Genomic DNA, 72089 nt, shown 5'->3' with positions numbered 1-72089 from the left:
GGAATATCTCAGCTCTCCCCAGACTCCCAGTTTCCCCAATTGTAAGCCCCTTTGATTTCCAAAGTCAGATATTTTGGGGGTCTCATCTCTGGTGCAGATCCCAAGGGTTGGGGTGCTTAATATGGGGCATGAACCTCTCACTCTTCAGGGAGAGGCTCCAGACCTGCGAGATCCCTCCCTATTGTGGGTTGCTGCACGGGGGTGTGGTTTTTGGTGAGGTTGTGTTTCTGCCTCTCCTACCTGTCTCAGTATGGCCCTTTTATCCCTTGCTGTGGAGAGAGCTGTTCAGCTAGGTTTCCATTTTCTTTGAATGGGAATTATCCCATATGTAGCTGTAGATTTGCTGTCTGTGGAAAGAGGCATGTTCAGAGTCTTCCTTGGCTGCCATCTTCAGGCTCCAGGTTTTCTCTCAAAGGACTGAAAGCACGGCCCTTTACTTGAAATTCATTGGAATTCAGTGAATACTTGGAATTCACTACTTGTTACCAGTTAACTCACTGGATGGTACAAATTCATTCATTGTAAGCAATTCTCACTCATATGCGTAGAAAATTCTGTTTTAACATATGTTACATTTGGTTGAGGTTTTTTTCTTCCTTATATAATTTTCCATTATTGTAGAGAACTGTTTTAAAGTTATTTAAGTTTTATTGATGTTGTTCAGTTCTTTGAAGCTTTATGAGAAAAACTGTATGAATATACACGTTCATACATACATACCTTCTTATTGCCTATAGTGCTAAAAACAAAATTCAACTGAGTAAGTTTGATGATCTGACTTTATTCAATGCTTCATGAATCCCATTTAGCAAATAGAAAGGACCTCCAAGGAACTATACAAAATGGAAGGCTTTTATAGGCAGAAGAGGGAAAAGAGTGGATTGTTTTAGGCACAGTCACTTTCCTTGAGGAGACAAAAGGGATCCACCAGGTGGATTACCTCACTAGTGCTGATCAGGACATTCCAGACTGACTGGTTAAGATTATATCCTTGGGGGGTGGCACCTGGGTAGCTCAATCAGTTAAGTGTCTGACTCTTAATTTCAGCTCAGGTCACAATCTCAGGGTTGTGGGATTGAGCCCCACGTTGGGCTCTGCACTCAGCAGGGAGTTTGCTTGAGATTCTCTCTCCCCCTCTCGCTCTGCCCCTCCTTCCACTTGAGCACGTTTGCTCTCTCTCTCTCTCTCAAATAAATAAAAAACCTTAAAAAAAAAAAGATTACATCCTGGGAGGGGCTGAACTGCACTTAGGTATTAACTCTTTTTGACTTGCTGATGTGGGGTTTAGCACAGTGGTTCCATTTTAGAATCCTAATGTTTCTTTTTTAACATACCCAAAGTTATTGAGTCCAAGTAGTATTTGTGATGATAGATGCTTTTCAGAGAGCATATTACCAGTCTGTAGGACCTGGAGAAGAAACAGAACTGATGCTCCCATCTTCTCTCCCAGAGTCAAGAACTTTGACACCCCAGGCCCTTGGGTGTGTTAGATTGCCCTGGAGCAGTTGCAAAGTTAATCCAGGTAATTCCAATAATTAATTCTATTACATGGAAATAGAGGGATTCTGTGCACCACCATCTTGATTTTATGTTGGAAAGCCAGCGGTTTTTATTCTACATCCAGATCATTCCATCAAGAAATGGTTATTATGTATGATTATTAGCCTACTTCAAGTAGAAAAGACTTCTATATATAATAGCAAAGAAAAAAACATAAAGGGGAAGACTGATAGATTTCACTACAAAAAAGGAAACATATTTACAAGTTTAAAAAAAACATAAATAAAACTAAAAGGCAAATAAAAATAATGGAAGGTATTTACAAATTATATGACAAAGGAGAGCAGTGGACAGTATGTATCAAAAACCTTTATTCCCTCAATTCCACTTCTCTTGATTTATTATCCTAAGGAAATATTTATGGATTATCCAACAATTTCTACATGAGGGAAGTTAAGAGGTTCAGAGCCCGAGTGGTAGGTTTACAGGCTGCTATCTGCTAGCTGGTCACCCTCGGGTTAATTAGTGACTATCTGTGGCTATGTCATCTTGGGCAAGTTTTTTATAGCCTCCATGCAGCATGTTCCCCATCTGTAAAATGGTGATAATAATAGGATTTACCACACAGAGCTTTGTGGGGAGTAAATGAGAAAATGCACATGAAGCACTTAGCATAGTGCCTGATACCTGGTAAGCCTTCAATATACTTAAGCAAGAGAGAGAGAGAGAGAGAGAGAGAGAGAGAGAGAGAAGTCTATGTTCAGTGCAGCATTATTTACAATGGTAAAAGGTAAAATAGAAACTACCTAAGTGAGGGACACCTGGGTGGCTCAGTTGGTTAAGTGTCTGCCTTTGGCTCAGGTCATGATCCTGGGGTCCTGGGATCCAGCCCTACATCGGGCTCCCTGCTCAGTAGGGAGTCTGCTTCTCCCTCTCCCTCTGCCCCTCCTCCAGCTTGTGCTCTCTCTCTCTCTGACAAATAAGTGAACAAAACCGTAAAAAAAAAAAAAGAAATTACCTAAGGTATTAAAATATAAACAGAGAAGGAATACTATACCAACATTAAAAACCAAAATTGAGGGGCACCTGGGTGGCTCAGTCGTTAAGCACCTGCCTTCGGCTCAGGTCATGATCCTGGGGTCCTGGGATCGAGCCCCACATTGGGCTCCCTGCTCAGCAGGAAGCCTGCTTCTCCCTCTCCCACTCCCCCTGCTTGTGTTCCCTCTCTAGCTGTCTCTCTCTCTGTCAAATAAATAAATAAAATCTTTAAAAAAAAAAAAAAAGAACCAAAATTGAGGAGACAAACCGTAAAAGATTCTTAATCATAGGAAATAAACTGAGGGTTGCTGGATGGAAGGGGGGTGGAGGGAATCGGGTAACTGGGTGATGGACATGGGGAGGGTATGTGTTGTAATGAGCACTGGGTCTTATATAAGATGGATGAATCACAGACCTGTAACCCTGAAACAAAGAATACATTATATGTTAATTAATTGAATTTAAATTTTAAAAATGCAGATAAAAAAAGAAAACCAAAATTGAAAAACAGATGAATAGTTTAATGACACTGGAAAATGATCACAATATGTTGGGAGGAAAAAAGCTTGGTTAAAAATAGTACATTTAATAATAATTCCAATTTTAGAAAAAATGTAGAAAGACAATACTATATATTTTCCACAATGAGCATGCATTCTTTTATAATTTAAACAAGCCCTACATATTCATAGCCGACATATATAGGATTTTGGATGCCCAGCATCATCCCACTTCCTTATAATATCCCAGTTTTCTTAAGGGAAACAATCTTTGTCCCTCAGTGAGGAATCCTGACAGGAGGGCAAGTTTTAGCTCGCCCATCTCACATCCACGTCTCACTTAACGGAAGCCAGGAGGACTTTGACCCAGGAGGCAGCGCTACAAGAATGGGAGATCTTTGGGAGGATAGTCTCAGTGTGGTGGTAGCACTGTGAGTGTGGAAGTGGGTGGGCTGAGACTTCTTTGACCCCTGCCCTTTCCCAAGCCTTGAACTCCTCCTCCTAGTGTGCTCATTAGTCTTTCAATAAATCCTTTTTTGCTTACATTAGCCAGAATATGTGTCTGTTGCTTGCAACCAAGAACTCTTACTTGTCTTTAATAACTGGAAAACGAATAAAGCAAGGTACATTTAAACACAAGAGCAGCTACAGGGTTATTCTTTGCTAGAATAGTCTAAACACAGGTGAGCTTGATAGGGTTAGGAGGAAATGCTAAATGACCTGGCTCTGGTCACAGGATGCCAAATATCTGGTTGGAAACTGGAAAAACTAATTTAAAAATTTAGATGTCCCAAATATCCGCTTATTTGACATCATGTGACAGCTGATGATTATTAGTCACTGATCTTTGTGATTTGGATTGACTTAAAATTTAGAACACTATGAAAGAATGAAATGTTTAACTTCACTGAACGAAGACCTTAAGCATGATGATAATTAACCACATAGACTAATGGGAATGAAAGCCACCCTATATGTTGATTGCATTATGAAACCATAGGCCTTTAGCTAATACACTTTTAAAACCTGACCCCAGGAGAATGCTATGAATTACAGCTTTGTTGTTATACCTTAACAATAGCAAACATCTCCATATGTTCATCTACATTTAATTTTGGTAGCATGACACCATCTATTTTCAAAAGTTTTCCTTATGTCATCTGCTATTAAAATGATTACTGCCCTTGACACAAGTTTGCTAGGTATTAGTCACACATCTTCAGTCCTCATCTTTACATTTCAGGAGTGTTGGCTTCTAAAATCCTTTGACTCGCCTCAATTATTTAGTCAGTTTCTCTATCTCTCGTGGAGAAAATACCCTCCATGTGAGTCAGACCCAAGAATTGGACAAGTTCTAACACCTGGAGAACACAGCGCATTTAACAGAGACAATTACCTAGCTTTCTGGGAACAATTACTCTAAATACAATTTTAACTCAGTATGCAGTTTTTCATAATTTGCAATCAGTGTTGTTAAAGGCAGTAGGAAAATTACACGTTACACAATTTTACTTTAAATCAATACTTCTCACGTTTTAATGTGCATATGAATTATTATTATTTTCAAGATTTATTTATTTAGAGAGAGAGAGAATGCATGCGTGTGCAAGTAGGGGAGGGTCAGAGGAAGAGAATCCTCAAGCAAACTCCATGCCGAGTGCAGAGCCTGATCTCATGAAATCATGAGCTGAAACCAAGAGTCGGAAGCTTAGCTGACTGAGCCACCCAGGCGCCTCAATATGCATATGAATTATTGAGGGGTGTTGTTAAAATGATTCAGTGGGTGTTCTGGTTATCTGTTGCACAGCAGATCATCCCAAACTTAGTGGCTTAAAACAGCCATTAAATGATTACTCATTTATTTTGCTTACAAACCTGCAATTTGGGCAAGGCCTGATAGGGATAGCTTGTCCCCATACATGCTTAGTTGGGAAAGTTGGATTCTGAGGGTAACTTAACAGCTGGTGGTTGAAATCATTTGAAGGTTTACTCATAGTCTGGTGGTTGATGCTGGCTGTTAACCGAGATCCTAGATGGGACTTTTGACCAGAAAGCTCATATGTATCCCTTCCAAGTGAATGCTTGGCTTCCTGACAGCATGGTGGCTGGGTTTCACCAAGTGTCCCAACAAAGCAATGTGAAAGTGCATGGCCGTCATTTTCTGAGCCATCAGAAAGAATGAAATCTTGCCATTTGCAACGATATGGATGGAGCTAGAATATATTGTGCTAAGCGAAATAAGTCGGTCAGAGAAAGACAAATACCATATGATTTTACTCATATGTGGAATTTAAGAAACAAAACAGATGAAAATAGGGGAAGGGAAAAAAAGGAGGGACGCAAACCATAGGAGACTCTTAATGATAGAGAACAAACTGAGGGTTGATGGAGGAAGGTGTGTGGGTGATGAGCTAGATGGGTGATGGGTGTTAAGGAGGGCACTTGTGATGAGCACTGGGTGTTATATGTAAGTGATGAATCACTAAATTCTACTCCTGAAGCCAATATTACACTATATGTTAACTAACTGGAATTTAAATAAAAACTTTGTTTGAAAACAAAGCTAGTTAGTTTTAAATTAATTTATCTTTATGACATCAATTTTTTAAATCCTGGGAAAATAATTTAATGTAGTCTCAAGGTCATATAGAACTATGAACCACCCCCAAAAAGTGATAAGATAACCTTATGGGATGCTTCTCTTACAGAATCACTGAGGTCCATTCATTGTGAACTAGGGATTATTGAGTACCTTCAATGAGCTAGACACTGTTCCAGGTGCAAGGGCTACAAGATGAACAATGTTCCTGCTGCTATGAAGCTTACTTTGGGAGGGGAGGGTTGGGAGGAGCAAACTATAAACAAGTAAATAAATAAGTCATCACTTCTTAAAGTGTGGTCCATGGACTTTTGAGAATCGCCAAGACCCTTTCAGGTGTCTGCAAGATCAGTATTACACATGGGTGAAATATCCATCCAAAGTACAAATGAAAAATGGATTTTAATATAATGGAGGACAAAGTGTTCATTGATAGGGTTTCTGATTCCACACTGCAGTTAACCTTTCAGAAACTAATACTTGTCAAGTTTTGGTATAGTATCAAAGAAGAATATCTGAAAATGCTATGTCTACTTTTCCAACTACACTCTGTATAAAGCCAGATTATCTTCCTAAATTTAAACCAAAACAAGATACTGCAATAAATTGAATGCAGAAGCAGTTAGGAGAATTGAGCTTTCTGTTAAACCAGGCTTTAAAGAGACCTGCAAATGTGTAAAGCAATACCGCTCTTCTTGCTTATTTTTTTGTCCAGAAAATATATTTGTTTTTATATAAAATATGCTATTTATGTTTGCATATAATGAGTTTTCATTGATGTCTAAAATCAATTGACAAATACTTCATAGAGTTTTCTCATTTTTAATTTTGAATATGATAAATATGGATAGATGTAAACCACATCAAGAAAAGCTTTTAGAAATACTCCGTAGCAGCGGGTGCCTGGCTGGCTCAGTTGGTTAAGCGACTGCCTTCGGCTCAGGTCATGATCCTGGAGTCCCAGGATCGAGTCCCGCATTGGGCTCCCTGCTCAGCAAGGAGTCTGCTTCTCCCTCTGGCCCTCCCCCCTCTCATGCTCTCTCCCTCTATCTCATTCTCTCTCTCAAATAAATAAATAAAATCTTAAAAAAAAAAAATACTCAGTAGCGGCAAACATTTCCCAAGGGGTGTGAACCTTCACACTTCTAAGTTGCATCACCTGTCATCTTGTGTGGCCATTTAGTATGTCAGAACCCATACCCTGCCGTGTGGTCTCATCTGAGTCCAGAAATAGGAGCAGGTGGAAACTCTGGGTGTGTGGTTTGCCTGTTTATGTCGTGGCAGCAAGAGGTAGAGCCATGCACTGAGGTGAAACGAGAAGCTGAGGGTCTGACAGGTGGCTGGTGCCAAGGGAGCTGGGAAGGCATATATCCTTGTGTCCGATACAAGTGTATCTTGGTCACCTTTTCATGGCAGTACCTATAGGCCCATTCATTCTTCAAAACAGACATATGGCTTTATAATATTATAAGGATGAATGATGATTTTTTTAACCCAGTTCCCATTGTCAGGCATTTGGGTTGTTTCCAACTTTTGCTTTACAAATGATGCTGAAATGACCAGCTCATGAAATAAACATTGAAAAAATGAACAAGATAATTGCAGTAGTGATCAGTGTTTTGTAGACAATCACCAGAATATAAGCCTCATAGGAGTAGGGATTTTTAAAAAAGATTTTATTTATTTGAGAGAGAGAGAGGGAGGGAGAGTCTGAGCGGGGGTGGGGGAGGAGCAGAGGGGAAGGGAGAGGGAGCAGGAGAGAGAATCTCAAGCAGACTCTGAGCTGAGTGTGAGCCTGACGCGGGGCTCGATCCCATGACCCTGAGATCCTGACCTGAGCTGAAACCAGGAGTTGGACACTTAACTGACTGAGCCACCCCAAGTGCTCCCGGAGTAAGGATTTTAATGTGTTTTGTTCACCACTATATCCCCAGCAGTTAGAATAGGGCCTGTCATATAGCGGATACTCAAGAAGGATTTGCAAAAAAGTCTGGAACAAGATATGATAGTGATTGGGAGCAGTACTCAGGAACACCTGCATTTAAGCTGGGAGCTGAGTGAGGGGAGAGAGCCAGCCTTGGGAAGGGTGAGGGTTTCCAGGGGTTTTCAGGCAGAGGCGAGAGGCTTGCAAAGGCTGAGACCTCTTGGCATGTTTGAAAAACGAAAAGGTTCATGTGCTGGAGGGTGGTGAGCGAGGGAAGAGTGTCAGACATGAGGTTGGAGAAGACAGTGGGGCCAGATCAACAGGACCTGGTCAGCCCTCATAATAAAGAGTTTCAAGTTTACAAGGCAGCTGAAAAACACTGTGGTTTTACCAGGAAAATGACATGATCTGATTTATGTTTTTAAAAGCTTACTCTGACCACCTCATACCTACGAGGATGGCTACTGCCAAATATATTTATATATATTTAAGTGTTGGTGAGAATGTGGAGAAATGGAGACCCTTGTGCACGGCTGGTGGGAATGTAAAGTGGTGTAGGCACGATGGGACACAATATGACCGTTCCTCAAAAAAATTAAAAATAGAATTACCAGAGGATCCAGGGGTTCCACTCCTGGATGTATCCCCAGAAGAATTGAAAGTAGGGACTTGAGCAGCTATTTGTACGCCCATGTTCATAGCATCATTTACAATAGCCAAAAGGTGAAAACAGCCCAAATGTCCATCATCAGGATGGATAAACTAAAAGGGGTATGCACATAAATGGAATATTCTTCAGCTTTAAAAAAAGGAAGGAAATTCTGGCTCTGCTACCACATGGATGAAGCTGAACTAAGCCAGTTATAAATGGACAAATGCTGTGTGATTCTACTTATAGGAGGTACAGAGAGTCACCAAACTCTTAGAGACAGGAAGCAGAATGGTGGCTGCCAGGAGCCAGGTGAAATGGGGAAATGAGGGTTGTTTAATGGGGACAGAATTTCGGTTTTGCAAGATGAAGAGTTCTGTGGATGCTAACGGCTGCCACTGACCTGTACACCTAAAAATGGTTAAAATGGGAAATTTTTATGTTAGGCCTGTTTTACCACAATTCTAGATGTGCTCTAGAGAAAAGTTTGTAGAGGGACATGGCTGGTGGTCCTGTCAGTAGCCTTCCTTCTTCCTGACCGTTATCTGTTTTCTCCTCTCTCCTTCTGGCAGAGTAGGACTTAGTTCACATTTCCACTCCCTGTCCTAACAGCTGTAAGCTCTAGGAGAGAATGATCCACCCCCTCCTTCGGGGGTGAGCCTCCCTGCATAAGGCAGAGGTTCCTAAAATGCAGCCAGAGGCCCTGGGGTTTCTGAGACCCTTTTTAGGGGTCTGTGAGTTTCTCCCTTTTCCAGCTACATATCTGAATGAGGCTGGATTTTTTTTTTTTAAATACTTACTTCTACCAACAGATTCCAACAGATTCAACGAATGCAAAAGCATATATGAGAATCCAACTGTCTTACACTAAGCCAAATATTAAAGTATTTGCAAAAATGGAAAGCAAGGCCACTGTTCTCATTCAATGCTTTCACTATGGCTAACAACAGAACTTCCATATGATCCAGCAATCCCTCTTCTGGGTATAACACTCCCCAAAAGGAAATCAGTATCTTGAAGAGATATGTGCACTCCCATGTTCATTGCAGTATTATTCACAAGAGCCAAGACATGGAAACAACCGAAGTTTTCGTCGACGGATGAATTGATAAAGAAATTGTATGTACATTCGATGGAATATTCTCCAGCCTTAAAAAAGAAGGAAATCTTGCCATTTGTGACAACATGGATGAACCTGGAGGACATTATGCCAAGTGAAATAAATCAGACACAGAAAGAAAAAAAAAACTGCATGATCTCACTTCTATGTTGACTCTAAAAAAAGTCAAATACATAGAAGCAGAGAGTAGAAAGATGGTTTCCAGGGCCTAAAGTAGGGAGAAATAGGGAGATGTTGGCCAAAAGGTACAAAGTTGCAGTTATGTAGGATGAGTAAGTCTAGAGATCTAACATACAACATGACTAGAGTTAATAATACTGTATTGAATACTGGAAATTTGCTGAGAGAACAGATTTCAGGTGCTGTCATCACGCACACACTTGGTAACTATGTGCGAGGACAAGTATGTCAATGAGCATGATTGTAGTAAGCACTTGTATGTATATCAAATCATCATGTTTACATCTTAAATACATGTAATTTTTATTTTAAAAATGCTTTTGCTTTGGAAAATACAGCTATTAACACGTTAACATTTAATGGATTTGTTGTTGTTGTTTTTAAATTAATAATTATTTAGAAATTTTAGTAATAGATATAAACTTGGAATCCTTAATTTTTTTTTTAAAGATTTTATTTATTTGACAGAGAGAGACACAGCAAGAGAGGGAGCACAAGCAGGGGGAGTGGGAGAGGGAGAAGCAGGCTCCCCGCCAAGCAGGGAGCCCGATGCGGGGCTCGATCCCAGGACCCCGGGATCATGACCTGAGCCGAAGGCAGACGCTCAATGACTGAGCCACCCAGGTGCTGGAATCCTTAATTTTTAAGCACCTGAACTGGTCCCAAGATAAACAATGTTTGAGAACCACTGGCCTGGAGTAATGCCATTCCCTTTGCTGGGAGTTGGTGTGGGAAGGTTCATGGACCTCAGAAATGTCCAATGAGAACAGAGAGGAAGTCTACTGGGAAGTTTCTGGGAAAAGTTTGTCTAGTCCTAGAAGTGAGCCCCAGGAAGGCATTCTCTTCTTCCTCTGGATGTTGATGTGTCTGGATGTGATGCGTGGAGCTGCCAGGGCTGCCTTCCTACCAGCTTGAGGAGAAACACACCACCAAAGATGGCAGTGATGTTTCCAAATTTCATGATTACAGTAATTCGATGAACATCTTTCTACATAATATATCTTTGCTTGAGTATTTTGGTGGAATAAATTCTTAGAATCGGAGGTGCTGGATATCATCAGAATATAGACATTTAAAATTTTAATATCAACTGTTGGTAAGTTGTCTTCCCCCAAGTTTTTACCAACAAAAATGTCTCCCAATATTTATTTAACAAGCACTTATGTAAAGTTTACTATGTGCTAGGCAACTGTTCTAAGGTTTTTACAAATATTAACTCACTAATAGTATATGTGAATGCCTATTTCTCTATACCTTTGCTAAATTATTATTTATTCCTGCTTATCTGAGAAGCAGAAAATATCTTATAGTTGCATATCTTTACAACTTGCAGTTAGTATGGTTGAACATTTTTAAAATGTTATCTTTAAATGGTCTATTCATGCCCTTGGTCCAATTTCCTTCTGGGTTTCATCTTTCTTGTTCTTATTAATTTCTAAGAGCTCTGTGTATATTAGGGATAATTGCCCTTTAATATCTTATGTGTGATAGATAAAGTTCAATAATCACTGATTCACAATTCCAACACCTAAGAAGTCCTTAAGTTTGTCAATTTGGTGCAAATTCATTTGATAACAAAATGTGACCTCAGCTGACATAAGACTATTTTTAGCCTTTGTATATTCCACTTAATGTGAATAGTGGAATTTTCTTCAGCAAAACTGAAGAAAAAGACTGATTATACGGCACTGGCCTAGACCTCACTGGTGGTAGTATTTATATACTATATATTACCTTTTCTAAGTTTGGAAAAACTCAAAATCCCATGAAAGCTTTGTCCCCAAGGATTTCAAGTAAGAGATTGCGGAGTTTATTTACACACATAATGTTTGAGGGTTTTCTAGTGCCTCTGAGGCCTTCCACCCGATAAGGCCTGCATGCCGTTGGATATAGGAGTTAAAATTCAGGGCAGAGATTAGGGTTAGAGAAGCAGATTTTGGATTTATCAGCATATAGATGATGATTACATTAGAATCATGAGGGCACATGTCAGAAACTGTGCATTGCCAGAAGAGCAATGGGAACATCGGTGTTTAAGGGATGAATGAAGAAGCGTGGAGAAGCAAGCAGGAATTGGACAGAGCAGAGGTGTGATCATTCTGGACTGTGACCAACAACAGTGGCCATGGACGACACAGTGCAGTTGCCTGGCTTCACAGTCTCAGTGGAGTTATTGTTGGATGTCAGAGTGAATGTAGCCTTTTGGAGCATGTGTGCGGGGAATGGGGCAGGAAGGGCTCATGGTTGCCTCTGTGTCCAGGCTCAGGGATCTGGCCTCAACATTCCTAACAACCCAGCATATTTCCATCAGTCTTCTTGGGAAGGGTTATGCAGGCTCCCTCTCCCATAAGTTCTGTGAAAAGATTTGCAGCACTTTCCCAGCCCCATCAGCTCCCTGTGGGCCCCATCCTCTAGCAAATGGCTCAGACCTTAACATGCGCGAGCTATTGCGATAGTGGGTGTGGGCAGAAGTTGGTCCCTGACACTGATGCTGGGCCAGAGGAGACCAGAAGGAGGTTCGACTTCTTCCGTTTATTCTTTCAGATAGGCCATGTCGGCAACCTTGGCAGGAGCAGTTAGAAAATACTTGCTGGTAGACCGCCACTTTCAAAGACAGGACAGCTGGAACCTTCTAACCTGCCCACTGCAGAACAGTCTGTAAACCAGTTACATCTGGTCTCCTGTCTCATGGAAGAAAAATCTGTTTTTCCTTTTCAGTTGAATGTTCTCAGTCTTCAAATGTGTGCCTTTTGTTCATTCTAATTCGCCTACATCTGCATAAAACAAAAGTTCATTTTCAGAGCAGTGTGGAGGGGGACTGTGCACAATCCCAGTTATTGTATAGAAAAGCTGTGTGCCTAACTTTTTATTCAGCGAGAAAATAATATATCCAAGATGTTAACGTGGGTGTTTTCTGTAGCTCATACTGGTGATGTCTTGTCTCTCAAGAAACAATGGGCGTTTATTTGGAATTGCTTAGATTTAGTTACACTACTTTTTATTTCAAATGGCTCCCCAAATGGCTCTTAAGTGGGTGAAAAAATGAGTTAATTTCTTGAATATTTTAAATAGTTCTCATAGGTTCTAATCTTACCTACAGTGGAGACATTTGGAAGTTTATAATGTTAACATTATTTCATCAAGCTAATATGAAATGAGGAACATTAAATATTTTGGTGTAGGTCATGACACAAATAATTCCAATCCTGAGCTAATTTTTGCATACATTTTCTTTAAAAAGCACTTCTCTTCCAACACTACTGAATTGTACACCTAAAAATAATTAAAATGGTAAATTTTATGTGCATCTTACCACAATAAGACAAACTTCTAAATTTTCAAAATTTGGAGCATTTATTTAATAAAGAAGTACTTTCAATAAATGTTTATTTCCATTTGAGAGAACTTGTGGATTTGTTTTCATATATAGTCAGTGATTATGAAGGCTTAATTTAAAATAAACCCTTCAGATGTGAGATATATCTATTTATATTTGTTTTTATATATATTTGAACTCAGAGAAACATTTTACTTAAAAAATTTGGAATGTTCATAAATTTGCATGTCATCTTTGCACAGGGGGTCATGTTAATCTTCTGTGTATCATTCCAATTTTTAGTATATCTGCTGCTGAAGCAGGCACCAGATTTTTTTTTAACTCTAGAAAAGGTTACTTGGCATCAAAGAATGATAGAGCAACAAGAGATGGAAGAGTCACCATGAGGTTTTCAAATGACAATGCATTGTTCTACAAATGAGTAAGTTAAATTCTGTTAGGTCAAGAACCTGGAACTAGCATCCAAAGCCCTCTTCAAAGGAGAGCCACTGAAGACAGAATACCAAGCTGAGCCCTGAAAAGTCAAACATGCTTTAGAAAACTTGTTTCAAAAAGCAGTGGTTCCAGGACGCCTGGGTGGCTCAGTCTGTTAAGCAGCTGCCTTCGGCCCAGGTCATGATCCCAGAGTCCTGGGATCGAGTCCCACATCGGGCTCCTTGCCCAGATTTTAAATAAAATCTTTAAAAAAAAAAAAAAAGCAGTGATTCTCCCACCCCCAAATCAAAACAAAACAAAAAAAGGGTTCCCTGGTCCACCTTACCTGTTTGCCACTCTCCAGAAGCAGCCACTTTCATTTTTTTCATCTCCCAATCCCTGCTACTTCTTGATTATTCATGGTTAAGCATTATCAGTTGTCACTATGGAAGATGAGGAGTGAACCCTCTTCATCACACATACACACACATACACTCCCACCTAACCTCTCCTCCTCTCAATTAGTGAAGACTTTTTGTTTTCTGAATATTTTTTTCTTATGGTCCCTTGGTTTTTTGTTTCTTTTTTTAAAATTAATTAATTAATTTGACAGAGAGAGACCAGCGAGAGAGGGAACACAAGCAGGGGGAGGGGGAGAGGGAGAAGCAGGCTCCCCGCGGAGCAGGGAGCCCGATGCGCGGCTCAATCCCAGGACCCTGGGATCATGACCTGAGCTGAAGGCAGACGCTTAATGACTGAGCCACCCAGGCCCCCTGTTTGTTTCTTTTTTAGTGGAGACAAACTTTTTTATTATTTCAAAACCTGAGAATATTAGTGGTAGCTCTTTAAAATGTTCCCTTCTCCCTTCATAGACCCACTTTCTATTTTTTTGTTAATTTTTTTTTTAAGATTTTATTTATTTATTTGACAGAGAGAGAGAGAACACAAGTAGGCAGAGCGGCAGGCAGAGGGAGAGGGAGAAGCAGGCTCTCCACCGAGCAGGGAGCCAGAGGTGGGGCTCGATCCCAGGACCCCAGGATCATGACCTGAGCCGAAGGCAGCCGTTTAACCGACTGAGCCACCCAGGTGCCCCTCTCCCTATTATTTTTAAAATTTGTTTTGTTTTGATCCTTTCACTTTAAAGGCTTTCCTCAAATGCCTGATGATCCTTGGTTGCCTGTACATATTTAAGATGGCGACACAAAGAAGCTGACTGGAAGCAATTAATTCATGTAAGTAAGATTTCTTGACTGACATTTCTGAAACTGCTTCCTTGGGTACCCTCAGTATCAGCTGTCAAATTTTTCACAGAAGAATCTTATCTTCTGGATGGGGAGCATAAGCCTGGCTGCCAGCATTCAGGTAGCCAAGTGAGGGGAAAAGGGCTGAAGTTTTAAATAATAATTATAAACTTTCATATTACTTTCTGTATCAGTCATGGCCCAAAGGGATTAAGTATAAATGGGTACAGACAACTTCAAAGAACACTCTAGGGCTAAGGGAGAGTACCCAAGAAAGACACAAACCTTGAAGGGGGCCCCTCCCCCATGTCTGGGATTCAGATCTCATTGGCGAAGGTGTGACTGCAGTCCAGTGGATGGTGAAGTTTTCTAGGGTTCCCAGGCAAGCAGGGAACCATGACTGGCACTGGGAAGAACCATATATCCCTGGGATACAAGAGGGGTGAGCCTAGCACACCCCTCCTCCAGAGGATAGGTGAGCAGGAAATGCCTCTCCATGAGGCTGAAGGGCAGGCAGGCTCACAGAGGGAATCAGGCCTTTGTAAGTCCATTCACCGGCCACCAGAGAGGCAGTCACATGGCCAGGGCTGCAAGCTCACTTAGAGACTATGTATCCTGGAGCTAAGAGCCACTGGATGTCTCCACCCAAAACCACAACAAACACACCACTAACAACTGGATGGTATTAACAAGAAAAAGCAAACTAAAGCATGCCAGCTGAGAAAGCAGAAATGGAAAAATGCTTGAAGGGTCCAGCTCAATCCTATAGTGTAGCCAATTGTATTAGTTTGCTAGGGCTGCCATAACCAAGTACCACAGCCTGACTGACTTAACAGAAATTTATGGTCTCACAACTGAGGAGGCTGAAGTCCAAAATCAGGGTGTTGGCAAAGTTGATTCCTTCTGAGGGCCAAGGGAAGGATCTATGCCAGACCTCTCCTTGGGTTGTAGATGACTGTGTTCTTCCTGTGTCTCCTCACACCATCTTCCCTCTGTGTCAAATTAGTCTTTATAAGGACCCCAGACATAGTGGATTAAGAGACACTCTGGTGACCTTTAACTTCATTACCTCTGAAAAGACCCCATTATCCAAGTAAGGTCATATTCTAAGGTGCTAGGGGTTTGGACTTTAACATAGGAATTGAAGGGGGGGGCGCACAATTCAACCCCTAATAGCAACTAAGCTATTGATAATTGATAATTGGCATGCTCCTTACTCCTCAGTAGGTCACCTTACCCTCAGCTCTTCCTGGTGTTTCCTAGTATAGAGACCCTCTGTTTTATCCCTTCTAAATAAACACACAGGCTTATGCAGGGATGTTGGAGAGGCAGTTGCCAAGCTGCGTAGTATTGAAGACCCCATCTGGGGATCAAATTTAAAGTCCTAAATACTTTCAACTAATCCTATATTCAGGCTCCTCCCGCTGGTACCTGATGTCATATTCATAACGTTTGGGAGTTCTATGGGGGGGATATTGGGTTGCTTCTTGGCATTCCCCACTGTTGGCTTAGGAGTCAGGTTTCTGGGGTCTGCTAAGTTTTGCTTTCCAGTTTCCAGAATGTTATTGCTGTCATCTCCATTTCCTGTGGCTTTATAAATTATTAAATAAACCTTTTATCTCAGAATAATTTTAGATTTACAAGGTTGTAAAGGTAATAGAGGGAATTTCCTTATACCCTCTACCCAGTTTCTCCTAATGTTAACATCTTACATCACCATTGCATCAAAACTAAGAAATTAACTGTTACGTTCCTTATTCACCAGGTTTTCCACTGGTTATCTTTTTGTTCCAGGATCCAATCTTAAGACACCACACTGCATTTAGTTGTCAAGTCTCCTTAGTCTCCTGTGATTTTTGACAGCTTGTCTTTCCTTGTTTTTCATGACCACGACACTTTGGAAGAGTACTGGTTAGCATTTTGTAGAATGATCCTCTAATTGGTTTGTCTGGTGTTCTTCTCACAATTAGACTGGGGTGAGGAGTTTTGGGGGAGAATAACAGTGGTGAAGTGCCCTCCTCACATATGAGGGATACAAAATATCTACATGTATCATTGGCAATCACTTGGTTAAGGTAAAAAGTTCAGCAGTGGCTCTCTTCTGTAAGGTAGAACCTGCCTGATGGTAAATGAGGCTGTTATAGAACTAGATTCAATGGAGGGGATGGAATTCTCCCCACCTTCTCCAATATAAAGGCCAGGTGGTGGTGCCTAACTAGCAGAAGACAGATGAATACAACTATCATACTGTGCAACAGGGCTGGCCTGGCAGCCGAGGGGACTGGACTCAAAGAGAATTATAGATATGACTAACAGAACACAGTATGTCTAGGGGCAACATATATGGGCAGTTTTTACCAGCAGGATATTGATGGAAGATGACAGGGAAGCTGAGGGTAGTTGCCCTAATAAAGTCACAACCCTTTCCCCAGTTAGCCAAGCCAGTTTTCCAACTCAGAACACACAATAAAGAGGTTGAGAACCCAGAAGGAAGGACCTGGCAGCAACACAAGCATGCACAAACTAAAACAATTGCCCATCTGGCCCCAAAAGGAATTAAGGTCATTTATTCAGAACTGTACAACAGAGAAAGGGGGATAGGGATACCTGAATATTTTGAGGGAGGGCTACTGGACACAGGCCGGGGTTGACACTGACACCCAGAAATCTGAAGCATCATCATGGCGGGAGGGGTGCATATAGAGGCACAGTAATAATAACAGAAGTGTTGGGCGGTGCCTGGATGGCTCAGTTGGTTAAGTGTCTGACTTAGGCTCAGGTCATGATCCCAGAGTCCTGGGATCGAGCCCTGCATCGGGCTCCCTGCTCAGTGGGGACCCTGCTTCTCCCTCTTCTGCTCCCCCTGCTTGTGCTCTCTCCCGTCAAGTAAATTAAAAAAATAAATAAATAACAGAAGTGTTGGCCAAGTTATAAATGTATATGTGCCCATATTATAACTGCATTATGCTAATGGGTTGGAAGAATATTGTTAAAATGTCTATGCTACAAAGCAATCTACAAATGTAATGCAATCCCTATCAAAATACCAACAGCATTTTTCAGAGCTAGAACAATCATAAAATTTGTATGGATCCACAAAAGACCTTGAATAGCCAAAGCAATCTTGAAAAAGAAAAATGAAACTGGATATATCACAATTCCAGACTTCAAATTATATTACAAAGCTGCAGCAACGATCAAAACAGTATGGCACTGGCACAAAAATAGACACACAGATCAATGAAACAGACTAGAAAACCCAGAAATAAATCCACAATTATATGGTCAATTAATCTTCAATAAAGGAGGAAAGAATATGCAATTGGAAAAAGTCTCTTTAACAAACGGTGTTGGGAAAACTGGACAGCTACATGCAAAAGAATGAAACTGGACACTGTCTTTCACCACACAAAAATAAACTCAAAAATGGATTAAGGACCTAAATGTGAGACATGAAGTCATAAAAATCCTAGAAGAGAGCACAGTAATTTCTTTTGACATTGGCGATAACAACATCTTTCTAGTTAAGTCTCCTAAGGCAAGGGAAATAAAAGCAAAAATAAACTTTTGGCACTGCATCAAAATAAAAAGCTTCTACACAGGAAAGCAAACAGTCGACAAAACTAAAACACAATATACTGAATGGGAGAAGGTATTTGCAAATGACATATCTGATAAAAGGGTTAGCATCCAAAATACATAAAGAACTGATACAGGGCGCCTGGGTGGCTCAATTAAGTGTCTGACTCTTGTTTTTGGCTCAGGTCATGATCTCATCATCTTGAGATTGAGCACTGCGTTGGGCTCCGTGCTCAGTGGGGGGTCTGCTTGAGATTCTTTCCCTCTGCCTCTCCCCCCACTTGCTCATTCTAAAAATAAATCTTAAAAAAAAAAACCCTTAAAAACCAAATAATCCAATTTAAAAATGTACAGAAGACACTTCTCCAAAGACATCCAGATGGCCAACAGACATGAAAAGATGCTCAACATCACTCATCAGGGAAATACAAGTCAAAACCACAATGAGGGATCACCTCACACCTATCAGAATGGCTAATTAAGACACAAGAAAACAGGTATTGGTGAGGATGTGGAGAAAAAGGAATGCTCTTGCACTGTAGGTGAGAATGCAAACAGTATGGAGGTTCCTCAAAATGTTAAAAATAGTACTATCCTATGATCCAGTAATTGTACTGTACTTATCCCCAAATTACAAAAACATTAATTCAAAGGATACATGCACCCCTATGTTTATTGCAGCACTATTTACAATGGCCAAACTATGAAAACAGCCCGTGTCCAATGATAGATGAATGGATAAAGATACCGTGTGCATGTGTGTATATATGTATATAATAGAATATTACATGTATATAATAGAATATTACCTATCTATCCATAAAAAAGAATGAAAACTGATAAGAACAGATACTACACTTGATCTTAGCCAAAAGGCCAGGAAGCGATGAAATGTTGCCATTTGCAACATGGATGGATCTAGAGAGTATAATGCTAAGTGAAGTCAGAGAAAGACACATACAATATGATTTCACTCGTATGTGGAACTCAAGAACATTAACGAGACGAGGAAATACAAGAGTGAGAACAAACCAAGAAACAGACTCTTAACCATAGAGAACAAACTGTTGGTTACCAGAGGGGAGGTGAATGAAAGAGGTGATGGGGATTAAAGAGTACTTATCATGAGGAGCAGAGTAATGTATAGAATAGTTAAAAAAAAATGCATATGCTTTGCAGGCTCATCTCTTGGGTCATTTCCCTGTCTGCATGTGTAACTAGAATTGACATACTCAATAAGTGGCAGGACTCCCCACATGCAACTTTGGCCTGTGGGATACAGGCTATGCCAAAGGCAAACAGAAGCCTCTGAAACTGCTGTGCCCTCCCTTCCCACACCTACCAGCCAAATCAGTATATAATGTGCTCCCTTCAGATTACAGGAGGACCAAAAGCAGTTTACATTCACATGTAGCAGACAACATACACGTACAATTTTGCTCCAGGGCCATGTTAACTCTCCTGCCCTCTGTCCTAAGTTTGAAGTGATCTGGATTATCTGGTCATTCCACAGAACATCACATCGACACTGTTAAGCTTATTGAGCTGGATGAGACAGAAGTGGTTAGCACACTGGAGGCCCTGATAAGACAGACTGCATCAGTGTCCAGTTAGGAGATAACCTTATTAAGAATCTGTTTCCATTTAAATCTCTCCATGAAAGGGAAAAATGACAGAGGCTCATAGAGCACTCTTAAAAGATAATAACCAAATAACATACAAAAACACGGAAAAAAGGCACAACTGGTCCACTGGATGAGGATAATGAAATGATCATTTTGAAACTTTCAAGTAAAGGAAAAGAATCAATCATTTATCCTGTTTTCCCTATACAAACTATACCACTGGGTAATCAAATAGATGAAGGCAAAGTTCTCAATCGCAACCAACAAGTGAAAGAATGACCAAATTAGAATATTGCCATTCTGGGGTGCCTGGGTGGCTCAGTCGTTAAGCGTCTGCCTTCGGCTCAGGTCATGGTCCCAGGGTCCTGGGATCGAGTCCCACATCAGGCTCCCTGCTCGGCAGGAAGTCTGCTTCTCCCTCTCCCACTCCCCCTGCTTGTGTTCCTGCTCTCGCTCTGTCAAATAAATAAAATCTTTAAAAAAAAAAAAAAATGCCATTCTGTAACCCCTAATTAATTGATGGATAAAGGGACTGATCATCAATGGCAGCTTATAACCCAGTAAGAACTAGACATTATGTGCCACCTGATGGAAGAGTACCACACCACCTATGAAGTAATGCTGCCCCCCTCCCAACAAAAACAAAAATCTGAATCTGAAGTCTCTGGATCCAGAATAAATTCACAGGAAATACCAAGGACAGTTAGTATCAAAGGAATGCAATCAGCAAAATTTGGGAATCTACACAACGAATAACCTCTTTTCCTCATAAACTAATTATTAGGGGGAAAAAATGGGAGGGAATACTACTGCAATATATGGATTTTAATTGGATCTGGATTCAAACAGTTTATAAACATTGAAATTTTGTTTAGGAAATTATTTTTTGTGTGTGATAATGGTATTTGTATGTTTTAAGGAGTATTTTAATATATATGCTGAAATATTTATGTATAAATACATATGATATCTGGGATTGCTTCAAAATAATAAGGGGAGGGGACACACAAGTGGGGTTATGGATGAAATAAGATGAAGATTAGCCATGAGCTGCTTAATTGTTGAAACTGAGTGATAGGTACTTGGATCTTCATTATTTACTATATGCTTTTATATGTGATTAAACATTTGGAATTTAAAAATATTATCCCTCTCCCGTACCCCCAACAAAAAGCCAAATCACCACTAGAATTCATGAATAGTCTTTTAGTTTTCTCCAGCTAGGCCTGAATGACCACTGAGGACCACTGAGTAAATATTGAAAAAACAAACACATCTTATACAGGTTAATGAAACAATCGGGCTCAGATCAACAGAACCATGTAGGGAGGCTACACTAAATAACATAGGTGAGACTGAGGATTCATTTCTGGCTCTTAATTTTTCAGTCTACATATTTAATACCCACTGTCCAAAGAGTATGCAATACATTAGGAAACAAAATATATACGAGTATAACATTTTAGTCACCATCTGCAAGACAAAAGGCCACTTAGTCCTATAAAATCAACCTAATACTTAATCAAATAAATTTTAAGAAAGTTATTACATTTCAAAAAATTTTTCCTCTTTATTTAAACATAAAACACATTTACAGCATGCAGGTTAACTTAAAACTTAAAAATTATATGGCGTCTTCCCAAACCAATTATCTTTGAGTGTATCTTCAAGCACTGAAAATAAACCAACATATTCCACAGGTATACGCAGATTCTTTTCTGTCACCTTATGTCAAATTGAAAGTTACGAACAGTAGCTTGCTTAAGTTAGGCAAATAATTTAATTGATCACCATGAATAAATATTACTTTTATTTCACTGAGTTTCTTTTCTGAACCATTTATCAATACCATTCAGAGGAACGTTAATATTCAGTCAAAAAAAAAAAAGACACCGCTAATTGAAGTAAGCGTCAATGTTCTAGATGATCAGAAATTTTCATTTGTAAGAGTAAATGCTGTTTAATGACCTACCATAGCAAAAAGAGTTCACTGAAAACTAATTTATGAAATTCTTTGTACACTTTGTGAAAGTCTGAAATTATAAATAGAAAAGAACCACTTCGATATTTAAAAAACCCTAACATGGTGTATTCTGAACCACATGCTAGATACAATTGTTTGTTACACAGCACCAATACCCGTGATACATCTTACAAGAATGAAACTACCATAATGTTCAGATGAAAGAGAAAAAAAATTCTATTTCATTTAATACTGCCAAAGAAGCTTTCTTTTGAAAACAAAGTATCAGTGTCTATGTGAATGCAGTCCAATATTTCTCCATTTAGAAAACTATCACCAAAATTAGGCTATAGCACTTTTTTTTAGTTAACTGTATTACTTCAATCTTGCTGCACACCAAGTTTTCATCTCAATTTCTGGAGTGTTTCTTTTGACCAATCCGAAAAGCAACACAATCATTTTAAAGGTTGCAGACTACAACAGCAAGGACTTTTGACTGTTAAAAAAATAAATAAATAAATTTATCTTTTAAATCAAAACTATTATAAAAGTGGAAATTACAATAGTTAAATAGAAAAATAAGCCAATTATGATCTGAGTCTTCTATGGCTCCAAATTTAATACAAATATCTGTGTATAAAACTTTTTCAAAAAGTTAATTCTGCCAGCAAGATCCTAACACAGAATTTTCCAACTTTCTGTACTGACTGAATCACCTTAAATCGTCCTTCTCTGCAAATTTCTGCTAACATAGGTATAGTCACCCCACACACAGATGAAGCAAATATTGAAATCTCTCTCCCTATTACATTTAGAGCTTCCGAAAGTAATCTTTTGACGTCGTTTAATCAGCTGAGGAAAAAGTGGCAAAAACGGATACACTTAGTACGAATTACAAAATTATGGGCTATAGCCAATTAAAATTTCTTTGAGGATTATTAGTGACTTGCACTTTACTATTTCTAGACTAACTAAACAAGAAATAAATTACAGTATATGACTTAGTGTAGCAGGTTAAAAACACCTCAGGGATTTCAGACCAAAATTCACCTACAGATTTATAAGCTTACCGTTAAGTTCTTCCATACTTTTTCTCAATTTCCACTGGTTATAAATTTAGATCAACCAATACAGTAGTTAACAATATAAATGCTGTTTAATCCTGTAGAATCTTAATTCATTTCACTATATTAAGATGACAAATTAGTATCTGTCCAATTCTTGTATTAATTAGCAGGCTCACCAGAATGAAGCAGAGTGTTTTCATTCCATCACGCCATGTTGATTATAGAACTGGGAAGAGAAATAGAATTCCTTCTCCAAAACCTCTTTCTTAAACGGAGATTTGCTTTTGATATTTTAAGGTATTTCTCAACAGGCATTTCATGAAGAGAATTAAAGTAGCCGTGCTCAGTCTCAAATGCCTCGTTATGCAGTTTTAAGGTTTCAGTGCTCAAATAGTAGTTTTCAGAAGCAAACTTCAGACACAATACAAAATTTAACTCTGAAATCATTTCAAGGGATTTTAAAGTACAGTACTGACCTGATATATTTTGTGGGCATGTAGTGTTTTAAGTGGTGAAATTTATGACATTTAATCTAAATGTTCCATTTTCCCTAAAGTAAGGAAGACATTTTACTAAGAAAAGAAAAATAAGAAGCAGTAGCAGCTACGTAACTTAAACTGAGATTAAAAAACACAAACACACACAAAAAAAACCAAGTACAAAAAGCACAATCCTATATGGTACAGTTAGCTTGGCACAATGAAGACTAAATTTAAGACACGAAAGACAAACTGTGTAATAAATAGGACCACAGTTGTAAACTGTCATTTTTCCCCTCCTAAGACGCCAAAATTGCACTCTAGTTGTGTTGGGAAGCAGCAGAGTTTACAAGAAGAGTGGGTAGGAAGCGGCTGTACAGGCCAGGTATAATTTATACATTAAAAAAAGGTTGTAATTCTACAATTCCCAGGGGGTAGAGGTTATAGTCAGTGAATGACTCTGCTTGATATTATGTCCTCTTCATTCTTCAATTATTTTCAACGCCTGAAAACAGATGAGAAAATACTTTTATTTATACAAAACAAGTTTGAAGTAATCATGAAAAGAATGAAACAAGTAAATACAACATACCAACATATTTAAAAACATTTTAGCCACTAGCTTAGACCACTTTCCCCCACAGTAAAAAGATGGCACTATTAAATGATTTGATTCCTTTTCTTTTTATTTAGCTTCTAAGCAGTTTATGAACAGCACAATACTTAAAACGTCAACCCTTTGTTTTTATTCTCCCCAAGAGAGTTATAAGTACATGTAGGAATTAAATTTTTTGAAAAAAGTGAAATATGGTTAATAAAATAGAAGTCAGTAGACAGTGTCAGTGACAGTCTTAAGCCAAAGACCATGAACTAATAAGCAGTGTTATATTCATGGTAGCTGTAAAAAATAAAAAGTGGGGTGGAGAGAAGGATAGGTATAAACAAGAGATACATGCTATAGGAAAAGTAAGAGTGAAATCAACAATTCCAGCTGCTGTTACCTGGAAGCATCCTTGTATTAAACTACCTACTTGCCTATGTGTTTAGGAAAACTCAACTTGTCGAAAGTATTATGCAAGCCAGAAGACCAGCCATGTAAACCTGGGTTCTAAAAGAATCGGTATTATACATTATACAATTATACATTGTCATCTTTCCCAGAAATAAACCCAGTGTTTTGAAATGTTTTGCTTAATTAAAAAATTATTTAAAAATTTATCTACATATTATTTAATTTTTCAACAATTTATCACTTATGAGGCTGATATACTCCTCCATCATGGTTTAAGACTGACTGATCCAAGGCTTTAAAAAATAAAAACCACTATCCTTTGGACCAGCAATGAAACAATCCTGTTACCAATTATACTCCTATAGTTTTTATTTCAAGTCTTAAAAACCTAGTCTGGCTAGGTTAGCTATCTCCCTCATGTGCTAAACTGCTGTCATTACGCTGGGATCAGCATTCTACTTTCAAGCTAAAACTTAAGTTATATTTAACAAAGGCCTTGGTCTATCCTCTCTGCAAATGAGACAGGAGTTGAAAGTTTACACATGAATTCTAATGTGAGGACAATACCCAAAAGGAATAAACTTCTATCTGTATTTATATTTATGCTGTGAAAATCCCTTTGCCCACCTACACTTCCAGAAAAAGCAGCTTGCCTCTTACGGAACACCTGTTCTGTACTAGGTAACGACATTTTAGCTTGTATAATTCTCAAGAGTGACTTTCATTTCACTAACGAAGGGGCTCAAGTCATTACTCCAAATGGGGAAAAACAGATGCCATCTCTAACTGGCAGGAAAATGATCTACTGTATGTCTACAGATGTGACAGAGTATTAAACACATATTACTCTATTTGGTAGTCTTGTTAGAAATGCTTATACCCCATCTAATAAATGCTTTCATTATATAGGAAATAGAGGAACAAGCTATTACACATAGAAACACACACCCAGAGAAGGCATATGCGCAAGATAACTGGCCTAGTCTCTTCAATAAGTCAATGTCATTAAAAAGGGGAGATTTTTCTAGATTAAAAGAGACTTAGGAGGTCTAACTAAATGTAAACAGCAGTCGTGGATTATACCCTGGTTTAGATAAACCAGCTATAAAGGACTTGGGGGGAAAAACAATTAGAGAAATCTGAATGTGGATTGGTATTAGATAATATTAAAAATATTTTGTTAGGTGCAATAATGTTATTGTGGTTATAGAAAAAATGTTCTGTTTTATAAGTACATACATTAGCTTTAGACCATAAATACATAATTTATTTTCATGCTTAAGAAATTTAAAAAGAGTCAAAACAAAGAAATTAAATACTAAAAAAAGTAACTTGCTGAAGGTCATAAAAGTAGAAAAGTTGGGACTCCCAAACTTAGATGGAACTCCAATGTCTATATTCTTTTCACAATGTCACACTCTATTTTAAATCCTATACTGTATGGACAAAAAATTTTATGAGATTGTTGGGAAATGTGATTCCTTCAGAATATTGCTTAATTCTCTACTCAAACTGAGAACCAATCTTATTTAATACGTCAAAGTAAAAACAAGTCAGTTTATTTATATCTTGCTTTAGTATTCATCAGAGACAGTTAACTATCTTAATTATTTAGTTTTAATACCCAAAGCATAAAGAGATCTGGGACTTTCCTAAACAACAAAAATCTGAGTTTCTGCTATATGATGGAATACTAGGCAGCTTATTAGCTAATTAGCCATGTTGTACAAGAAAATGTTCAGAACAGGAGTGCCTGGGTGGCTCAGTCATTAAGCGTCTGCCTTCAGAACAGGTCATGATCCCAGGGTCCTGGGATGGAGCCCTGCATCGGGCTCCCTGCTTCTCCCTCTCCCACTCCCCCTGCTTGTGTTCCCTCTCCCACTGTGTCTCTCTCTGTCAAGTAAGTAAACAAAAATCCTTAATTAAAAAAAAAATGTTCAGAACATAATTGCTAAGTTAAAAAAGCAGGCTACAAAGAAACATATGTACTAGGAGTAGTATAAGAGTATTCATCAATCGTTTAAGTAATTAATTTATCTTTAGAAGATTTCATTTATTTGTCAGAGAGAGGACAGAGCACAAGCAGGGGGAGCAGCAGGCAGAGGGAGAGGGAGAAGCAGGCTCCCCACTGAGCAAAGAGCCCGATGAAGGGCTAGATCCCAGGACCCTGGGATCATGACCTGAGCCAAAGGCAGACGCTTAACCGACTGAGCCACTCAGGCGCCCCTTAAAATTAATTTAAAGATTATAATATGCAAAGAAAGCACCAGAAAGATATACAACACACAATATATTGGGTGGTATCTCTGGATGATATACATCTCTTACTTTGTGGTAAGTCTTTATCTTCCTACAAGGAACAGACATTACTCGTATGATTAGAAACAGATAAGACATAAATCTGATAGGAAAATCATTTGCAACAAGTAAATGGAAAAGGACACAGAAAGAATTCAAAAAAAGAAAAAAAAGAAAATATAAATGAACCAATAAATATATGGGAAAAAAATCCAAGTTCTTAATAAATCAACGGGATGCTTATTTTGAACTATTAAATCAGAAGCTTAAAAACTATTAATATTCAATGCTGGCAAAGATGCAACAAAATGGACAGCATCCTTGGCTAAGATGCAATTTGGCCTAGTCTTTCTGGAGAGCAGTGTATTAAAATGTTATCAAGAGCCTTAAAAATGTTCACACTTTCTTCTAATTCGACTTCTGGGATTCTTCTGAAAATAATCTAAAAGGGGGCGCCTGGGTGGCTCAGTCGTTAAGCGTCTGCCTTCGGCTCAGGTCATGGTCCCAGGGTCCTGGGATCGAGTCCCACATCGGGCTCCCTGCTCCGCGGAGAGCCTGCTTCTCCCTCTCCCACTCCCCCTGCTTGTGTTCCCTTCTCTTGCTGTCTCTGTCAAATAAATAAAATCTTAAAAAAAAAAAAAAATCTAAAAAAGGTGAGGGGGCACAGAAAGGTACTTCACACTTGAAATTTTCCAAACTGAAATTTCCACGTAAGAAATTTGAAATGTGAAACATTTTATATTAAATATAGAAGAAAATTATCTTAATTAAATGTCCAATAAAAGGGAATAGTTATAAACCATGGTATATCCATTAGACAGAATATAAGAGCTTTTAAAAACAATCCAGTATGTTAGGTTAAAAACATTAAGAACACAAATTTGAAAATAGAGTATGATCTGAACCATGAAAAAAAGACTAGAAGAAATCATGCCAAGTTATTTTTATAACTACATTAAAAAAAAAAAAAAACAACTAATATGAGAATCCAAAAAAAGTAGTATTTAACAACCAATGGCTGAACATTTCCATGTAGAGCTATGATTCCAAAGCCAGATAGAGTAACTACAAACCTGTGGTTACTGTGTAACAATTACACTTGTTTGCCGCCTCCGCCCCGAACTGCTACTGGCTGGCTGTTCTGAACAAATGCGCCTCCTCCACGAATTGCACTTGGATGAGTTGGAGAAGCTGCTGGATGTTGCCCGGGACGAATAGGTTTAGCTAATATGAAAAACAAGAACTGACTTTAGAATAAATCTTAACATATGACTGTAGTGACGGTTTAGGTCTCTTCCCTTTATTCACAACACTTCCCAAATGTGGTTTTTCTTTGCCGTTCTGTTCCTCAGAAAATTGCTCTCTTTTCTTTTTGGTTACATCCTTTTCACCAGGACCTATATAATCCCTAGCCTCTTAAAGACCTTATCCCTGTATGATTATTCTAAAGCATGTAATATTATCGCTGACAACTTATTTTAAGTCTCTCTTTAAGAATGCTCTCTATATAATGTCACCTTTTCCTGACCACTCTTGCATGCTTGTGTAATTCTCACTCATCTTATTGTCCTGTGAATCTAGCTATTCCTTAATTTGCTCTTCCTTCCCAACAATGCCACTCTTTGGTAAATCAGAAATAAAGACAGACAAATACCACATGACAACACATAATCAATCAATCATATTATGTTTTCAAGTAAATAAAAACAAACCAAGCAAAGTTTAAAAGGTTTTAAGGTGTTCTACTAACCAATTTGTGCAGAATGTCCTCTTCTGGCCATATTCTTTGACCTGACTGCTTCCTTTATACGATCTACTTCTTGCTGATAGCGTTTGCGATCACGAGATGCATTTTCTTTGGCTTCTTTCAGTGCTGACTCCAAAGCTTTCACTCTTTCAGCTGTAGCTCTAAGTCGCTTTTCCAACTTAGGAAGTTCACAGCGAAGATCTGCATTATCACGTACCAACTAAAGGTACATAAATAAGGAGTTTAGCTTTAACGATGATTTGAGAAAATATGAGTATTTCATAATTTCTCTTAAAAAAATAAAACTACATTTTATATTAACACTTTTCATTTAGCTAATTTAACTTAGGCAGCAACATGCAAAGAATACATACATCCATGCATATCATCTATATATGTATTTCTCACAAAGATATAATTTTATTCAATTTCGGGGGGCCAAGGGGAAGATTATTCTGTCTCCCCACTAGGCAATAACAATAAGCTGCAACACAGTGTTAGGTCTCTTCGGTAAGGTACTAATCTGGTAAATACCATTTTAAGTGTTAAAATAAGTGTGGAAAGCACAAAGGGCTAAAATTTCCTTTACTCTAGTACAAACATCACAGTTATACTAACAAAGATGTACAACAATTCAGTATGCTAAGAAACTTTAAAAATAATTAAATCACATATCAAGCCACAAAAAACCAAACAACAACAAAAAGGACCCACACAATAAGCACTATTTTTTAAAAAAATGAACTGCCTCATTATTTTATATATTTCACACCCTGGGGCATTAAATGACAAAAGACAAAAAAGAAAAAAAAAAGACAAAAAAGATTGTATTTTAACTGCATAGTCCTATCTACTGAAGGATTTAAAAATCATGAATAATAAATGAGAAAAACTGACAGACCTGAAATCCTAGAAAATAAATAATATCCATCTTCACTGGCCTCTTGATAACTCCCGATTAACTCCCCTAAAAATTGCTAGCGATTTATTTATATAATTGCTAGATAAAATAATGGAACAGCTCAGGGTATGAAAATTCCTTAGGCCTCTGAAATAGTCAAACACCACTCCTCAATTTTTTTTCTTATAATGTTGCAGCTACCATAAAATACATTCTTTATATACCTGTTTGTGCACTTTAGTCAGTTGTTCAAGATTATTTTCAAGAAAGGAGATCTTTTGCTTTTGAGCAGCACTGCCTCCAGTGTCATCAGAATCGATCTCAGCACTCTAAGAAAAGAAGGTCAAGGAATACTATGAAAACATTAAAAGTTAAAAAAAAAAAAAATCTAACCTTAAGTACACAAAAATTGTTATGACGATGTAAAATTACTTCACTTACAAATATAATTAAATATAGTGAGCACCATTTATATAAATACCCACCTCAGTATTATTTTATTACCTTTTTAACTCTGGTGGCCAGGTCCTGAACAAAAAGCTTCCGCAGGTTGTGTAAAGTCTGAAGTTCTTTTGCCTTGAATTAAGAACAGCAATGTTTTTGGAATTTGGTCTTTAAATATTTAGTATAACCAAGGGGAAACCCATTAAACATTCCACTATCTTATTTATTTTCAAGTTTTTCTTACCACTGTCTCTTCCAAGCCCTTCAAGTCTTGTCTTGCTTGTTCTCGTCTATCTTGCATGACTCTAAACAGCAGAATATACATATATTTTCAACTCATAAGTTATAGTTTTATTTTCAAATAAATTTTTGTATGCCATATAATCTCCAAAATCTACAGTTTGTTAGGAAAAAACCCTCCTACTATAGCAGTGGAAGAGATAAAATAAAATGTAGCAGAATTCAAAGAATAAGGAAGGAGTGGTTCTTATATTTTAGAATATGCCACATAGAACACACTACTATTTATCCAAAATAATTCTGATTAACTGGGAATTATAAATTATTGAAGACTAAAACATTTTATGTATTTTATATTAAAATTATTCTAAATAGACCTATGGTTGAGATTCGGCAGAGTTTATATAAAACCAACTCTGAAATGGTCCTGACATGTGACCATTCTAATAAGAGCAATTCCATTTATACATCATCTCTCATAAATTCAAGATGTGAAAAGTTATAATCATGAGTTTTCTACCTGCTAAGATTCTAGAAAACTGAGTACTGACTATACTCAGTATGTTAGGAAAAGTAAATGGTGAAAACTTCTGTTCAAAAGACAAGGCTGGATCAATAATGTTCTTTTATCCCAGATCAAATTTCACAAAAAGTCAGTTTTTGTGGCAGATCCTGAAATCTTCTAAATGACTTAATGACATTTAAGGTCTATTTTTATAATGAATAATATGGTGGCAGAGAAATAGCAAGCAGGTTAATACACAGAAATCTGAACCTACCATCAGTGAAGAATACAGGATCTTGCTTTCACTCAAGTACAAGATAATATATTGCAAATTTTAAGGTATATATTAAACTAACTCAGAAAGTTTAAGAAAAATACCCTTTAGTCTATACAAACTTAAAAATGTGTCCACTGGATAACCAAGAGCAATGCCTGCAATCCTCTTATTTATTTTTTTGTATTTTATTTATTTGAGAGAGACACAGTGAGAGAGAAAGAGCACAAGCAGGGGCGCCAAGGTGGCTCAGTTATTAAGTGTCTGCCTTCAGCTCAGGTCACGATCCCAGGGTCCTGGGATCGAGCCCCACATTGGGCTCCCTGCTCGGCAGGAGGCCTGCTTCTCCCTCTCCCACTCCCCCTGCTTGTATTCCCTTACTCGCTGTGTTTCTCTCTGTCAAATAAATAAATAAAATCTTTAATTAAAAAAAAAAAGAAAGAAGGAGCACAAGCAGGGGGAGTGGCAGGCAGAAGGAGAAGCAGGGAACCTGACGCAGGGCATGATCCTGGGATCATGACCTAAGACGAAGGTAGACACTTAGCTGACTGAGCCACTCAGGCACCCCTAAGTTTTTATTTTTAAACTTGATTTAAAACATTTACTCACGTAAGTTCATGTAGTTTTCTGCTCTTTTCCTGATCTGTAGCTTTCAACTTCTCATGCTCTACTCTCAGACGTTCCTGCTCTAACATCATTTTCTGGTTTTGGCTGACAAAAGAAAAAAACATAACACAGTATCAATATCAAAAAAAACACAACACAATATCATTTTTCTGAATGGCACCATTAAAATTTTTTCAAATTCTTAAATTCTATAATTTCACTATTGAAATACTGAAGACCACCTGTTATCCTGTCCCCATAGTGGAAGAAAAGAAAGGAAGAGGACCTGGCTACTTTCAGTCATAAAATACTTTCCATATTTTGGTTTGAAACCATGAATCTCATGCTGTTTTTATCATTAAAGTATTAGCATTAAGACCCCCATATTAAAATTTGTCATCATTTTTTGTTACTCTCTTCTGGTTCCTACTCAAATCATGATTTAGTTGCAGACCTCCAATTTCTATAAATTCTAGGCTATGTATGCATATGGCTATGGAAATAGAGAAAATGTCTTCTAGAAAAACCAAGAATACAACTATTAAAATTTCTTGAATTAAAATAAAAACTTAAAAAAAACCCCAACCTTCTAAACCCCACAATTTCCAGAAGTTTTTCTCTGTTAAGAAATTTTTAGGGGCACCTGGGTGGCTCAGTCGTTAAGCGCCTGCCTTCGGCTCAGGTCATGATCCCAGCGTTCTGGGATCGAGCCCCGCATCGGGCTCCCCGCTCGGCAGGAAGCCTGCCTCTCCCCCCTCCACTCCCCCTGCTTGTGTTCCTCTCTCACTGTGTCTCTGTCAAATAAATAAATAAAATCTTAAAAATAAATAAATAAATAAATAAATAAATAAATTTTTAAAAAGGGGCGTCGCCCTGGGTGGCTCAGTTGGTTAAGCGACTGCTTTGGGCTCAGGTCATGATCCTGGAGTCCAGGATCGAGTCCCACATCGGGCTCCCTGCTCAGTGGCGAGTCTGCTTCTCCCTCGGACCTTACCCCCTCTCTCATGCTCTCTCTCTCTCAAATAAATAAAATCTTAAAAAAAAATTTTTTTTTTTTAAAAGAAGTTAATTTTTAAAACTTTTTTTTTTAAAAGATTTTATTTATTTGAGAGAGAGAAAGAGGGAGAGTGAGAGGGAGAAGCAACTCCACACTGAGCAGGGAGCCCAACATGGGGCTCAATCCCAGGGCCCCGAGATCGTGACCTGAGCCGAAGGCAGACGCTCAACCAACTGAGCCACCCAGGTGCCCAATTTTTAAAAATTTCAGCTAGAACTTAGAAGTTACGCTTGTAAGTGAAAAGATTCTTTACATTCAAGTCAAAATGATAATTTCAATGAAAAATTCAGATTTCTAAAAGGATATATTGTCCATCAGTAATCTATTATATCCTCTTGCTAGTCAATCTTTCTGAGTTAGTTTCTAATATCTCAAAGGGAAAGAAAGTATACTTACTCTTGAAGATCAGTGATGAGTTTTTCTTTTGCCTCAACTTCATCTCTCAAACTACTAATCTGTTTTTGATGTGTTTCTCTGTGGCTTTGGATCTGCTGTTCAACCGCTTGCTAAAGTTATTGGGGGGAAAAGGATTTAAATCAGATTAATCAAGATTAAGAATAATGGATTAAAGTCATTAGAATGCAATGTTACATCAAACTTGCCTTAACTTCATTTGCAGTCTGAACCTTATTTAAGTGCTCCTTTTCCATCTCATGTACTTTCTCTGTTTGGGTAGAGAGAGAAAACAGGAGAAGAAATAAGCCTTAAAGTTCTTCCTATAAACCAAGGAGCAAATAGGTTTTATGAAGGATCTGTTGCTTAGCAGTACTTGACTTTAAATTATCTAAATGCTACATAGTAAATCTTGCTCTCCTACCTCAGAACATGTTTACTAATAATATAGTTACATCCTTTGTGTCGATATTATGGTTTCCTTTATTTTCTTTGCCTAATCCTGGAACAGATGGGTTAGGCCATGGTAGGGACTGAGATAGCTTTCTACATCCCCTATGTTAAGATTCACACACACACACACACACACACACACACACCCTCATAATTTTGTGGGAAATTCCTAAATTGGCCCCTTCCATATTCAAACACAATTTCAAAAACAGGTTTCAAAACCATTTTAAAATATATTATTTGTTTATGTTCTAAGTTATCCCTATTCCTACCATTCTCTATCAGTGTGAATTAAGTTTACTACAATTATACTAAAGAAAGAATTAATATAGGTAGAACTCATAAAAAATCAAAAGCTAATACCTTGTGCTCGAAGCTGGACTAGTTCTTCACTGAGGGAATCAACAGATTCTTCTAGCTGTCTTTTCTTTTGCTCCACATTTTGAAGGTATTCAGTCAATGATTTGATTTTGGCTTCATGCTTTTGGGAAAAATAAACTGATATGAAGTGCAAAAAAATATCATGCACATTTTGTTAAGGATAATTTGAAAGTTAGCAAGTCTTCTCTATATGTCTAAGCATATAATATTACAATGATAAAGAATTTAATTAATGAAACAGTTCCCTACACAGCTTATAACACTGGCAAACTAAGGCACTGAAGGCTGAACTATGAGATACTCTTACTAGTATCTCCACCTAACAATATTCTCTTTCCCTACTTCTACAACTCCTATCTTGGTGAATGGTCTCATCCATTCAGTTGCCAAAGCCAGAAAGCTGGTTCTGCAATTGTCTACCGTAGAATTCTTCTAGAGCTTTCAATAGCCAAATCAGTCACATCTTTCTAGTAAATTTCTATGTATAACATATACATATCAGTAAATATAACCCAGTTAAATTCACTCATATCATACTGCAGTGAACCTAGAAAAAACTAATTGAATTAACCTTTTTATTGTTACCCAAAAAAACCCCAAAGAAGATCGTTTTCCTTAAAATTTTTACAATCAATGAAATGTATACATGGCTATTCAAAAAATGAAGAAACTGTTCTGTAATACCTACTTGAGAGATACGAAGCTGGCATGCTGCTAACTCCTTTTCATTTTCTTCCATTTTTTTGTTGCTCTCAGTTTGTGTGCTTTCTAACTGTTTGCAGCGTTTTACCATTGTTTTTACTTCTGACTTCATTTTGCTAATGTAGAGCCTTGCAACAGTGAACTCTTCATCTATCATGCCAGTTCCCTCAGGTTGCTGTAAAAAAAAAAAATTAAATAAAAAATTAAAAACAAAAATGTCCAGTTTGTGGTTACCCAATTAGACTCCAAAATCTTTTAACAAAATAAGTATTACCTGATATTCATAAAAAGTATGGAGTTTTTCTTTATTAAATATTATTCTTAATAAAGGGCAAGTAGAACTTAGCTTAATTTTTGCCTTCCTTATTTTCTAAAACTTAGTGTTAATACATGCTTACAAAGGAAAACAACAAATGCAACCTAAAAACAAACTGATGACATCTGCCTCTTTCAGTTTTTAGATTTCCTCTTCATTGCTAATCATATGTAAGCCCAGTTTAAAACTAAACAAATGATATTTAGGGGCAGAGAAAGGATGACTTCTAAGCTCGACAAAGAAGAACTGTGGTGACTGTACATTCCTTAAGTTTCATTACAAAATTCAAGCACAGTATTCATTGTCAAAATTAAGTGGAGCTTGAGAAGGAAGAAATAAGACTGTCTTTGCTTGCTGAGGATATGATTATTTAAAAAACAAAAACAAAACAAAACAAAAAACCTCCTAAAACTAATAAGCCATTATAGTTAACACGGCAAAATACAAGATTAACATATGAAAGTCACATTCCTATACCAGCTATGAACAAGGGAAGGTGAAACTAAAAACACAGTGGCATAGACATAAGAATGAAAAAAGAAATACTTAGGCATAAATGTTAATACAATAAGTATAAAATCAGTATGACAAAAGAAATCAATGAAGAACTAAATAAATGGGAGATATTCCATATTCACGGATAGAAAAACTCAGATGTCAGTTCTTCCCAGCTTGATCTACGGATTTAACATAATCTTAATCAAAATCCCTGCAAGTTTATTTTATGGTATCAACAAACAGACTCTAAAGTTTAAATGGAAAGGCAAAAAAACCTTGAATAGCCAAACACTACTAAAGAACAACAAAGTCAGAGGACTGACTGACTACTAAACTTCAAGACTTAATTATAAAGTTACAGTAATCAAGATGGTGTGGTACTGGCAAAAGAACAGACAGTAACTGGAACAGAATAGAGCCCAGGAACAGACACACACAAATATAGTCATCTGATCTCTGACAAAGGGGCAAAGGCAATTCAATGGACAAAGGACAGTTTTTTTCATAAGCTGTAATAGAAAAACTATCCATCCACACGTAAAATAATGAAGCTTGACAGACCTTATTTTACCTTGCAGAAAAAAGAAAAATTAACTCCAAGTGGATCATAGACCTAAATGTAAATATAAAACCAAAAACCTCCAAAACACAGGAGAAAATCTAGGTGACTTTGGGTTTGGAGATGGGTTTTAGACACAATGCCAAAAACGCTATCCTGAAAGAAAAAATTTGTGAACTGCGCTTTATTAAAATTAAAAACTTCTGCTCTGTAAAAGACACTGTTAAGAGAATGAAAAGATAGCTACAGACTGGGAGGAATATTTGCAAAACACTTATCTGTAAAGGACTGCTACCTAAATCATAGAGATCTCTTTAAAACTCAAGATAAGAAAACAAACAATCCCATTGCATTGAGATAACGCTATATATCTCAAACCAAAAAACTGATGACATCAAATCTTGTGAGGATGTGAAGTAACAAGAACTCTCATTCATTGCTGGTTGGAATACAAAATGCTATAGCCACCTTGGGGGTTTCTTACAAAGCTAACGCTTAACATATGATCTAGCAATCATGCTCCTAGGTATTTTTACCCAACTGAATTGGAAAGTTTTGTCCACAGGAAAATTCGCACATGAGTGTTTACAGTGGCTTTATGTGCAACTGCCAAAGACTGTAAGTAACCAAGATGGCCCTTGATAGATGAATGGATAAAGTGGTACACATATACAGTGGAATATTTGGTGATAAAAGAAATGAGCTATCAAGCCATGAAATGACTTAAATGCATGTTGCTAAGAAAATTAAGCCAGTGTGAAAAGGACAAATACTGTACGATTCCAACTATATGGTATTTTGGAAAAAGCAAAACTATACAGATAGTGAAAAGATCACTGGCTGTTGTTCAGGGGAGAGGGATTAATAGGGTAAAAAGCACAAGGGATTTGTAAGGGATGTGACTGTTCTACATATATAACTATACTGTAATGGTGGTTCTGTATCATGCATTTGTCAAAATCCATTAACTGTACAACACAAAGAGTGAACCATAATGTAAAAAACACTAAAGTTAATAAAGCTCAAGCAGTGCTTAATGATGATGTTAAGAGGAAAATTATATACAAATGACAAAAATATTGAGAATCCATAGATTCTTTTTTAAAAAGAACCTATCTGCAAGGCTGACTTGTTTTCAAAATGCTATAATGGTATAGTGAAGAAAACAGTCTAGGAGTCAAGGACCCTTTATTATATCACTGGTTCTACCACTGAACATAAGCCCTTTCTACTCTTTTCTCTTTACCACTTTTTCACTTAAATTAAGACTTAGCTGAACATAAAATGGAAAGACTTTTCTAAAAAGAAGCTGCAAATCTACAAGGCAAATTTTGAACACCTCTCTAGTGTTTACTGGTATGAAGTAAATTTACTTTTCCATCCCAAAAGATTCCCACATAGCTCTATCATCTCACATGAGTTCACCCTCAACAGGATACAGAATGTTCAGACGGAACATTCTGAAGAGAGAAGAGAGTGAAGAGAGAGTAAGTCACCCAGTATTTAACATTTTTCTTTTGTCTCAACGGCATGAGCCAACATTAAGAAATTTTTAATTGTCTCCTCAACACAAAGCAGCTTTGAATAACAACTGACAGAAGGAATGTGTGCTCCATATTGAAAACTTTGTTAAACTGGGCTTCTTATTCTTAGTAGGCTGTCACTATAAACCCTAGTGTTAAGTTTATTCTCTTTGTTACATAATTAAGCTTTAATCAAGAAGAAAAAGTCCAAACAAATACCTACTGCAACATACAAATCTTTCATATTATGTACATGTGCTTGCAGTTAACAGTCTTAGTTTGCTTTTTTGGTCTAAGTTTTAAAATTTACCAGGTCACTAATCTTTTCTTCTTATCATATGCCTAGTGCCAACATAACCAATGTTAGTATCCTAAAAAAGATTAGAAAAGAAAAAAAGGTATAGTTGAAATAGGTACTGCAAAATTTTGATTACTAGTAACTGAAATTCACGATATTATTCTCTCTACTGTTGTATGTCTGAAATTTTTCATAATAAAACTTCAAAAAAATTAGTAGTGTTCATCTTTTATCTTTTCAAACATTTAAAGCAACCTCAGGCCAATTCATTTAGGAGTTTACTCTCTGAGCTAATCTTCACTGCTGCCCCAGTTACATACTTTCATGTACAGTAATTTATTAATAATCTCTAAATGCAAAATCTTTACACGGTAGAGAAAAGAACCAAACATGGGATCCAAATAAATGATACTTACTGAAATTGCCTTTTGAGCACCTCTTACTCTTTTCCTCTTTCCTCACCTATTTAAAATGAAGTTAATACCATCTACTACACGTTGCTGTTGTGAATGAGATAATGGGTATGAAAAGAACTTTGCAGTAGTAAACAGAAGTAGTTGTCTACTGACAATTATACTTAGTATTTGATTATTATACTTACCTTTACGTCATTATTTCCTACAGCAATTCCTATTTCTGCAAGGTCTTTTAGTAAAGATGCCATCATCTCAGCTGCTCGTTTTTTCTGGTGGTTGGTCATTTCCTTAAGTTTCTGAAGTTCAGCATCTATACTTGCTAAAGTTGCCTAAAAGAACCCAAAACAAAAGACTCAGTTAAATCTATTAAATGAAAGATTACTTCAAATACTGACAGGTATTTCACTTCAGCCAGGACTCACAAAAGCATTATTTTCTACTTTCAGTTTTCTGAACTAGCTGATCTACTGAGTTCTGGGAGAACTCCCAGTTCAAACTTAGAAAATATTTTAGACCTAACAGACTCTGTAAAGTAGCCATATTATGCTCTATGAAGAGCGGTAGTTTGTACCATTTTTTTTTTTTTTAAGATTTTATTTATTTATTTGACAGAGCAGGAGAGCACAGGCAGGGGGAGGGGCAGAAGCAGGCTCCCTGCTTGCCCAACAAGGGGCTCCATCCCAGGACCCCCGGATCACAACCCCGAGCCGAAGGCAGCTGCCCAACAAACCAAGCCACCCAGATGTCCCCTCATGTCACTAATTTTTGAGACTGGGTTATGTTTTCTGCCCAGAAGTGAGTAACTTTCAAAATAATTAGGTTGAATTTTCTTTTATTACCACAGTATGGCTTATCTTTGGAAACAGAGTCTGGGCAAAATAATGTTAGACTAGAATTGAATTTTCTAGATGGTTTGTGTGTTTCCTTTATCTACTTTCTATATAGTCATTGGAAATAGTCCACCTGATAATTACTGCTACTTTGATACTATAAGCAATTATCTAGGAAACAGTGATGAAGTAGCATTACTGAGTTTAATTAAGTTTAAAATAATAGCTGGTTTACCAGCAACAAAGTCACCACAATTTTGAAAAGCCCAACCCAATCTGGCCACATTAAAACTAATCATTATACCACAGGTCAGATACTGACCAAAAGTCTGTAAATTGCATTAAAAATTGCAGTTGCTTTTAGTAAAGATGCCATCATTTCAGTTTGTTGTTTCTTCTGGTCATTTCCCTACGTTCCTGAGTATCAGTAGTGCCTTCACCCAGTTTAATCTGAAATACGAGGTGCTACCTTTCAAGTCTCATAAGGTATCATGCTTTAATGTCTAAATCACTATCAGGTATTTTCTCTAACAACTGAATAGCAATATTGTACACATTTATAAAAAGATGCAGAACACTATAAGGTTTCTAACTTCTATTAGCAATGTAGTGCTGACAGATTCAGTTTCATAACTGGGACACAGACACAACTGTCGTAATGACTGAAACTGGTGACTGAAGACCAACTGACAGCTTACGGAGTTGTAAGACACTCCTATTGTTCTTCCAAACAGTAATTAGTTTGCTAATAATGCAACTCATAAGAGTTATAAAAGCACCTTGATCTCCATGCTATTAAACTGTAACTTTGGAGATTAATAGGGGAAAATGAATTTCTCATCAGGGGCATGAAACTCAAAAAAAAAAAAAAAAAAGAAAGAAACCTTTAAAAATAGTATTGACTGCTTTCCTTTAGGTAGGTGAACATGGACAGGGAATAAGTAGTGAACACTGACCCCGAGTCCAACTCTAGATGCAGTTTCTGGACAAGAAGTTGGTATTGACAGTAATAAAACGTTAATAAGAGAGCTCATCCATGGGCGCCTGGGTGGCTCAGTCATTAAGCGTCTGCCTTCAGCTCAGATCATGATCCCAGGGTCCTGGGATCGAGCCCCACATCAGGCTCCCTGCTCAGTGGGAAGCCTGCTCTTCCCTCTCCAACTCCCCCTGCTTATGTTCCCTCTCTCGCTGTGTCTGTCAAATAATAAATAAAATCTTAAAAAAAAAAAAAAAAAAAAGAGAGCACTCATCCATGATAATGCTGCAAGTACAGCAGTTGCAATCACAGTTATATACTACCTTTGGCATCACTCTAGGAGGGTGGCAAATCCTGTTTATAGCAATGATAACAAATAAAGATCCTTATCTATTGCAGAATCACAAGGAAGAGCCTTCTACATTGTGTTAGGTAGGCTCTAATCCAGGGGCTGGGAATGTAAAAGTAAACAAAACCCAAGTTATATGAGGTTGTATAGCCTTCTCTTATTTTTATGTGTACATTTCTTATTTACAGTTTGAACAACCATTTAATAACATTATTGCGCAACTAGAAGTTAAACTTATTTTCCCTTTAACATTAGAGTATTAGGAATAGCAAAAAGTCTTCAAATGGCATTTTAATTACCTTTTAACAGACCTTCAGGAACTAAAAGATAACCCTCTTCCTTCACCTGTAAGGTTTTATATAAAGGACAAAGTGAAGTTGAGGCTTAGAATTACTTATGAATGGGGGCGTCTGGGTGGCTCAGTCGTTAAGCATCTGCCTTCAGCTCAGGTCATGATCCCAGGGTCCTGGGATCGACCCCCCACATCGGGCTCCCTGCTCAGCGGGAAGCCTGCTACTTCCTCTCCCATTCCCCCTGCTTGTGTTCCTGCTCTCACTATCTCTGTCAAATAAATAAAATCTTAAAAAAAAAAAGAATTCCTTATGAATAGATACTCTCAGTATTGAGCTTACCAGAAAGAAGTTACTTAATTTCAATTAAGAAAACTTGTACTAAAATATTAAGAAAACAGAATTATATCCTACCGATTTCTGATTTAGTTCATCACTAAGCAATTCATATTCCTTAGTTTTATCTTCAACTTCCTGAGACTTCTGATCATAATTGACAGCAAGTTCCTCTAAGGCTTGCAAAACTTCTTTTACTTCTTCCTTAGAGGCATCATTTTCTGCTTGCAGGCGATTCAGTTCAGCTTGCATATTATCTTGATCCCTTCTGGTAGATGCCAAAAGCTACATGAAAGAGTGAAAGTATACAGGTTTTTACAAGGTATACAGGTTTAAAAAATCTATTTGCTAAACTCAAAGGGAATAAAACGTGGATGCTATTAACTGTGTGAACATTTATTCATTCAACAGGTTTACTGACTACTATATGCAGGCACTGTGCTAGACACTGGGAGACAGCAAGAAAATAAAAAAGACTTTGAGGAATCTAGAAGAAGAAACAAAGGTACATAAATAGATGCAATACAAGATGGAATGTTAATTAAGAGCCATAAAGGAGGGACAGGACATGACAGAGTGCTTAGTAGTATTTAAAACAAGAAGGTATTTCTGTAGGTTATTCATGAAGAAGGTGGCTAGAATTGGCCAATTTTAGTCATGTGCAAATTAATGTAATAGAAAGAAAAGGCATACTAGCTTCATGAATAATGAGCATAGAAAAAAGAGTTAGTAGATGTTTAGAAGACATGCTTAAAGGTTTAGATTTTCTTTGGTTAAAAAGAAAAGGGGTGGCACCTGACTTATGCCTCAGGAAAACTTAGTATCAACATATAAAATTTGAACTGTAGAGAAGCCAAGAGACTACTCAGGAGAATACTGCAATCATTTAGGGTCAGTGGCTTTTACATAGGGAAGGGCATCTGGAAATTTGCAGGAGTATTTCTAATGGAGCAGAATGCAAATGGCACTTAGAAGTAGGGGCCACGCATGCTAAATGTCCTATAACACACAGCACAGAATATTATAATGAAGAATTGTGTAAATGTTACTAGTGACCCTTTTGAGGAAACATGCTATAATTGAAATACAAAGGTGATGTGACCAGGACTAAGGTGATTGATGGTGGCTATCTCTTCTTTACTGAAGCTGTATAATCTTTTGCCCCCATCTCCAAAACAAACCTTAAATGGAGTACCATTTTTTAATTATCCCCCTGCTCTGCCAGATAAGATAAACTGAGGGTCCAAACTAGGTGACAATCTACTAGAGAAGAGAAACCTGAAAGAACTAAGATGAAAGTAAAGAAGGCAAAAATGAACAGGTTTGATGAAATAGACATGGTGAGAGGAGTAAAAAATGTTTCATTCACTGACATTCTCATTCCCACAGTGAGTCATACCTTAAATTATACAATTATTAAAGACAGATCCAAGCAATTCAGAGATCCATTATTTTCTTTCTTAAATCATCCCTTTAAACCTGTATCTGTGTGTTTAAGTGAACGAGTGACAATAAAACATTGTGTTTTTAATATTTCTTCCTTCACTTACATGTGGAAATACTCTTCATTAAGGGAGGGACAGTCTAAAGTTATCCCAGCCCAGTGTAGTAAGTCTTTCTCAAGAATTAGTAAGACATGGTTTGGGAAGAATAAGGAGATAAAACAGCACTCTACTTCAAGCAAGGAAAGTAGAAGACAGAGTTTAAAAAGTCCAGTAGAAGTATATTAAAGAATAAATACTGAAAAAAGTTTTCTCTCCCCTCCAGTTAGATAGAACTCAAACTGAAAAAAGAAAGACCTTAAGAGGAAGTCAATCTTTGCTTCAATCCATATGATGTATCATATCCACAGTGAAGCACAAGCATATTAAAAAAATTTGTAAATGTACTCCAGTATATTCTGAGCTCTGTAGGTTCATCTTTTATGTTTAAATAATAGTGACAAACTATAAAGCTTTTCTGAAAGCAGTATGTAAGGTATTCAACTTACCTCTTCTTGATCCAACATTTGTGTCTTCAGTTTCTCTACCAATTGGCTCTGTTGATTAATTTCCTCATCCTAGAATTTTAAAGGAATTAGTTAACAAAGTAGCTCACAACCTGATTGTTTGCTAACACAAATTCTAAGATTACTATTCCCCCCGACCAAAATATTTCAAAACTGTTTCTCTAAATTTAACATAGCTTATTTCAGTTTCCTAGAAAAATGCTGAGATGGAATTTCTTTCAATTAATAACAGTAACATCACACAATTAAAAAGTCCATGTTTATAAAAGCTATTAATAGTTTAAATGCAAAAAAAATAAACATTTAACTCTATTATTGAAAATAATGGCCATATAGCTACTCCAAACCTGCCGCATCTGCTTAATACATATAAAACATCACCTAAAACCAAAACCAGAACTATTTACTTCTAGTCTCTTTACTGTTCTTGTTTTCCCCATCCTATCAGGTTCATAATTTATTTTTCACACTACTGACTGACACGATCAAAGCAGGAAAACACTATTTCCACTTTATTTTATTCCCTCTCTAATCTCTTGCATCACCTTTATTATCGAGTCCTTAGATCCCTGATTCTAAGAAATCATTTCATTAAGGCTCTCCAATGACCCAATGCCCAATTTCCTTTCAAAAATTCTTTTAAAAAAGAAAAATACAGCGCCTGGGTGGCTCAGTTGGTTAAGCAACTGCCTTCGGCTCAGGTTGTGATTCTGGAGTCCCGGGATCAAGTCCCATATCGGGCTCCCTGCTCAGCGGGGAGTCTACTTCTCCCTCTGACTCTCCCGTATCTCATGCTCTCTCTCTCTCCCATTCTCTCTCTGGTAAATAAAAATCTTAAAAAAAAAAAAAAAAATTTGTGTCATAGTTTCTGCACAGAAACAGAAATTGTGATTTTATATTTTTTATTAATATAGATGATCCTTGAACAATGTGAGGGTTAGGGACGCTGACCACCCACCCCCCCAACAGAGTTAAAGATCCACATATAACTTCTGACTTCCCAAAAACTTAACTGTAGCTAGCCTGCTGTTGAATGGAAGGCTTACCAATAAACAGACAATTAATACATATTTTTTGTTAATGTATTGTATACGGTATTTTTATAATACAGTAAGCTAGAGGAAAAAAATGTTATTAAAATCGTAAGGAAAATATATTTATATTATTGTACTGTATTTGTTATAAAAATCCACATCTAAGTGGACCCATGCAGTTTAAACCAGTGTTATTTGAGGGTCAACTTTACAATGATTTTCAAAAGGTTAACAGAAACCAAGGAAGATGTATATAGGTCCCCTGGACGTGTAACATTAAAATTAAAAATAAAAATATCTATGTCATAAATTCTAAAACAAAATGGAACATGAACAATACCTACCTTGTCATCAAGCTGTTTGTACAATTTAGCAATTTCTTCTTCACACTTTCTTCTTTCAGCATCAGTAAAGTTTCCAGTAACTCCAATCGTAGCTGCTGGTTTATCATTGGTAATAGTAATATCCTTATCTACTGCGAAAGCTTCCAAGTTGGCTTTCTCTTTGTCAAACTGTTCATCAATAGGCACTGTCTCTCCTAAAATAAGACAACAGCATAGTTAATAAACATCCACCTGTCTAAAATGAATTATAATTTTATTCAATTTCAGTTGTTCTCACCAATTTTCTTATCTACTCAGTCTGAGATTTGAGAAGCTGCAATTACTTTTGACTCACCCCCATCTTCTTTTTTTTTTTAAGATTTTATTTATTTATTTGACAGAGACACAGCAAGAGAGGGAACACAATCAGGGGGAGTGGGAGAGAGAGAAGCAGGCTTACCGCTGAGCAGGGAGCCCGATGTGGGGCTCGATCCCAGGACTCTGGGACCATGACCTGAGCCGAAGGCAGACGCTTAACGACTGAGCCACCCAGGCGCCCCTCACCCCCATCTTCTAAATCCAGTCACCAAATCTTGTAAATTTTATTGCTTCCACCCTACTGTAGGAACCTTGCCATCTGTGACTTCTATAGCTTCTAGATGGCCTCTGTGCCTCTATTTATTATTTCAGGTAAAATCAGAATTTAAAAATTTTATTCATTTTTAATTGATGATCCCTAATGCTTAAAAAGTAAAAATGGATATGGTTTGTTATTTTTATGTTCATATCAGTCTCAAATTTATAAAATAGTTTTACTTTCGTATTCAACAAACTCAAAATGACATATTCATAAAGTATTACCATTACGCCATCGGTTGAGTTCATTTTCAAGCCACTGAATGGTGTTCCGCAGGGTCTTATTTTTTTCCTTTTCTCTTTCATATTTCTTTTTCCACTGTTCTGCAGTTAACTCTACATTTACACAAACTGTGTTCTTAATTGTTTTGGCCCTAAGAGAAGTAATTACAGGGAAAAAAAAATGTAACTAGAATTATTTTCAACTGATATATATAGATATTATATATATATAATTTTTAGTTAAGCAATTTGACTATTCTTGTTCAATTATCTTTATGACTAAATACAAAGAGCCATAATTACTATAGTGCTAAATAAATTTGCATTAGTCCCCAAATTTGTGAATAGCTTAAAAAAAAAAAAACAACAACAACCTGATGAGGATAAAAAACAAGGGCCCGTATTTTCCCAATTCATTTGCAAGGATAAATTAATTTAAAAAAATTACTGTTGAAGGTCAAAGATAAAATCATTACTACCGATTTTCCTAGGTTAAGCAATTCATATTTGGGTATCTCATTATTTGAACCTGTCATATATGTCAACAGGCTATAATATAGAATTATATTTGTCAAGTTTTTCTTAATTATCTGATTTAAATGCTTATTTTCTTTAATGCTAAATTGAAGCTTCTCATATAAATCTGACTGAAGTTAAGATTTGACTTTGATATGTACTAAAACTTAATTCAAATTCAAGCAGCTTTAAAAACGGACCGTGCTTGTATTATCTCTCAATTAAAACGTTGTGTCTAGCATATTAACAATATGCACTGATTTGAATAATATCTACCTATATTTTCCTAGACTTAATAAACAAAAGACCTATCTGTCATTTAGACTTTGTATTTTCTTAACAACAAACCTTTGACCAAACAGGAGTGTAGATTTTGTTTCAGATTCATTGTACGATGATGGAGAGCAGCAGATTACAATAGTGGTTCTACAGTTGCCACCTAATGAGTCTTGAAGGATTCTTGTCATTTTACTATCTCGATATGGAACATATGTCTACGAACAAAAAAAAAATAGAAGACCAATGGGTTTCTACGGCATAAAATTTGTTATAGAAATATGTTACACTTTACGTAAGCTACAAAGGGATTTTGGTTATTCTGATTAATATTAAGATGGGAACTAAAATCTACATACTGATATTATAAGACAACTAATTTACACATACTGAGTCAAACACACCAAATCTTTCAAACATCCATGCATATACATACATTGATATTTAAGTAACTCCCTGTAAGGTAACAATAAGGAAAGAGAAGACATGTATACTTACACTTCCCTCAGCCAAAGCAGAAATGACATTGCCAAGAGCAGAAAGTGACTTGTTGATGTTCTTAGCTTCATCCAGCACAGCACCTTCAGCTCCAGTTTTACTAACCTATACATAAGATTTCAAAAGAATGAAACAAAATCGTAGGTTTCTTTGAATTTTCTAAAAAGTTCAGAGGTCACCCATAGCCAGCAAACAACAAAATGAAAAGCTTCACGATTTTATTTGCCAATTATTTATTCTAAGCTATCACTATTTCTTGAGTATTCATTAGTCTTCTGAGAACTTGGTCAAGTAACTAGGTGCATGACAAGAATGTGATTAAGGAGATACCAAATTTTATTTTTAGTTTGTGCTCTTGAAAATTAACAAATTTACATGTACATTTGCAATTTACTATTCGCTAACCTCCTTTGCTTCATTAAAAAAGAGGAATCTTCTAAAATTTGCTAAAGCGTAATGACATTATAACTATTACAAACTGAATTTAAATATATAAGCAAACTTCTTTTAAAAAGATGTGAAATACATATATTAAAAGACAGGATAAAATAATACGTTAACAGTGCTGGCTGAAGAAACAGCCTCTCAGAATTCACAAAAATCAAAGACAGGCTTTGAAGGATGTGTTTAAGACTTAAGTAAAAGGGAATAAATATGTCATTTTAATTAGAGGAAGAAAAATTAGCAAAACAGCAAAAATGGTTACAGAGATCAGGTATTAAGATATTTGAACTTATTTTAATTTTCACATAAACTAGAATCAGATTAGTATACAGTATAGTCTGTAATTATTAAATAATCACCCAAAGGAAAGAAATAGGTAAAACCAAACCATAAAAGACTAATGGATAGTTACCAGTTTTCACAGGGAGCCCACTGCCAGTATGGTAAAACAGATACCAAAAATAAGGAAAAGGATACCTAATAAAATTTATGACAATATATGCCAAACAAAATTCTCAATAAAATCATACACCTTAAGACAAAGGTAACACCTATTGGTTGAACTGGACTATCGCACAAATGACAGTAATTTGGAACTGGTTTTTCGGTTTAAGTAGTCATAAGCATTGGCATCAATACTTTTAACTCTCAAAAATATTACCAAATCCAATTTTATAGTTTCTAACATGTTAATAATGAACAACGCCAAAGTCCAAATTCAAGCTCAAGTTTATAAAAATACTTAAATATCTACCAGAATATAAAGATTTTACCTTTTCACTACCAGCTAAATCAACCAGATAAAGTTTTCCACTCAGCTTTTGTTCCGTTTGCGTGTTCTCTTGTTTTACATTAATAAGAAATATACTGTGACTCCTAGAGCTATGTTCATTCATATCTGCAATGAAATTACACAAACAACTATAAACAAACATGGCTTTCCCTTACTAATAATTTCTAAAGCATTACTTTACATAAAAATCTAATACAATTAATCATGCTGATAAAGACATTTTAAGGCAGCTCTGTACCTTAACTAGTGTTAATAAACATCCTACTTACTTGTAACTGCTACATGTCTGTTGGACTTTCCTTCGTCAATGGTATCCATAACTTCATCTGGACTACATACAAAACGCTCTGTGCACCCCTATAACATAATTTTTTAAAGTATGTCAATAGTCTTAAAATTTTTTATTACAGGGCTTTTCTAAAAACAAGCATTATTTTATAAGTACCTTTACATAGGGAACTCGATTTTTATCTTCATGAACTGAAAGATTGGTCTTTGAAACTGAAAAAGAAAAATGAATAGCACCAGCAACATTCTCCTCAACTCTAAAACCAGTTATGAAAATAACCAATTCAATTGACTGTTTCCTTTCCCAAGTGACCTAATAACAATACATTTAAAAAATATGATACATCACTATTAAAGAAAGACTGCAGAAACAGTAGGAGATTTTTTTTTTTTTTTAAGATTTTATTTATTTATTCATGAGAGACAGGGAGAGAGAATCAGAGAGGCAGAGGCAGAGGGAGAAGCAGGCTCCCTGCTGAGCAGGGAGCCCGATGCGGGACTTGATCCCAGGACTCTGGGATCATGACCTGAGCCGAAAGCAGACGCTTAACCATCTGAGCCACCCAGGTGCCCACAGTAGGAGATTTAAATAGAAATTAATGCAGCAATATAGAATTTTAGGTCCAATGCAACCTCTACACCCACATTTTGAAAATAACAGTAAGACAGTGGTTTAATAGTTTGCCCAAGGGCAATGAATCTAATTGACAGCTAACAGAAGACTAGGACTCAGGACCTTTAACTATAATCCAACTCTCTAATTACTACCTAAGAAACACAGGCACCCCTAAATATGTGCTTTAAATAAGTTATTCAATGTGTCAAAGGCATTCAACTAACTTTAAAAGAACTTTAAAATATACCTGTTTCTTATAATTTAAGTCAGTTTCATATAGGTCATTTAGAAATAGTCTCATATCTATCTACTATTAAAAAAGGTAACATGCTATTTTAAAATGATAAAAGAGCAAGAATTTAACTTACCATCTAACAGGTCCCTTATCTTATCCAAATAAATTTCAAAATACGAAACCTGAAAGGCAAAAAAATAAAGGAAAAAAAGATCAACTAAAATTTTAAAATAATTTATTCACATTCATTAAATTTGTTGGGGTCTGAGGGAGCATGATCTAGACTAGGGGGCAGAGTTATCAACAACTCAGCCATAGCTCATGTTCTAACAGGAAGATTGGAACTCTCTAAACTCATATAATAACAGCAATTTCCATTACATATCTTCATCTAAAATGAATTAGACTCATGAGAACAGTTAAGAACCTTTGAGTTCAGGGCACCTGGGTGGCTTAGTCAGTTAAGCGTCTGCCTGATTCCAGGCTCTCAGCGGGGAGTCTGCTTCTCTCTCTGCAACCCACCCCAACTGCTGTAGTCGCTTACTCTCTCTCTCAAATAAAACATTTACCAAAAAAAAAAAAAGTCTGAGTTCAGTAATAAAACAAACTCCTTCATTTTATAGAGAAGGAGACTAAGACAAGAGATTTTGTGACCTTGTTTAAAGTCATCTAATGGCAGATAAGAACCCCATTTTACTAACTCTAATGATCTTTCTACTGTAACTGTCCATAAAATAACTTTTAAAAAGGGAAAAACATTTATTATTTCTTGGAATAAAATTATTCTAGGTGTAAAACAAAACACAATCTTTCCCCAAGGCTTTTACCTTAATATGAAATTCCAAATTCTCATCCATGGAGTAAATGTAATTAAAAATATCTTGCACTATTCTTGGAATAATCCCCATGCCTTCTGGATCATGAAGTTTACCCTAAACAGAAAACAAAATGAGACTTTAAGAAGTATGAATTAAAAGTAAAAACTTTCAATCTATAATTTACAGTCAGCAGAGGACAGTAATTTTAATTGTTGCCACTTTTTGGTGAAAACAGCTTTACAAGTATCTTAAAAAATCCAATTCAACTATAACATATTGGTAAGTTACACATAAATACTGCATGTCAACAACAAAGGTTACCAACTGATCTTAGCCTTTTATTTAATCATTAGATTTAGATTACCCATGCTTGTGCATTGAACTTATTTTCGAAAAAGGTTTGCTTCTTCTCGTAAGTATTGTTCCTTCAAGTCAGATCCACACAAATACTAGAAATGTCTTTGTTCTAACTTTACGGAATAAGTAATATGAATTACACTAAAATAAGCAGTCATTTATACAGAATGCTCAGATAAATGATAAAAGCAGATGCTTTGTAGCAGCAGCATAAGATAACAGGCTGTTTTCTAGATATAAAGTTTGGGCAGGACCACATCTTATTAATAGCAGCACCGATAACTGTGGAGACATTCTTACTAAAGAAGAGTAGCCGATATTTGGAGAGAATTGCTCTGAATACAAATGAAAACATGAAACATTCAAAATTTCAAATTTCCCATTATTATAAAGTAACAAAATTCCTCTTAATTCTAAAATGCTCATATTTCGTGGTTATGCTGATAAAACAAAGTTAAGATATGATTTCAAGTATATAATTTCATTATTCAAGCTCCAGAACTGATTATAGATTCCAACAGTGACGTTACCTGTGTATTATTTCTACGAGAATGCAATAAAGAGTAAATAAAGATGTTTAAGCATGGTAAAACAATTTCGCAAATAATGAATGAATGCACTGTCTATTCTGAAAACTACACGCAAGTACAGATTATGAAATGTTACCTCCATTGTGTGTGTCTTCCCAGAGGATGTTTGTCCATATGCAAATATTGTCCCATTGTATCCCTCAAGTACATCTATGAGAAAGTAAGAAATTTTATACCTCAGGGGATTTATTTTTCCCTTAAAAAAAGATTCATAAGAAATTACTTAAGAATATCAGAAAACACTCTGAAAAAATTCACATAGATAGTAACCCTGTTCCTCATCCATGCATAATCAAATCTGCACAAAAATATCTATGGGAAGAATGGCGAGGCAGATTCAGATGTTCTTTACACTAATATGAAAGATAGCATCAAAGTTGAAGTTCAGTTCATGAAGGACTGAAGAAAAATAAGAATATATTAATAGTAATTTTCTTAGTGATGATCCACCTGAGCAATTACTTTCTCTCCAGCCCAGATTACTTTGTGTGGTCAATAAAACACAAATTTTAAATTCCACTGTTTATGATCATCTCTTATGTAAATGTACATCTCAAATGTCTTTATATCTGTATTCCAAAGCTTTATGTGACCTAAAAGAAAAAAATGTCCTGCAAATTTACATTCAGATATGAATTCACTTTTACAAATAGGATTACTGATTAGTGGTTAACTGGTAGCTAAAACTCATAAACCCATACAACAGTCCTCCTTATATAAGCATAACAAGCCCACTGAAATAAATTTTCAAAATACCTGTGAAATTAAAAATAAACCTTTTCTAGCCCCATATGTACTCCAAGATCTACCTTTAACAGATATCTAAGTATCTTCCTTTACTAGGCTGAAGGGAAAAAAGAAAATGCGAGTAACAAGGTGACCTTTTGATTTTTAATTTTCAGGGATTTGGTTTGTTCTGTTTTGTTTTTGGTGACAAAAAGGTGCTATGAAATTACATTGTATTCTAGAAGAAGCCAAAGTAAAAAGTGAAGCCTCTAAATCCTTGTTTTAAAATTGACTAATTTTTTAAAATTGATTTTTTAAAAAATTGGTTATTTAAAAAAGAAAAAGAACAATCCCAACACTGGGCACAACTAACTAGATACTAACAAATTTCCTACAGACACATTTATTAAGGAGAAAAAGAAGGTATTTACTTCCCCGGGAAAATTTTAAGAGATCTCAAGTCACATTTAAAATAGGTGGCATTGGGGGCACCTGGGTGGCTCAATAGGTTAAGCATCTGACTCTTGATTTCAGCTCAGGTCATGATCTCAGGGTTGTGAGATCGAGCCCTGCATCGGCTTAAGACTCTCTCTCTCTCTGGGCGCCTGGGTGGCTCAGTCGGTAAGCGTCTGCCTTCAGCTCGGGTCATGATCCCGGGGTCCTGGGATCGAGCCCCGCATTGGGCTCCCTGCTCAGCAGGAAGCCTGCTTCTCCCTCTCCCCCTCCCCCTGCTTGTGTTCCCTCTCTCACTGTGTCTCTCTCTGTCAAATAAATAAAATCTTTAAAAAAAAAAAAAAAGAAAAGATTCTCTCTCCCTCTGTACCACCACCCCCCGCCACCTTAAAAAAAAAAATAGATGGCACTGCAGTATTTCTAACAAGAAATTATCTGGAGTACTCCACGTAATTGTTCTCAGTATATCTATGCCATACCTCCTACTTAAGATCTTTTAACTGATTCAAATAAAACCTAAGGATAAAACCCAAACTTTTGTTATATCTATACATACTGGTAGGTGAATTAACAACTGACTCTCAAGATCACATTAGTAGCATATGTCTATAGAATATTACAGTATACTTGTGGTTATGTGAAACTATATTATATGAGGGCACCCAGGATAACAAATGTATACATTTGTTTTGGGGACTTCAAGCATAACTTCAGAGATTATGAAATATTCAACACTCAAATATTTACTGAGCACCTGCTATGATCTACACTCTGCTCTCAGTGCAAGGGTATTAACAATGATGGATTAGGTGATTTCTAGACATGCCACATTATCACTAAAGTAGTTTGATAAACACTTTTATCAATTAGGAAAATAATTCTTGCCTACCTTCAAATCCATTCCTGACTTTGCTTTCTATAGTGACTTATCCCCAACAAAACTAAACATACAAAGGGAATACATTTTACAGTTAGATTCCTATAACCACCACCAAGATTCTATCATTAACATTTTATAATTTTACTGTTTAATCATGTTATTTATCCATCCATCTCATATTTTAATGCATTTCAAAGTAAACTGCAGACTTCAGTACACTTTCACCTAAATACTTAACCATGCAGGTATCATTAACTAGGATTCATTTTCTAGTTTTATTCCTGAGATAAAATGTATATATAATGAAATGTACCTATCTTAAGCATGGATCTTTAAAAAAAGAAAAATAATATTCATCTATTTGAAAATCCTACAGGGCATATATCTGTAATCAGGTAAAATTAGGCACTTTTTGACCTGGCTCTTGTTTGCCACCTCTCACCATCCTTCCTCTCACACCGCTGTTTTGTGTTGGTCAAAATGATCAAATCTGACAATTTCACATGGTTCAACTTCAGTCACACCATAATGTATGTTGTTCCCCACATTGTGATACTCTTCGCATGTGGGTATGCCTTGGTACATTTGTCATTTCTGCTTGGAAGGCACCCCTCCTTCTCCTTCCCACTCTTTGTGCATCCTTTAAGACTAGCTTGGGCTTTACTTTTTTTCTCCAACCCAACTATACAAACCACCCCCAAATAAACTTGGAGGAGTCTCATCCTACATGTTCTTATAGCATCTACATTTTTTATTTTTTTAAAGATTTTTATTTATTTATTTGACAGAGCGAGACACTGTGAGAGAGGGAACACAAGCAGGGGAAGTGGGAGAGGGAGAAGCAGGCTTCCCACGGAGCAGGGAGCCCAATGCAGGACTCGATCCCAGGACCTGAGCCAAGGGCAGACGCTTAACAACTGAGCCACCCAGGTGCCCCAGCATCTACATTTAAACATTATCCTTATCGCTGCATATTCCAACTGTCAATTTACTTATCTGCCTTCTTCACCAGCTTACACTCCTTGAGGCCAGGACTGTGCTTAACTCTTAGCACAATGCCTGGCACTTAGTAGGAACTCAGATGCTTGCTGAATGATTATTACCATTACTAACAGAGCATCTTTCTAAAGCCTCCCTCCCTCTTTAAAATATACTTCTGCTGTTCTTGTGAGAAACAGAGATGGACAACTATGGACACATACTCCTTCTCTCATATTTTGTAAAAAAGAAAAACATATTTAGTAAGCAAGACAACAGCATAACACCTTCTAAAAGTCACTTATCTCTCTGACCTTCAACTTCCTCATCAGGAAAGGGAAAGGCTTAGGGGAAGGCTATGAAAATTAGAAGTCCTCATGTAAAATTATTATTGCTAACATTTGAGAGCATACAATGTGACAGGCTCTAATAATTTTTCATATATTAATGTATTAAATCCTCACAAAACTCTGTGAAAGGTACTATTTTTAGTCCCACTTTACAGATAACACTGAGAACAGAGAGATTAATTTGCTCTACTTCCACAGCTAGCAAGATGCAGCTGAGATGCAAACCCAGACAATCTTGGTTTTAAGGACATTCTCTTAACCGCTGCACTGTATTATCAAGAAACCCAGGAACTAAAATAAATATATGGCAGGCTACATCTGGAAAAATTAAAAGTAAATACTGTGGCAGACAGTTCAGGTCAGGAAGCTATGGTAGGAAATCTATGAATCCCCGCTATGATGAGGACTCTATGAAGGCCTGGTAGGATGGATAGCATATAGCAAGTACTGAATAAATGACAACCACTTCATACAGGGAAGTGAAAAGACATCACTCAAATTTGGAATTCACTAGAGAATAGAAGTGGGTAAGCCTTGTTCAAAAAAAAGAAAATTTATTTAATGAATTTATAGAAAGGAAAAAGTAATAGCTTTGCACGTAATAAGGTTATATATAAACTTGTACAGAAATTTATGGAAACAGTGCTTCAGCCAACTGTCAGGAGCCCAGAGGATGACCTGAAGCAACTAGCAGCTTGCCCATCAAATCTACACCTCGGAAGAAATACCTACTCACCCATCATTTTGCTGATCGTTGCCTACCAGAAGTTTCTAACCATGGCTTTCCATCAGGTTTGTTTGCGAGTGACTGTCCCAACTCCACCCTGCCATGTATTTAATCGGTTTCCTATCTTCAGACCTCACCAGGCACCCACCACCTACCCCCACCTCATCTCTTTTCCTTAAATCTATGTATTTACTGTTAACTCCTCCACATTCATAATTTTGTCCAGGACAAGCCCCATTACCTACTATATATCCAGTCTCTTCCAAAGTGGTAGAGAGCACTTGGGTGAAAATAAAAGGAGCAAGTCAGGTGATACTTTTCTAATATAAATTACAAAACTAGCACAGAAACTGGAGAGCACTTTCTATTATAATAGTTGCTTGAAGTCTTGTTTTGTAGAATGAAAATACTGTAGGCTATGAATTATCCCAAGCACAATTATGGTTGATTAAATTATGAAAATAATTTCTTCTCCTAGAAGAGAGCAAACAAACAGCAATTGGTATCTGCTGTGTGCTTGCTTCTTCATACCAGGCCCTAAGTGAAGTTCTTTTTCATGAATGAATCATCTTTTTAAATCTTCATTATATTCTTATTTTGCAAAACAAGAAACAGAGACGTAGGAAGGTTAGGTAACTTGCCAAAAGTCACACAGGTAGAGTGGCAGAGCCTAAATTTCAATCTAAGTTTGTCTGATTCCAAAGCCTGTGTTCTTATCCACACAACAAATAAAGGAACTGCTATTCAGAATTCAGTTCCAAACAGTAAAGCAGGAATTTGCTGTGAAGTAAAAGGGACCAAAGAGAATAGGAGGGACATTTCACTAAATGATGTCATCTAAAACTGTGAAGAAATAAAAGAAGGTAATAGAAACAACAGAAACATGTACCTTAGCACTTCAGGACAACAGACTTCAAAGAGTTCTGAGAAAGGCAGATATGAGACTATTATTAAGAGACTATGGGGGACCTGGGTAGCTCAATCAATTAAGCATCCAACTCATAGTTTCGGCTCAGGGTGATTTCACGGTTGTGAGATCAAGCCCTAGGACAGGCTCTGCACTCAGCACATAATCTCCTTCAGATTCTCTCTCTCCCTCCCGCTCATGCTCACTCACTCTCAAATAAATAAATAAAATCTTAGAACAAAAAAGACTATATAACCAAGGATGTGCAAGAGATAAAAATCATTAGAATAACGTGAGAAAAATAAAAGCCCAGAATTAGTAAGTCTAACCAAAACAAAACAAAACAAAACAAAAACTAAGGCCCTAAAAAGAGCTTTTAAAACATTCAGAAAAAGACTAATGTCTGAGTAGACCTGCACTGCCCAGAGAATAAAATGTTAACAGACAATATAAGACAGGGGTATTCCCATTTTATTACCACCTTCTACAATATTATCCTCAAAATGGAACAAACACTGTCAAGAGAGACTTTAAGGCTGAGGTGGATAAGACAGCGAAAGAATGGTTTTAAATGAGCTCAAGTTTCTAGTTATAAGAGAATCACATTCCATGGATAAAAATTTCACAGCTACCATAGCTGATTTTTTTTTTTTTTAAAGATTTTATTTATTTATTTCAGAGACAGAAAATGAGAGAGAGCACATGAGAGGGGGGAGGGGCAGAGGGAGAAGCAGGCTCCCTGCCGAGCAGGGAGTCCGATGCGGGACTCGATCCAGGGACTCCAGGATCATGACCTGAGCCGAAGGCAGTTGCTTAACCAACTGAGCCCCCCAGGCGCCCACCATAGCTGATTTTTAAAAGCCATGGAGAACGAAAGCAACAGAAGATGACTAACTTGTAAATGTTATACTCATTTTCAAAAAGAAAAAATGATAAATTATTTTTGGTACACAAAAATTTCACTAAAGAAAAGCTATGGTTGAACTAACCTCATTTCCTGTTGGGATAGGGTCACCCAACTGATAACTCTGGGGAAACACCAGCCTCATGTACCATGACTTCATAAAAGGATCCGTTTTTCATCATATTCTTGTTGATTTGTTGACAAACTAAAAACTAGATAACTGTACAAGAGAATCTGAAGTTGGCTGAATACCCAGTGTGACTTAAAAATTAACTCCCCAAAACCTTACTCAGTTTTTAGAAGACTAGGCTAAGGACCATGGCCCATTAAGCATTTTATAAATGATTTAGAATAATATTTTTTCAAACAACGATGTCTACAAATAAGGAGTTTAACAGAATTTCAAAGTCCTTGTCACCATAACAGACTTACCAAATATGCTGATAGCCAACATACATTCCTAATTAGATAACCATAAAAACAAAACTCAAAATATAATCAAGAGCTAAAATGAACAAGATGGAATCCATACTTTAAAAGCTTATAGTCAAATTAAAAAACTCCAATATTGAAGTGTAGAATGGGGTTTAATGTTGGCTATAGCAGATGTGAAAAAGACCTGTACACTTAAATTGCCCAGGAGCTCATGAATCAATAACTTAATTATTATTTAAAAACCTAATATAGGGTGCCTGGGTGGCTCAGTCTTAAGGCGTCTGCCTTCGGCTCAGGTCATGATCCCGGGGTCCTGGGATCGAGTCCCACATCGGGCTCCCTGCTCGGCAGGAAGCCTGCTTCTCCCTCTCCCACTCCCCCTGCTTGTGTTCCTGCTCTCGCTATCTCTGTCAAAAAAAAAAAAAAATCTTAAAAAAAAAAAACCACCTAATATAAAATCTTAGGCTGTACTGATGAAAAAGTTATGTCAGAATCAAGGAATATAATTGTGTTCTACGACAGATCCACCTGGAAAACTATTTGATGCCTACAAACAAAAGATGACACTGCCTATTCCTCTTTGTTGCAATCATTTATAGAATCAAGTTAATTCTCCAACACCTCCTATGAATATTTCAGCATCCAGTCCACCGTCTTTCACTAATACCATTCCTGTTGTGATTCTTGGTGGTTCCAATGTCCATGTAGTAGATGATGCTACTAAAATACCCTGGCCTCTCAGATCCTGGGCTTAGTTTTCTCCATAATCTTGTCCCTTACTCCTTCAGATGCCAACTAACTTCTAGACCTTTTCATTACTACCTACACTGCCTTCCTAATGTCAATTAAGTATCCACCTCCTATTATTCCTTCTAGTACCCTGATTCTAACAAACCTTCAACCCCACTAACACTATAACACACTAATCTTACCACTTCTTTTCACTGTCCCTCAAACCTATTCCCCCCCAACCTGTATTCTCCTTCCCCTCATTCACCTTAGATTCCATGGTTCACTATTATCATTATTCTCTTGATTCATCCTCAATGCTCTTGCCCTTCTCTCCCTCTTTTGTAATTGCCTGGCAAAACCCCAACTAGGTAAATTCAACTCTTCTGGCAGCTAACCTCGAGTGGGCCCTTGGCAATGCTGCCTGGCAATTGCCACATTTCCCTAATCCATTCTCTTCTACTGCCAGACAACTTCATTCCTTCTCCTAGAACCCCCTACCCCATCCTCATTCTGGGCTAACTTTGCACCCTTGATCACAGACAAAATGGAATATGAAGAGAACATCTATATTTTCTTCCATCACACCTATAAACTTAGTTCTATCCCAAAACTCTACCTTTTCTCCTCTTACTGGATGAACTGTTTGTGCTCCTACTTAACCCTAACCTGTCCACCTTTATACTGAATCCCATCCCCTCCACCCTAGTGAATGCCACAGGACAGGTTTTTGCCTCAATCTAAATACTTTTTAACAATTAGAGCTGACAAAAAGTAGAATAAATTATATCATAAAGTAATAGCTATTTAACTGTAAGATCCCTTTGACAAAAGGGATTTCTGTAGTAACTAGAAGTCCAGATAATCACTCACACACTCTCAGCTCTAGGATTCTATGGTTTTAGAAAATATAAACTTAAAAAACCTTGGTATAAATTAATAGTATTAACTGGAACGTACACACTTTTCTCACCCTTGGTAACCTCTGTAAATTCCTCAAGTGTTTTTCTGTTGAACACAAGAGGAGTCTTTGGGGAAGAAAGAACAATGAATGGAAGAATGATAGACTGCTGCCATTTTCTACTACTTTTTAGAAACCTGTCTAACCATTCTGTATTCATTTTCAAGCTGCTGTATTTCCAGAACTGCTACCGTAGAAACTCTCTTGGGAATATCTAATAGAACTGTATCTTCCAAAAACAAGTGTGTAACGCTAATATTCTTTTTTTTTTTAAAGATTTTTTTTTTTTAATTTATTTATTTGACAGAGAGAGCGAGAGAGCACAAGTAGGGAGAACAGTAGAGGGAGAGGGAGAAGCAGGCTCCCCGCCAAGCAGGGAGCCCGATGTGGGGCTCGATCCCAGGACCCTGAGATCATGACCCGAGCCGAAGGCAGACACTTAACCATCTGAGCCACCCAGGAACCCCCGCTAATATTCTTGTAATACCCTTCACTAGGTACTGTAAATAAATTAGATCATGAAATTTGAGCAATGGTTTACTAATTGTATTTGATCTTTTTATTATTTAAACAACTGTTTTCTACAATTAACTAAAATGGGGGGGCATTAAAATGAAAAAAAAAACTGGGTAAACGGGAAAGATCACAAACAATATTTTACTTATTATTGCGACAAGAGCAGGTTAAATATATTTACCTTTAACAATCTTCTTTGCACAGTCATTATATACTTGCTCTTGAGAGGTGTTTGACTGGAACACTCGGTCAAATGCGTAAGGCTTGGACTGAAAAACAGAAACAAAGGTTTCAACTACACAAATTAAAGGTGAATGGACACTTCTAAGTTCCTTTAAAGATGTCATCATATATTTAACCTTCTAAATAGGGTACCTACTATACATTACTTCATGTCACAGAATCTTGTGGAAAGGACCTTAGGGATCACCAAGTGCAAATCCACTAGAATGAACTCCACAAAACCAAAAATGTCTGTTTTAGTCTTTTATTTCCAGGGCTTACCACTACTGTAATAGGCACTCAAATGAGTGCGGAGTGGTTTTTCGTTTAATGAGTGCCTACTCTGGCAAGTACTGAGACTCTCTTTTCTTTTCTTTTTTTTTTTTTTTAAAGATTTTATTTACTTATTTAACTGGCACAGAGAGAGAGACACAGAGAAGACAGCGAACGCAAACAGGAGGAGTGGGAAAGGGAGAAGCAGGGCTCCCGCCAAGCAGGGAGCCCGATGTGGGGCTCGATTCCAGGACCCTGGGATCATGACCTGAGCCGAAGGCAGTCACCTAACCAACTGAGCCACCCAGGCACCCCACTGAGACTCTATTTTCAATAATAATATCATTTTGCAGGTAAGAAAGCTAGAATCCTGAAAGGTACAAAAGGTGTTAATGACAAAATTTAAATTTAAATTCAAATCTCTTGCCAATTCAGAGCTCCTTCCACTACTCCCATTAGACTTTTCATTTTACTGCAATAGCTTTTCAATCATTTCATTCATTTAACAAGTATTTATGGAATGCCTGATATACTAGACACACATCTTGCTAGAATGATGACCAAGACAGATATACTCTCTGCTTTAGTGGAGGTTAAGTAATAGTGGGGCAGACATCAAATAATTAAGCGACTAGAATTCTGACTCATGCAACAGAGTGTTATGAGAGCATATAAGAGAAGAAACTGAATCTGGGAAAAGGCAGAAGAATGTCAGGGAACCACTCTGGAGAAGCGATGTTTAAGAACTGAAAAAAGAGTAGCACCTAGCTCACTGCTTGTCTCTTCAATACTAGTCATGGGAGGGTGAGTGCAGGAAGTAGCCTAGGTATTGGACACATAAAGATCCTAAGGCAGAAATGAGCCTGCAGAATGCAAGAAACCAAAAGAAGTTAAGTTCGAAGTATAAGGAGCAAAGATCCAATGCAAATAACACAGTGAAAAAGGCAAATAACATCTTAGTATTATTTTTAAAAGTTCTGACCTTGTGGGTTCCCTGAAAGGATCCTGGGGACTCATTTAGAGAAGTGACATGGTCTGAAGAATGAGCCAGAGGGATGGAATTTTTGAAAAAAATTAGAGTATAGTGTCCATGCAAGTCAAGGAAAAATTATCAAGGAGGGAGTGATTGTGTCAAATATAGCTGTGAGGTCAAGGTAAAACTGAAAAATATCCAATAACAAAGGTTAGATTGGAAAGAGATTAAATAAGAATGGGAAGTAACTAAGTAGAGCAGAAATCTGGCTGTGGGTCTAAAGACTTTTTTTTTTTTTTTAAGGACAAAAGCTGAGCAAGTTTAAATGTTGGCAGGAACAGTCTAGTAATCTAAAAGAAAAACTAAGCATATACAGATGAGAGAGGAGGGCAAAGAGGTTCTAGTATTTGAAAGTATATGCTTGCTCTCTACCCTCTCTTAAAGGAAAGGAAGGAAGCTAGACCTTAAATACAAAACAATTATGACCATCCAAAAAATCCTTAACATTACAGATGACTTCCCAGGCCTTAGCTAAAAAACACCTTACTTTTTAGGAACTACACTTCACAATCTCCTTCCCCAAAGCTTGGAATAACAGTTACAATGAAAAGTACAATGAAACAGACACTCCTAAATGGCTATCCAAAGTCATTAATAATTGTTCTTCCCCTTGCCGCTTCCCACTACATAGGCTGGGAAGCTAACCACCTGATAGCCTAGTCTCCTTGCAACTAGTGGCCACATGACCCAGTTCTGGATACTACAAAGTACGTGATGGTCTGCTGAGGGGACCTGGGAAAGGGTTTTGTTTTCCTGACAAAAAGGACCATCTCAGGGCACCTGGGTGGCTCAGTTGGTTAAGCAACTGCCTTCGGCTCAGGTCATGATCCTGGAGTCCCAGGATCGAGTCCCGCATCGGGCTCCCTGCTCAGCAGGGAGTCTGCTTCTGCCTCTGACCCTCCCCCCTCTCGTGTTCTCTCATTCTCTCTCAGATAAATAAATAAAATCTTTAAAAAAAAAAAAAAAAAAAAGGACCATCTCAGCTGTAGCTGCCCTTTCTCCTTTCTGGAATGATGGAGTTGTAGCATCCATCTTACAAACATGAAGAGAAGTCAATAGCTTAAGGATGACAACCGATAACAGAGTCAGTAAGTAGTAGCAGTAGGGGCCTATCTCCAGACTTTTAACATGTGAGAATAATAACCTCTTATTTATTTAAATCACTATTTGTTGTTTGTTTGCCTTCTGCAGCTGAAAGCATTTAAAAAAAAAAGATTTTATTCATTCACTTGAGAGAGAGAGAGATAGCAACAGAGAGCACAAGCGGGGAGGGAGTGGGAGAAGCAGACTCCCGCTCAGCAGGGAGCCCAATGCAGGGCTCGATCCCAGGACCCCAGGACCCCAGGACCACGACCTGAGCCAAAGGCAGACATTTAACCAACTGAGCCACCCAGGCGCCCCAGCTGAAAGCATTCTTAAAGGATATATACTATGATGACTTCACTTTGGCATCAATTAAAAGTAGGCATCTCAAAGTCTGATCATTCTTTGCCTATGAGACAAACATAAAAGTGTCCTTTTGCTAAGATTCTACAAAGACATTAACCGTCAATTTTACAGGTGCAACTAAATAAGAGACAATCTGTTCTTCTATTGATTATACAAGATGTATTTGTGATAAACAATTTTTGAAAACATAAGCACAATCAAAACAACAATCTCTGGCCAGAGATAAACCACGCTAATTTTTTCTATGTGAAGAGAAAATAAATTGTCCTCTTCATGTATCCAGCAAACATTTATTTAGCACCTATCAGACATTGTAAACGAGTAAAGGAATTTTAGAAATGTTATTTAATTAGTACAGACTGTATGGTTCAAAGAACAGAGAATAAGGCTGGGTAGAATCTTGAATACAGGGCTCCTGGGTGGCTCAGCGGGTTAAGCATCTGCCTTTGGCTCAGGTCAGGATCCCAGGGTCCTAGGGTGGAGTCCCACATCTGGCTCCTTGCTCAGCGGGGAGCCTGCTTCTCCCTCAGCCTGCCACCTGCCCCCTGCTTGTGCACGTTCTCTCTCTGACAAATAAATAAATAAAATCTTAAAAAAAAAAAATAATGGGTAATAGTAAAACCTGCCTATATACAGATGTTCACTATGGCATTCCTTATGGCAAATATGCAAACTAAAAAATAACTAAGCTGGGATTAAGTGATATTTTTAGATGTTATATCATGGTTAAATCAAAAATTAACAAGTGCTAAGCATTAAGTTGACAAAAATCTTATTTTAATTCCAAAACTAAACTATAATTTCGTTATGTAAGGTAAATGTTTTGATTAGAGATCTAGCCATGAAGTTACTAACTGATGATAGCTTCCTGGAATGAAAAACAAGACTCATGAAACATAAAAATTACTTTTAATGGTCTACAATTAAGGGACATCTCTTTTTTTTTTAAGATTTTATTTATTTGACAGAGAGAGACAAAACGAGAGAGGGAACACAAGCAGGGGGAGTGGAAGAGGGAGAAGCAGGCTTCCCGCCAAGCCGGGAGCCCGATGTGGGGGCTCAATCCCAGGACCCTGGGACCATGACCTGAGCCGAAGGCAGACGCTTAACGACTGAGCCACCCAGGCGCCCCGGGACATCTCTTAACTAAAAACTTTTCAAATAAATTAAACAAAGGAAAACTCATGATCTGGATGTCCGTATCTTAAAAACCTGGTCCTTGACCTTGAAATGTACATTATGTAGTCTTATTTCTATGAACCTTCAAAGATACTCCAAGTCATAAAATGCATTCACATCTGACTTAGGCTTCAAAGGGACAAAACCAAATAGGAATAAGCTTATCTGAACTGCAACCATAACTTAAGATTTTTTTCTTTTTAAGATTTTTTTTTTTAAAGAAATTTTTATTCATTTCACAGAGAGAGACACAGCAAGAGAGGGAACACAAGCAGGGGGAGTGGGAGAGGGAGAAGCAGGCTTCCCGCCAAGCAGGTAGCCCCAGGACCCTGGGACCATGACCTGAGCCAAAGGCTGATGCTTAACGACTGAGCCACTCAGGCGCCCCTAAGATTTTATTTTTAAGTAGTCTACACCCAATGTAGGGTTTGAACTCACAACCCTGAGGTTAAGAGTCGCAGGATCCACTGACTGAGCCAGCCAGGCACCCCATACCTTAGATTTCTTAAGTGAAGTGGTTCCTGTTTATATCTGCAGAGACAGGTTGAACACCAAATCTGGTTAGAAACGTCACCCTCCTAGCAGGAATATACCTTTCTCTGGAATTCTGAATAGTGATCCTCAGATCATAGGGGATTGTATCTTATCAGACTTTGCTTAGTTTGACAATGATTGTTAGCTAACATTCCACAATTGTACAGGTATGTGATGAGGGCTTCTTTCTCTTTTAAGATTTATTTGAGAAAGAGAGCGCACGAGCGCACACGTGCACATGTGCAAGTGCTCATGCACCCGGGGAGCGGGGCGGGGGGGAGAGAATCTTCAAGCCATCATTCTCTTTACAACAAAACAAAACACAACGAAACCCACCCCACAGGAGCCTCTTGCATGAATCACATGTCAGCAGGCAGGTAAGACCTTCATCATGGATGGGCCCTGATCCTCAGGGGCTGTTTGGGAACCACTGGGCACGGAATCTCCTGCTTCGGGGGGGGGGGGGGGGGCGCAGGTTCTAGGCTAGAAAAAGAAGAAGTGAAATGTCCTTGGAATGACAAGAAGTGAGCGTGGAGCCTGCGGCAGGGCTCAATCTCAGGACCCAGGCGATCATGACCTGAGCTGAAAACAAGAGCCACCTAGGCGCCCCCTGGCTTCTTCTCTTTTAATTTTCACTTTTTTTTTTTTAAAGATTTTATTTATTTATTTGACAGAGAGAGAGAGACAGTGAGAGAGGGAACACAAGCAGGGGGAGTGGGAAAGAGAGAACCAGGCTTCTCAAGATGCAGGGCTCAATCCCAGGACCCTGGGATCATGACCTGAGCCGAAGGCAGACGCCTAACAACTAAGCCATCCAAGCGCCCCTTAATTTTCACTCTTAAGGTAATCAGGATCAAATACCATATCATCATTCATTTGAAAAGAGAAATCATGTTGAGCTATAGACAAGAACTGGACAAGATGATCTAATTAGGTTTTACTTTCCTTTAATTTCAATGAACTACAACAGCCTGGTTTTGGTTCTGGTAGTCTCTACAGTATACCATATAAGGAACCATGATTAGTCAAGATACTTAATACTAATATGCACGTTCCACTTTTACAATGCATAAAAGAATAATTTTTTCTATTGGTTTTTTTTTTTTCTGGCGTTTTCAGCAGGCTTATTTCAACTACATAAGGTGTTACCCTGGACCTCCTCTTTTGTGGATGACAAGTTCTCTTATTTAAAGCAAATCCTATTTTTATCAAGTAAAGGTTTTCCTTAAATAATCCATTTATTTCATTTGTGTGATATGTGATATTTATACCTCTTCAACAAGCACTTAATTACCCAAAAAATCTGTATAAAAGGCTGTAAAACACAGAGAAACACTACAGGATTACAAGATTTGCCTGCCACAGGATCATATTATATGAAAATCAATGATATAACAGGAAAAAAAATTTGGACAAAAGTCATCTTAGAGGAAAATGAGAATCCTTAAAAATTATTTTCTACAGGAGCACAGATTATACCTATAATTCAGTAAACTAAAATACCTATTCTTTTACATTTTGATTTAACCAGAAGATTGTGTACAAAATGTTTTAAAATCATGTTCAAAATAATTTAGTTTTAAATGCCGCATTGCAGGGCGCCTCGGTGGCTCAGTTGGTTAAGCGACTGCCTTTGGCTCAGGTCATGATCCTGGAGTCCCGGGATCGAGTCCCACATCGGGCTCCCTGCTCGGCAGGGGGTGTGCTTCTCCCTCTGACCCTCCCCCCTCTCATGCTCTCTCTATCTCATTCTCTCTCTCAAATAAATAAATAAAATCTTTTAAAAAAATAAAAAATAAATGCCGCATTGCAGCAATTCCTTCTTAAAACTGTTCATTTTGAGTCAGGATCCAGTAAAATGAACAAAACAAACCTAGAGATTTTTTAATTTTAAAATCTGACTCTCCCAGCTATCCCTTTTAAATTTTCAACAGCGTTTTAAAAAATAAATTCATTAAAAAAAATTGAAACCCCAGATTAACTAATGACTTAGTATATGCAAAGATTAGTTCTTGAAAATAAACATGTTACCTTACATTTCTTAAGGCTATGTTGACTCTGTTGTATTTCTGCTTAAACTTAAAAAAAAAAAAAAAAAAGACTAAAAAAATGCTTACGAGTTTACCTAAAGGCCAACTGTTTATTACTGATTCACAACTCAATCATCTATCCATTATTTCTATTAGCATTTAAATTTATTTACATTGTTAAGGAAACTTAAATAAGAACTTATAAGAACTTTATCCAAAGGAAACAACCAAGAATACAAGTGTGCTTACTGTGGTAATTGTTTTCTTTTAACTCTTTCCTCATATGTCATATTTGGGCAGAAAGTTGCCTTCTCAATGTATTTTGTGAATCCTAAATCCTATCACTGCAACAAATGAATCCTGGTAATACTTAAAGATTTGTTTAAACACACACACAAATCTGCAAAAATAAGACATTTTTAATACAAGTCTAAAAGTAAAATAGTTTTGACGTGTCAATCACTGCTGCAGCTGAATAATTACAAAAACTCTATGAAAAACTAGTAGCCAGAATGCCAACTAACCTAGGCCCTGCAAGCTTCCTCTGATTCCATGTCAGAGATATCCTAAAGGAAAAGGATGACTACTTCTGTGCTTAACTTCTTAGTGTTACCATGATGTCATTTCATAGTTTTTCTCATGAACTTGTTAACAAAAAAACAGCCAGTCTTCACACAGTAGTAGCTGGCAGTTGTTTGTAAGCTAACGACGTTCGCCACAAGCCTACAGAGCAACAAAGAGCTATGACATTCACTTTCTAAAGATGAACTTTGCAAACTTTCACATAAAAACTCTTAAAGAACTTCAGTCCTGTCTTACATATCAATGCTCTTAATCATCAATGTCCCATCTCCTGTGACCCCCTTTGTCTTTTTTCCAAACTGTGCAAACAATATGCTATATGGAATGCCATTAGAGAAAAAATTAACATTTAGATTTTGTACCATGATAGCAACGTAGAAAAAAATTCTGCCACAATGGCGTTACCAAGAAAAGATAAATTTAATTTTCTTAGTCACAATTCATTGTTCTGTAGGCAGTGTCTTACCCTCCATTTTAATCTTCCTGAACTGGGAATGCAAAATATTTTCAGAGACCTTTCAATACCAGATCAGACCTCAAAAAAAAAAAAAAAAAAAAAAGTAAAAAATAAAAAATCAACCTTACTTTCTGGTTTCCCTGACAATGATCAACCACCTCTGGTTATGTTTTATAACACAAAGGACACTATTTCTCCATCCTCGAGATTACAAAAATCAACTTTTCTCCAAGGTAGAAGTAGGGATCTAATATTAACAAAAAATCCAGTTTACTGATCAAATTTTATTTTTTTATTTTTTAGAGCTTGCGTTTATAATACCTTGATACACAAAAAGTTAACACTCTTTGTTACACGGTTACCCCATAAAACCCACTAAGAGATAGGCGCCTGGGTGGCTCAGATGGTTAAGTGTCTGCCTTCGGCTCAGGTCATGATCCCAGGGTCCTGAAATCGAGTCCCGCATCGGGCTCCCTGCTCCTTGGGAGCCTGCTTCTCCCTCTGTCTCTCATGAATAAATAAATAAAATCTTTAAAAAAAAAAAAACAAAACCCAATAAGAGATAATAGGTCTTTCTGGGCACCTACTTGACCCAATCTGAGTTGGCTAGATCTGCTAGAAAACTGAAGAAAATTGATCACTCCGATTTCAAAAGAAAACTCAGTCTCTTTACAGCCCTTGATTCGCCATTTGTAATAGTTAACATGAACGTTCATTCATCACTCAAAGGACGGGTGGGTGAACATATGAGATACAGATAAATTTGTAGTTGTTCGATCATTTTTCCTCCTCGCGAGAGAGGAATATGGTTCAACACGTAGCTGTATCTTCTGTTTCTATACAACTAAGTATGTTTACTACTTAAGGTACAGTAGGGCTGGTCTTAAACCTCAAAATTCCTAGCTGAACTTTAATCTTGCACGTGTTACAAATGGTAAACTTGGGGGTAGTCCAAAACACCAACAGCAACTGCGCACACACACACACGCAGAAATATAGGCAAATATGCACTGAACTCTCCCCGGACAGTTCCTCCAGCGCCCCAGGTGGGGGAGTGTCCCAGAGACTAGGCGCCTCCCTTCTCTGCGCACTTAAGACCGGGGTGGGGGCGATCCAGGAACACCCGCGGAGTTGCGCCGTCTCCCTCCCCAGGGTTATTTGAACCGGCAAACTCTACCGGGGGGCGGGGTTGGGGACACCACTGTTCGTTCCCAATTCTGCACCCCTCCACTTCCCTGAACTCCGGGCCCAGCCAGACCCAAAGGAGCGGGATGGAGGGTGGGGGCGGGGGTCACTCACCGCAATCATAACCGTGTCTTCTCCCTGAAACTTGGCGACGTACTTATCGCCGCGGTTCACCTCCGACTCGTTGAGAGGTCTGAAGCGACACATTACTTTGATGTTGCACTCGGCCGGGTCCGCCATCTTCCTCGCTGCCGGGGCCGGAGGCCGGGAACCACTCCCCGCCGCTCCGTCTGGAAGGAAGCGGGCCCGAGCTGAGAAAAGGGGTCGCGAAGGCCGAGAGATTCAGCAGTCTGCCGCGTCGCGCTTCCCCCGGCGGCAGTGGCCGGGGAACCCGGACTCGAAGCGCCGGCGCCGGCAGCCGTCGCCCTGAGGCTCACTTCCGATCCATCATGGCAGCCATGGCGGCGGCACGGGTGGAGAGTCCGCGGCTCCTCAGCTTCTCTCTCCTCGGCCCGGGCAAACTACAGGGGCTCGAGGGGATTCTAGGCCCCGGAAAAATCGCCCCCTCCTTCCTCGGAGACAGCAGGCCGGGCACGCCGTTTGCCCGCCCCGCTGTCCGCTCGCCGGCTCGCCGGCAGCCTCCCGATTCCTCCTGAGGCCGCAGACCGGCGACTGGGCGGCGGGATGGGCGGTGCGCGAGGAGCAAGGCGCACGCGCGGCGGGTCCGGACGCCCTGACGACCAATCCGCGTCCGCGCCCGGCCGCGCCGCCGCCCTGCCGCCCCTCTTCGCCCGGGGGTCGCCGATTCAAGTTTTACCGGACGCTCGCTTGCAGAGGTATTTCTGGTTACCCCGCCGCCTGACCCGGCCGCAGAATTTCCCAGAGCGAAGGCAGACAGACGCGCTTAGCTTTCTTTTCTGCAGGGGTCAAGGGATTTGTTAAACTACCTTACGTTGTAGTTTATTTGAATACAGTACTATATTCCTAATAAGGAAGTGTTGGCTTTCTGTTTAGTCTGGCGATAAAATTGGTTCCTAGTTCACCGTATTAGAGCGCTTTGCCCGAGAAAGGAAGATTTGAATGAAGGGTGTGGCACGGCTCTCTAGTTTAAGCGGTTACTCTTTCCTGAGAGAGTGGGTTGGGGAGTCAAGAAAGAAAGGAAATTTCTCCTAAGGAATGAAGATGACTGAACAAATGTGGAAAGTAGGGTGAGCGGGAAGAAGGCCCCCAGTCAGTCGGAGGTCCCACTTCTCTGGTAATGAGTATATGGAACTCAGCCCCAGAGGAATGACTGACCTGAGTCATTCCTGGGTAAAAGGCCTGGATAAGTTTGTGGACTACATGTCTAAGGAAAACCACTCCACAGTTGAAGTGGTTTTTTAGAAAGGTGGATACCATAATGGCTCTCAACTGGAAGTCGCTCTGAGGTGCTGGGAAAGAACTGCAAAGACCATCAGGAACCCTCCCTCTGGTTTTCAGTTTTCGTTTGTAAAATGAGTGATTGCATCATAAAAACCTCCAGTGCTCTCTGTCTTCGCCCAAGACATACCTCCAGAAATTAACCCATAAGTCAACAGATACAGGTTTGTTGATCCACTGCAGTAGTTTACAACTGAGGAACTATGGGGCATCTCACCAAACAAAGGAAAAGATGGAGTTACACAGCTCTGGGGGAAGTGTGGAGTTTGGGTAAAATTTTAGTGAAGTTGTGTTTCAGTAGGCTCCAAATAAAGCAGAGCGTTGACATGAGGTCTAGACTACAAGTGGACCCAAGGTCCTGTTTCCTTGGGAACTACAAAGTTAAGGTAGATGTGGAATGTTGTCTTCAGAAACCCCTGTCCCAAAGCTCTGCACCTGGCTTGAAAGTCAATCAGGGCTGCTTCTCTGTGTCTTAGATCCTCCAAGCAGGAATAGGATGTTTTATTTTTACTGATATAATTTCAAACAGTGATTCTGATAGTCTATAACTTTAAAGAACAAAGTTTTCAGTGAACAAGAGAGTAACAGTCACTCAAAGAAGGAGGTTGTGGCGGGTGGGCCACTAGTTTTCAACCTTTGCAGCAGAATCTCATGAACACCCGGTCCTCTTCCCTCTGCTCTTTTCTCTGAGTCCATTTCTTCAACAATTGCTTGACTGTCTTATCTTCTTATCTGCAGCCCTGACCTTTTCACCTGTGTGACATTCCCATCCCTCTAGCTGCTTATAGACCACCTTGTTTAGGATGCATTACCTTAATGTCAAATTTTTAGTTTTACCAAATGAATTGTCCTCTGCTTCCTGCCAATACTCAGTTCAACTTTCCAGTTTGATTACCAACATCAGCATTCTTCTGTACTCCCAGGTTAAAACAGTTCCAGTCACCTATCACTCCACTATTTACTTCATCCTCTATACATGAAGAAGAGAAATATGGTAGTCTGTATCTAAATTTCCTCAACTTCTATTCCAGCATGCCCATGTGTCTTCATCTCAGAAGATCTGGGGAATGATTGGTCTAAAGCAGTGATTTTCAAATTCCCCATGGAGTAGGGGTTCCAAAAAGGTGACTCAGGAGATCTCATGGTATGGGGAGGGACAGGAGGGTGATGGGATGGCCAAGGAATTAAGCTCTGGAAACATCTGCTGTTCAAAGCACTTCAGTTGCAACTCTTGCCTCTTCCTCCTGCACAGCAGATATGGAAGCTCAGACTTATGAAAACGAAATCCAGAAAGGGAGGTGTCTTGCAAGAGCCTTCTGCTTTCAGATCTGACATACATACTTTTTCTGGGCAAGGAAGCATAAAGAGCCTGACCCTCCACAGGACCAGGAAGGGAAAAAATATTATGTCAAAAACAAAATAATTCTAAAAATCATCCTGTCACATTAGTGAGGAATAGTGGTATCAAACAATAGGCTTTAGGAATTATTTCATAGGGGTGCCTGGGTGGCTTAGTCAGTTAAGTGGCTATCTTCGGCTCAGGTCATGATCCCAGCTTTTTGAGGAACCTCCACACTGTTTTCCACAGTGGCTGCACCAGTTTGCATTCCCACCAACAGAGCACAAGTTTTCCTTTTTCTCCACATCCTCACCAACATTTGTTATTTCTTATATATTTGATTTTAGCCATTCTGACAGATATGTGATGGTATCTCATTGTAGTTTTGATAATGCATTTCCCTGATGAGGAGTGATGTTGAACATCTTTTCATGTGTCTTTTGGCTGTCTGTATGTCTTTGAAGAAATGTCTGTTCTTGTCTTTGGCCCATTTTTAAATTGGATTGTTTGCTTTTTGGGTGTTGAGTTGTATAAGTTCTCTAAATATTTTGGATACTAACCCTTTATCAGTTATGTCATTTGCGAATATCTTCTTCCATTCAGTAGGTTGCCGTTTAGTTTTGTTGATTGGTTCCTTCACTGTGCAGAAACTTTTTATTTGATGTAGTGCCAATAGTTTATTTTTGCTTTTAGTTCCCTTGCCTCAGGAGACATATCTAGAAAAATTTTGGTATGGCCAATCTCTCTGATTTTTATGGTTTCATATCTCACATTTAGGTCCTTAATCCATTTTGAGTTTATTTTTATGTATGGTGAAAGAAAGTATCCAGTCTAATCTTCCCAACAGCATTTGTTGAAGAGACTGTCGTTTTCCCATTGTATATTCATTCCTCCTTTGTTGAAGATTAATTGGCCATATAATTGTAGGTTTATTTTTGGGTTTTCTGTTCTATTCCATGGATCTGTGTTTATTTTTATGCCAGTACCATACTGTTTTAATTACTACTGCTTTGTAATATAACTTAAGATCTGGAGTTTGATACCTCCAGTTTTGTTTTTCTTTGTCAAGATTGCTTTGGTCAAGGTCTTTTGTGGTCCCATATAAACTTTGGGATTGTTTGTTCTAGTTCTGTAAAAAGTGCTGTTGGTATTTTGATGGGAATTGCATTAAATCTGTAGATTGCTTTGGGTAGTATAGACATTTTAACAATATTTGCTCTTCCAACCCATAAGCATGGAATGTCTTTCCATTTCTTTGCATCATGGTGAATTTCTTCTATAAAACACTGAAGAAAGAAAGTCATCCTCTTTGGTTAAGCTTATTCCTAGATATTTTATTGTTTTTGGTGCAATTGTAAATGGGATTATTTTCTTAATTTCACTTTCTGCTGCTTCATTGTTAGTATAGGAACGCAAGAGATTTCTTTTTTTTTTTTTTTTTTTTTTACTTAAGATTTTATTTTCAAGGGGCGCCTGGGTGGCTCAGTCGTTAAGCGTCTGCCTTCGGCTCAGGTTATGATCCCAGGGTCCTGGGAACGAGCCCCGCAT

At 37.8% G+C, this 72089-nt stretch overlaps 1 protein-coding gene, 1 non-coding gene and 1 pseudogene across 3 annotated transcripts; all 3 read right to left on the bottom strand.

The window, feature by feature from the left end:
• Positions 1-13044: 13044 nt before the first annotated feature.
• Positions 13045-13149, bottom strand: LOC117998450. The gene has a single exon (XR_004676006.1). It is a non-coding gene; the product is annotated as a U6 spliceosomal RNA (small nuclear RNA).
• A 5711-nt stretch (positions 13150-18860) lies between these two features.
• Positions 18861-18969, bottom strand: LOC117998453 (annotated as a pseudogene).
• Positions 18970-20905: 1936 nt separating this feature from the next.
• Positions 20906-68478, bottom strand: KIF5B (kinesin family member 5B). Of its 2 annotated transcripts, XM_034987172.1 has the most exons (26): positions 67898-68478; positions 59021-59108; positions 50350-50423; positions 49336-49440; positions 48642-48690; positions 47815-47870; positions 47639-47726; positions 47350-47474; positions 46133-46237; positions 45707-45852; positions 44846-44994; positions 44006-44199; positions 42610-42678; positions 40698-40904; positions 38024-38167; positions 34215-34403; positions 33509-33626; positions 32902-32963; positions 32696-32805; positions 31246-31347; positions 29862-29922; positions 29678-29749; positions 29398-29502; positions 28276-28492; positions 27599-27749; positions 20906-23720 (listed from the first exon to the last, which is right to left on the bottom strand). In XM_034987172.1, exons 1-25 carry the CDS (start codon positions 68021-68023, stop codon positions 27619-27621), a joined length of 2892 nt encoding a protein of 963 aa, XP_034843063.1. In that variant the 5' UTR covers positions 68024-68478; the 3' UTR covers positions 20906-23720; positions 27599-27618. The 2 variants fall into 2 exon arrangements, with proteins under 2 accessions (XP_034843063.1, XP_034843064.1); XM_034987173.1 differs by lacking the exon at positions 50350-50423 and having other exon boundaries at positions 67898-68182.
• Positions 68479-72089: the final 3611 nt, after the last annotated feature.

Source organism: Mirounga leonina, unplaced genomic scaffold, assembly GCF_011800145.1.
Source record: "Mirounga leonina isolate KUSES-001 unplaced genomic scaffold, KU_Mleo_1.0 Mir_413, whole genome shotgun sequence".
In the NCBI taxonomy this organism is placed as follows: Eukaryota; Metazoa; Chordata; class Mammalia; order Carnivora; family Phocidae; genus Mirounga; species Mirounga leonina.
The sequence above is the reverse complement of the archived record's forward strand: the minus strand, read 5'-3'. Positions and strand labels throughout refer to the sequence as shown.

Bases quoted from the DNA above. Each gene is read 5' to 3' on its own strand.
- KIF5B (XM_034987172.1), bottom strand. From the start codon at position 68,023: ATGGCGGACCCGGCCGAGTGCAACATCAAAGTAATGTGTCGCTTCAGA. The intron at 59,109-67,897 runs GTGAGTGACCCC...TCTGTTTTTCAG, and splicing joins AAGACACGGTTATGATTGCG to TCCAAGCCTTACGCATTTGA. The intron at 44,995-45,706 runs GTTTGTTGTTAA...TACTTCTCTTAG, and splicing joins ACACTCCTGTTTGGTCAAAG to GGCCAAAACAATTAAGAACA.